General features: G+C 38.3%; 1 protein-coding gene across 1 annotated transcript; it reads right to left on the bottom strand.

Moving 5' to 3' along the window:
* Window positions 1-18,406: 18,406 nt before the first annotated feature.
* Window positions 18,407-44,191, bottom strand: LOC145984445 (uncharacterized). Its single transcript, XM_083118136.1, has 5 exons — window positions 44,070-44,191; window positions 37,213-37,426; window positions 33,558-33,795; window positions 26,332-26,584; window positions 18,407-18,993 (listed from the first exon to the last, which is right to left on the bottom strand). The coding sequence occupies exons 2-5, from the start codon at window positions 37,402-37,404 to the stop codon at window positions 18,735-18,737; spliced, it is 942 nt and encodes a 313-aa protein (XP_082974262.1). The 5' UTR covers window positions 37,405-37,426; window positions 44,070-44,191; the 3' UTR covers window positions 18,407-18,734.
* Between the last annotated feature and the right edge of the window lie 27,898 nt (window positions 44,192-72,089).

Raw genomic sequence — 72,089 nt, 5'->3', positions numbered from 1 at the left:
GTAACAAATCTGCCTACATCACAGGAACTTAAAAATATTAAGAGAGCTGTGAATCGCATATTGAAATCAGAAGATATCAAGAATATCCAGACAGAGATCAAACAACTTACTCAGACAGTGGCCACTCTTCCAACTAATCAACATATTAATGAACTGCATGCCCTGTTTGAGGATATCAGAAGACAAGTCCATGATCTTACTGCTCAAAATTCAAAATTGGCAGTTATTGAAAATTTGCAACAAATTGTAGCTAATATCAAGCAACAGCTAGGGACCATGGAATCCAATCAAGCAAATGCTCTGTCTGTTTTTGCCACCCAGCTTCAAGAGATTGTGCAACAATACAAGAAACTTGTTGTGGACATAAAAATCAAGCCAGGCCATGATGATGTTGTTAGGACCATCAATGAGCACCTTGAATCTGTAACAAGCAGATTGCTTACAGCAGAAAAAGAAATAACAGGCATAATCGAGAATCCAAAACATACAGTAATTCTTGAATTGTACAGCATCCCCAACAAATAATATGATTCACCATTTACACCAGGCGGCAAAATATATATGCTGTCCCCTGCACAATTTTATTACCAGTTTTTTGTTGGGGGCACACTGAGACCAATCAAGATCAAATATTGGCTTCAACCACAGGCACACCACTACCCCACCTTATCAATAACAAATGCTGACAACAAACAAAAAATCACCAGTGTAGAGTTAGAGGATTTTACAGATCCCAATACATTAGAAACATCTTATGCTGAAGATGATGGCTCTCTGGAATTTCATATACAAATAGGAGACAAATTATATTTAGAAAATCCTGTAGTATCAGCTGCTGAACACCCCATAGTTGCAATATTCTTGCTTTCATATTATGTCTAGAGAAATTATTGTTGATGAATTACACAGACAAGCCAGACATAATTATAAGAGACTCCCAGTAGTCACAAAAGGCATAGATGATTTATGGCAGAGCGACTTGATTGAGATGGCAAGTGGACAGCTGAAAAACTTAGACAAAATCAACAAGGGCTACAAGTATCTACTCACTGTAATAGACACATTTTCAAAATTTGCCTGGGCTGTGCCACTCAAATCCAAGACTGGAAAATGTGTTACAGAAGCCTTCAGGACAATCATCAATCAGAGTGGAAGATCACCGCGCTATTTGCAAACAGATAATGGCAAAGAATTTTATAATTCTGTGTTCCAACAATTTATTAAAAGCCAGTCAATACAACATTATTCGAGTTACAGTTATCTCAAGGCCTCAATTGTAGAGAGATTCAACAAAACCCTAAAAAATCTTATGTATAAACAATTTACACTTCAAGGTAATTATAAATGGCTTAATATTCTTCCAGAACTTCTACATAAATATAACAACTCGGTCCATTCCACAATCAACATGAAACCCTCTGAAGTAACTTCATCTGATGAGCAAAAATTGATCAGGACTGTTTATTATCCTAGATACCAGCCAACAACAAGAAAAGCCAAATACAAGATGGGTGATCAAGTAAGAATCAGCAAATATAAGCACTTATTCAAAAGAGGCTTTACAAGAAACTGGAGCACTGAATTATTTACAGTGGTTCAAATTAAACCTGGGACCCTTAACACATATATAATAAAAGACCACCGAGAAGAAATTCTCAAAGGCCGGTTCTATGAAGAAGAACTCAACAAAACTAAACAGCCTGACACATATCTCATAGAAAAAATCATCCGCAGAAAAGGCAACAAGTTATTTGTCAAATGGCTAGGACTTCCAGAACACAGCTGGATCGATGCAGACAAAGTGATAATATGAGCACCTGGGATGTTATAAAAAGGCTGCCAGAACCTGAACAGCAGATTAAGAGAAATAGCAAGTTGCTGCCTGAAAATATTAGATGTCTTATTGTTGGGCCATCGGCTTGTGGTAAAACTACACTAATGATTGATAATTTTTTATTGGCACCCAACTGGTTAGACTGGAAAAATAGGCACTTGTATGTCTTCTCTAAGAGCTTGGAAGAATTAAAATATCAGCAGCTGATGAAGCTATATGATGGATTGGATATAGCCACTTTTGAACCACATGTTAAGCCACTTCATGAATGTCTCGATAATTCTGTTGTTGTGTTTGATGACATTATACTGGATAATCAAAACAAGGTTAGAAATTTTTTTACACAGGGGCGACACAAAAACATTGATTGTTTCTACCTGGCACAGACTTTTTCTAAAATACCGAAGCAACTGATCCGACACAACAGCTATTTTATATGTGTGTTTCATCAAGATCATACCAACCTCAAACACATACATGATGAATATGTAGGTGGGGACTTGAGCTACAATAATTTTTCTAAGTTTTGCAGTAGGTGCTGGAACCAGGACAGCTATGGGTTTGTCACAATTGATATGACAAGAAAACCTAATAGTGGCAAATACAGAAATAAAATTAACAATTTTCTAGACATTGAAACATATATAAATAACCATGAAAAGGCCAATCATTGATGATCTTAAATTAAGAGATTATCTTGTAAAAATATTTAAGGGATGGAAATCACAGAACCGAGAAATTTATGAACAACACAAACAAACAGAACAGCCTATTATTGATGCTATTAGTGAATTAGGTAAAAATATCAAAACTGTTACAGAGCAAAATCAAAATTTGATCACAGAGCTTGTACCTGTAGCTGCAAGGAACATATTAGATTATCCAATCACCCCACTTTCCAGTATTCATACACCTAGTCCTGTTGCCCCTCGAAGAATTGAAGCTAGTCAGGATCCTATTGAATTGGGTCTTCTTGCTCAAAAATATTTAAGCACACCTAAAGACAACAAAGATGAGGTCTTTGGCTTATATGCTGACACAGAGCGTGATGGTAGCATCATACATAGAATTGGCAATTTCAGAGTAACATTTATGGGAGATGATCTCATTGTATATTCAGAATCTCATCTTGGACAAAGAGGTGGTTTTGTTAAATATCCCGGCACACTTGGATTGTGGGAACTGATGACTAGGAAGAGACCTGGCAGCTATACAGATCAAGATTATGAGCACTACAAAGAAATATTAATAAAATCAGATGCTCTATACCAGAACAATGATCCCACACAAAAAAGAGTCAAGTCTAGCAGTGGAGCAAAATACAACAATTTAATCAAGCCCATATGGTCACAAATTAAGACAGGCAGTGGAATCAAACAATACAACACCCTGCCTAAAGAATTTGTCTGGGTTGATGATGTCAGGAAACTTGTAGATAGGTTATTGGTGATAGCTGGGGAGGAAAATGCTGGCAACCACAATTTTTACAATGAAAAGGTTGGAATTATGGACATGATAAGCACAAAATTGTCTAATTTTATAGTGAATGACACTAAGGGCATTGGATATCTTATAAAAATTATTAATACTCTACCACCTAAATTTTGGAATATTTCTGAGGGTCGGGACCTTATAATGACATTATAAACAAGCTGCCATTTGAACTACACATTCCAGGCTATCAGTATTGTGGTCCCGGTACAAAATTGGAGCATAGATTAAACAGAGGGGATCCTGGTGTTAATCCCCTAGATGCTGCTTGTAGAGACCATGACATAGCATACAACACACATTCCGATCTTGACAAGAGACATGTTGCAGACAAGAAAATAGAAGAGGCTGCATTTGGTAGATTTGTAAGCAAAGATGCTTCTTTGAGTGAGAGAATAGCAGCATTGGGAACCACCATAGCTATGAACACCAAACAAAAACTGGGGTGGGGGTTGTGAATATATATATAATAAACCTAGAATGAAGGCCAAGGGTGTTATGTATCAAATACCTTATGCAGGTCTTAAATCTCTTAAAACTATTGATAGTCTTTTAACCAAAAAGCAGCGCAAGAAAAAAAATTCTTGTCTTGCCAAGGGCCATGGTATGAAATTGTTGCTTAGTACCCCCCAATTAAAAAAATTACAGCAATCCAGGAAAAAATCACATTTGGGTGGATTTATATTTACTATCCCGGCCATCTTAGCAGCACTTGGGGCTGTTGGGAGCTTGGCTGGGGGATCAGCTGCCATAGCAAAAACAGTAATAGATGCCAAGAAAAATAGGGCAGAATTAGATGAATTGAAGCGCCATAACCTGGCCATGGAGAAACAAGGCAAAGGTGTTAAGAGAGCCATGAATAAGTTTAAAAAAAACAAGAGCCGCTTACAAACCAAGATATTGAAGCTTTAATCAAGCCACTGGGCATCAAAAATTTTAGAGGTGTGTACATGTCTGATTCTTTACCAGAACAACCACTCAACAAAGGGTGTGGCATTGTTAATTTGGATAAGTACAAAAATCAGGGCACTCACTGTATCTGTTATCTTAAATATTTAAAAAATGAGGCATTTGTGTTTGATTCATTTGGAGGTGTTCCACCTGAAAATTTAGTAAAATATCTAAAATCAACTAATCTTTATTACAATAATGCCCGTGTTCAAAACTTCAAAGATGTTAATTGTGGACATTTGTGTTTATCTGTTCTTAGATATATGTCTCAAATAAATAAACCATCAATTGAAAATTTTCAAAAGGCCTTGTGGTATTTAAAACATCATGGGGGTATTCCATCTCACCAGCCAAAATTCAATATTGAAACTTAGATTACATGATGATATAGTGTATCCCAAAACAATAGCTCTCAGAGCATTTTATGGCATGTACTTGATCCCTAATATTACACACCACAACAACAAAATTGCAGTTGGGGATCAAAAAATTGTCATCACTCCAGGGCAATATAATCTATCTACTCTAAATGCTCAATTACCCAGAGGTATAGTATTAACTCAAAATTCTGTCACTCACAGAGTAGAGATTGTATCTGCTACAGAAACAGTGGATCTGGGTACTATAGGAGAGCTGTTAAGCTTTGAGAACAACACAAAACTTGAACCGGCCATCAAACACACTGCTATTAATATACCCAAATTCTTAGCCATAGAGACTCTGAATATTCACTGTAATGTGGCCGAAGGTATGATCACCAAATCAAATGGCATAGGCACTCACAAACAAACTGGCATCATTGAAACATTTAAACCTAATTCTGAATTTATGGAGCCCATCATCTACACTCCATCCCCAACATTATATTTTCCTGTGTGCCATAATAGAATAGATAACATTGAATTGATGGTCACTAATGAAAAAGAAGAATTAGTTGATTTTGCTGGAGCCACAACAACTGCTATCATAGAGATTAATATTTAAATAAAAATACATACAAAAAAAATGGAAAATATTGAGAGTTATGAGCTACAATCATTCCCTCCAAACAGGAGGACATTTGCAAATTTAAATCAACCCAACACAGAGATTGAGGTTGATCTTGATGTAGGGGATGGCTTTATACACCCCCACAGAGCAGATCTATACATCAAATTTGATGTTGTAAAGCTCGATGGAACAGATTATCCGGCAAATTCAAATATAAGATTGGTAGATAATTTTGTGCCGCATCTGTTCTCTGAAATTGAGATCAGAAAGCATGGTGTTGTTATAAACAGAGTGGATTATCCCGGCATTACCTCCACAGCTTTGGCCACACTAAAATTATCCAAAACCGAGGCTTCTTACTACAAAATAGGTGGATTTGAGGCTGGTGATAAAATTATATCTAAGAGCCACACAGTATTGTTTCCTATGCGCCTGTTGCCAGGATTCTCTCAGATTACAAAGATATTATGTGGAAGGGTGGTTTAAGAATCACATTTAGAAGAGCTGCCAATGATAATAATGCTTTGATGAGGTACAGTACATTAAACTCTACAGGGGAAGCTCTGCCTAACACCCTACCTGATGAGGGCAAATGCATTATTCAGACTATGGAGCTAAGAATCCCGGTTGTTGAATATGAAGCCAGTTATGCTCTTAAATACAAAGCAGATATAATAAAAAATCCACAAGTACCTTTACAATTTTATACATATCAATGTGTACAGAAGCCTGCCGCTGGTACTTATTATGAGTTTGATGCTACAAATTCATTCTCCAGTATACAATATGACATGCCAGATTTTGTGGTGGTACTGTTTCAGACTGGAATACACAATAATCAGGAAAAAAATTCAAGTAGATTTGATAACTGCAACATCAAGAACATATATCTTAAAAATGGCAGAAATGAGGTATTTCCTAGAGAAAATTATAATTTAGACATGTCCAAGGATGATTTTCTTAAATTATATGAAGCATTTACAGCATACAAAAGGGTCACTACTGGCAATACTGACATGTATTACACACCAGATGAATTCAAAGCACAGAGACCCATGTTTGTCATCAACACTTCAAAAAGGAAACGAAGTTGTGGTTAATGACAGGACAAACATTAAAATTATCTGTGAATTCCACAATACACTCCCTGATGACACCATATGTAGTGTTATTCTCATAGGTGAAAAATCATATGTTTATGATGTAAGAAATGAGAGAGTCACAGAACAATTCTAGAAGAATTACATTGTCTTAGTACTAGATATATGAGATGAGGCTGGTGTCCAATTGAACTTAAACCGGAAGTGGACCGGAAGTAAATATGTGTGTGTGTGTGTGTGTGTGGGTCAGGGGGGCTTAGTTTTAGGTGTGGGCAAAAAAAATATCAAGAGGGGCATATTTTTAACAAGCTTATGGACAACAATCTGACAGTAAGTGTAGACAAATCAATCTGAGGGGGGTCATCCTTTCACGGGAAATTCCCGAGGGCATTTTCACAAAAATCTTGGATTAGACAGGGTTCCACACTTGAGCAAAAAGCTCATATGAGCATGTTGAGCCTGTTTTAAGTGTAGCCAAATCTGCCTGAGAGGGGCTCATCATTTATCGCACTGGTTGTATATACTTTTATACTACTGTTGAGGCAAAAAAATGGGGAGCAACTATCCCTTAAATCGTCCCCACTGTAAGGCTGTCATTTTAATCAGAACGTGAAAACGGAACATTTTTTACCACTCGACTTCTCTGTTTTCATGCATTAACATTGTATGCCGGAACCATCTGAGTATGTGTGTTTGTCCATTTCTTCTCATCAGGCATAAAAACATCTATGGTGTCTTTGAGTGTTTTTACGAAGCTGTTACACATGCACGGGATGGACAATCCACTAGACAAGCGAGATTCAAATTGTGGGCTGCGAACTGGACGCAGACAGCTCTCGAATATGTATCTCTGATTCGAGCCTGAACACCACTAACGTTGTCTTGTCCTCCCATGTTTGCAGCTCTTATAAAAACAGAAACTCACCAAATTGTTCAGATTCAGGCCTTAGCACTCGCAAGTGTTCAAAAATGCCTGTCACAGCTTCCGCTGTCTTGTCATATATCAGCACGAAACAAAGGAAGTCTTCTCGAATACGGCTGGATCACGAAACAGTTAATGCACAGTGAAAACCCTTCCGTTCCCAACACATCTAATGTTTCGTCTCCCAGTATGATCAAATGCTTATTCATTTATCTCCAGTGAAAGACAGGAAAAAAATGGCAAAATCAGGACTGACCACCAAAAATAGTATGCGTAACATCCCTTCCGAATATCCTGGGCACGCCACTCTTTATCTCGGATACATTTTTTAAAATCAACTCACCAGAAGTTTTTATCATTCCGTATTGGAGATTGAAGTAAGATGCGTTCTTCCTGCAGGTTTGGATATGATCCTTTATGGTGCTGTCGTCTGCCTGCCTTCATACCTAACCTTAACAAGACCCTAATTTTCCATCCGTGACTTGGATTTTCAAGACTTAGGAAGGTTTCAGACCGAAGGGACACGCGATACATGTCGATTGGAATGGGCCAATCAACAGCAACGTTTCACACCGTAGCGACACAAAAGGCCGCACAAACCTAATTTCGACTTGTGAAATCCTCAGGCGACGCGGTGTGAAATCTCCCTTATTAGGCCACTGTCATTGTCATCTCGAAGTAATAGCTCTTGTTGACCACAGAAGAAAAAAATACCCTCAACCGGTGGGAATGCTCCTCAGTTTTCTTCTCTCCCCTATATTTTCTGTGCTTGTTCACTATACAGGCAACACCTTACGATTTGATATACACAGCACATGTACTATGTAGACATTTTAACGAAAAATCGGTTGAAGTAAAGGATGGCTCAGCTGGTAGAGCCCTGATTCGGGTCCTGGTAGAGCCTGCAATTTCCGCCTAAAATGTCTACATATGCAACATCTTCTTGCTTTCTCTTCTCGACATTCATAAAATTTTCGGCTGTCTCTTTATGGTAGTTAAGTGTTTGAATGTATTTTGAACCCAGTAGGCTTAAATAAAGTATTTTTTATACCATGAAATTCTCGGACTGCATATACGAAATTTAGTTCTGGAAAAACTAAATCATCACTCAAAACTTTGATTTTCAGTTGATCTATGCAGCTTATTTCTGTTTTAATAAACCACTCCAATATCCGGTACTGCTGAAATATTCACTTGAGCGAGAGAGAGAGAGAGAGAGAGAGAGAGAGAGAGAGAGAGAGAGAGGGGGGGGGGCTTGATATCTTTGGCCCTCGACCCGAACTAGCACTACATTGAGGCCCCGGAAGTTCTACTGTCGTCAATGTCTTCATTTTCGAATCACTATATCTTATAAAGCGATCAGAGGACGCTGACTGATCACTAATCGACTGTATGAATTGTCACACTACCTCTGAAATCTCATTAACCGATTCTTTGTAGAGATGAACCGAAAAATTGAATCCGCGTATTTATATCCTCATTATATTCTAGAACGTTCCACAGATAAAACGATTCGTTAATATTGCCAGTAGTTGACTCCTTCTCTCATTCAAGAACGTACCCTCTCCCGCCTTCCAGAGATTAGAAATTACAACGAATCGCCCTACGTGTGGCACTACCTTTGTTGTGCAGCTTCCAAATGGTGACAAGTCTCTACATAGTGCTCAAGAGCGCTGCGACAACACCGAAAGCGCAAGAAAAGTTTACGTGCAATATTATCAACAATAGGGTTATAGAACATTCTCCATCTTGCCTCGATAATTGTCGATCTCCTTAAATCATCGTCACGTTATTCAAAAAGCCAAAAACCTAATTTTATCTAGTGAAAAATAAAAAATTTCCTGGGGGTGCCTCGAGCCACCTCAACCCCACCTTGGATACGTGCTATTAACAATAACAGGGTTATAGAACACTCTGCGTCTTGTCTCGATAATTATTTCTCTCAGATTTATAAATTTATTATCTTCACATTATTCAAGACGCCAAAAATCTAATTTTATCTAGTGTAAATTGAAAAATTTCCTGAAGAGGGGGGGCTGGAGCCACCTCATCCTCATCCCCACCTCAACCCACAACATTCTCAGTCTTGCCTCGATTATTATTTATCTCCTTAAATTATTTTCACATTATTCAAGAAGCCAAAAACCTAATTTTATCTAACGTAAACTGAAAAATTTCCTGGGGAGAGGGTTGAGCCCCCTGTGCCCCATCTTGGATACGTGCTATTATCAATAACAGGGTTACGGAACATTCTCCGTCTTGCCTCGATAATTATTTCTCTCCTTAAATTATTGTCACGTTATTTTATTTCACACCACAAGAAACCAAAAACCTCATTTTATCGTGTAAACCTAAAACTTTCGGGGGGGCTCGAGCCCCCCTCTGGATACGTGCCTGCACCATTCTAATATTTTAAAGATGAAACTCCGTGATATTTACTACAAAACCAAAATTCAACAAAATTTCCAATTTCAATAGACGGTGTTAAAGGCGGAGCTACTGCGGAGCATGCGCACTCGTCTGTCCCCCTCGAACATCCGGTTACGCTTACAGTGCTATGGACGTTAATATGAAAGTGCAAAGTGGAGATTCTTTTACAAGGAAATAGGGTGTCAGCTGTGTAGCATATGGTTGTACAGTTCGATCGGGAACAAATTTATTGAGTCAAGTATCAGTTCGTAGGTTTCCGAAGGACGTAGAGAGACGAAACCTGTTGATACAAGCAGAACGAACAAAGGATTGGTACCCGGAAAGGATTTGTACGACTTGCATTTTGTTACAAACATGTTGATCGTTTATCTGCGTATTGTGTTGTGGTGAAAAGCACGCCTCTTAGTGAGGTTTCAAACCGAAGCGACACGCGATAGCAGTGGCGGCACAGGCCCATTTAGACTATAAATAAGCATTTACCGGTCATGGGAGATCAAGTCTCAGGCGGCACAATACACGTCATTGGCAATCTGAGCGACACTTGCAGCTTGTCGTGTCGCTTCGGTTCGAAAAATTTCATTGATCACTGAGGATTCACTTTTAAGTGACACGGAGATTACACACCGAAGCGACAAGCAACAGCCCCTTTACTCTAAAGGAAAAAAATCACCTTGCATACGACCACAACAGACCGAGGCGACACGATGGATGGTACTGAGAAAACAACAGTCCAGTTCAAGCGACACGTGCATTGGTTCTAAAGGAAGCTTTCAGACTGCAGCGATGCGTGTCTCTTGGAAAACAACATTCAAAAATAAACAACACCTTCCGAATTAAAGAGAGACGACAAATTGCAGGTGTCGCTTGTCGCTCGGAATGGGCAGTTTTATCAATACCGTGCATTGTGTTGCCCAGGCGTGACTGGTGAATGGTTTGCTTTAGATCGAATGCTTCTGTACGAAATTCCGATATCGCTTGTCGCTTCAGTCTGAAAACACCCTTGTTGTTTGAAGTAAATTCGTGCAAGTGAAAGTGGCATGCCATATCATAGGTTTTCCCTAAATCCCTCAAGCGGAAAGGCGACGTTGAAAGCACATAACATGTTATATTTGCTAGCATTTGTTATGTGTCATTTGATTACTTCTGCAGATTTGTTGGCAAAGATTTACTTAAGCATAATTTGTAATATAATAATATCACTAGTTTTATAAAATTATCTTTCCCTCACTTTTCCATTTACAAAATAAATGAATATATCTAACCTTTCGTACGTCTTGAGTTCGTGTGCGTGTACACGAGATACTTGTATGTAGTATGCTATACAATTGGCGGCCACAAAGACACGTCATATTTTAATAATCTGCTCTGCAGTTGATCATCCGACGGATTCTAGACGTCCACCCCTTCATAGTAGAACTTTAACAAATACCTTTCTTGACTATCGTCGCACAACTAATGAAAACAAACGCCCATTTCTTATTTCGTATGCCGGTGAATCTACACTGGCAACAACGAGAACTGGCCCAAACCGAAGTTCCGGGGGGGACCGAGCAAGAACTCGCTAATGTTTATGTTTACCTTTTTAACACGGTCTATAGAACTGTAATTAAAAAACAACCGATTCTACATATTAGACTTAGAAAGATACAAGATATTCCAAAAAAACTGCACTTCTTAACGGGGGGGATTGTAAAAGAAATAGTTTTGCACTCGCTGTATTTTCAGGTGATCGATTGTGCCTACTAAGATTTGATCCACATATTCTGTACAATTTATTTATTTATTGAAATTTCCAGTACAGCAGAAGCCATTTTAAACCAGAAAGAAACAACAGTAAAACAATAGACTACGATTAGAAACACAAAAATAAACAAGCCAAGACTTGATCAGTTTCACAAAAGCATTACTAATGTACAATTTTTTCTATGTTGGTGATAAAAGATGAATTTGAACTGCTTTGTGATTGTGCGAACAGCGTTCTGTTGTGGGAATGGCATTTTGTGCTAATAAATAAATATATATATATATATAAAGGCAAGTAAATCTTCTCATGTGGAGATGGAAAGCACCTTATTTTGCAAGGTTATAGCTCTAAAGGTACTAAGTTGGCAACAGTGTAAGCTCTGCAGCTGTTTCTCGGGTTTGCTTGCTTGCTCCAGATACGTCACACTCCAGCCAGGCAAATGAGCTGTAATGCTGTCCCTAGCCGCTCGTTATTTAATTTCCTTGGGAAAATATTGGCTATCTTCATTTTAAAAGCGTGATTTTAATATGTTTGAATTTAGCGCAATAATCAGGAAATGAAGACGTGACATAATATGGCACTGTAAGGTTTAAGTGTTAGTGTTTTCGGCTGAAGGGGGAGAAAATTAAGGGGTGCACAAGCATCCCTTAGTAGCCCCCAGCTGACCTGCGACATGACCAATGTTGCCATTACACTTCGTAATTTTGAAAAAAAAACAAGAATCTGTCGTAAGTAACCCCATAAATCGTCTGTAATGCATAGAATGCTTAAAAATTTATCGTTCTTTTGCCAATTACATAAATACCCACAGCGACCATTGACACACATCGAAAAATTTTGCAAGTGACTCCATATCTGTACTTTATCCGTGTTTTTCTTTACTTGGTTCAAATACTTTTTTTACACCTTAATAACTTTTTCTCCATACTGAAATTCATGCAGAGAACCATATTCCTCTTTAATGTTTTAAAAATATCTACAAAGATAAAGTTAACATATTATGCAAGGTTTATGAATATCACTTTTGTACAAAAGTCTGTATGTTCAAAGTCTCTGTTGCATGACTTTTCAAACACCCTGCAGAAGAAATGGTCAATATGTATTCTGGCTGCTGCATCATGTAAAATAATTTAGCTAGTTCCAAAACATGACGTTACAAACCTATAAACTGACACTGCAAGTGAAGTAGGTTAGCCGCAATTGGTAAAAGACAAAATTTCTGACCCCCCCCCCCCCAGCCAGCTTTTTTGCAACTTTATGGGTCACAGAAACGTACAACTGGGGGACTGTGCTGTCCACACGTCACCCCCATAACTGGTTGGATTATCACTCCCCTCTGCTGAGGCATGCAGTTGGTTAGGTTCATAGGTAGGTAGACTGGGAGAGAAAAAGGAAACTCGAGGAACTTGAACTTACTTTAATTTTCTCAAGATAGTAGATTGGATTAAAATTTTGGAGTGCATTCGCTGCTTCTCCTTCCCCTTCTAAGGTGCTACAGCTCTTTATGGACCTGCTTACTTTCTTCTCTATTGAACACACCTTTCCTCCAATTTTGAATCTTCATGCACCTTACCTCACTTCTAACGTCATCTATTTATCTGGTCTTGGGCCTTCCTTGTTATCTTGTAGCAATAGGTCTCCAGTTGTAAATTTGCTTTACAATTCTTTCTTCTGGCATTCTTTCAATGTGACCTAACCAACTCAATCTTTGATGTATCTTATTATATTCTATTAATGTATCAAGCTCTTAGTATGTTTTTGTCATATGCCATTAGACTGTCTAATTGAGCTAAATATTGTCCTTAATATCTTTCTTTCATATACAGGGTGGCTCAATAAGTCACTTAACACCCTCAGTACAAGGCCACTGCAGCATGGAATTTGAAATTGGCGATGACCAATCGTTATCTGGCCAAGGGGGAACCACATTGACGACACCCACAAGGTCGGCGGCCATCTAGATGTCCGCCATATTGAATTCAACTTCAGAATTTTAAATGGGAAGGGGGTCGTGCGACATATCAAAATGGGCTAGAATTTCACGAGAAATGCAATGGTGAAGGTTTTTTCGACGTATCTTTAACCAGTAAAACGTTATGACTGAATTCTTGTACCAATTTGCTCCTTTTCGAGGTGTTAGAAAAATGCCTTAAAATTTGTTTAGCATCGAGATCAAAGTGACGTCTATGGAGAGACGTTCGCATGCCATTGCACATTATTTTAATCGGATACATCCATGAAGAGCTGTGCATTATGAATGGTTGTCGCGAACAATTTACAGTGTGACGCTTCCATTGAATTAAAAGTCCTTCACAGTGACAAGGCTAATGTTTATGTTCATAAGGAAGTTCATAAACAGAATATTCGATGATTTTTATCTGATAACCCATTTTCGACAGATCAAAGCTGAATGGTTAGTGTTGGTAAGTTAATGGTGTGGCGTGCTGTGTGGAACACGATTGGTTAGTCAATTTTCCATCAACAGAACCTTAAATGCTTAGGGCTACTTGGATTTGTTAAATAAACAGTTTTTTTCATCCTTGCTTATGGAAGAAGGTACTTTTTACAGAGTTTTTTCAATAGGGAAGAACACCAGAACACTTATGGGAACGTTATGAACCAGTTTTTGTCCAAAGTTAGTTATCAGATGACAAGGGTCACATATTCTGTTTATAAACTTCCTTATGAACATAAACATTAGCCTTGTCACTGTGAAGGACTTTTAATTCAATGGAAGCATCACACTGGTATTTGTTCGCGACAACCATTCATAATGCACAGCTCTTCATGGATGTATCCGATTAAAATAATGTGCAATGGCATGGGAACGTCTCTCCCTAGACGTCACTTTGATCTCGATCAGAGGGCTGCATATCGGTCAGAATCGCCTACTAGGCCCGCCTGGCTGGTCGGGCGGGCGAGTAAAACTATATACCTGAGTTTTGACCCATCAAGCATCGAAAGCCCACGGGTAACTGGAAGGCCTTGCAAGACGAAGCTCGCTTATCTTCAGCGAACGCTCATTCCGGTTTTGCACCATCTCCAGATACATGAGTCACGCAGTCACCGTTGCCAACTTTTAGATTCTAAACTGTTCTAGGAGGACTTAAAATGTTCATCACTTTTATCAATTTGAAATTGCAGACATTTATTCCTTGCTAGAAAACATTTGTATCGCTCACACCCAGTGGCGGCGATTGGGTTCCAAAACTAAGGGGTCAAGGTGCAAAGGGGGGGGGGGGCAAGGACAGTTTAATTTCCCTTTATACATGAGGTTAGCGTGGTGCAAAAGTTTCAAAAAGTCGGGGGGGAAGCAACTGCACTCTCTCGGCCCCTCCCCTAATTACCGCCACTGCTGACACCTGTAAAGGAGTACGAACCAAGTTTTGTAAAAAAGTGCCATCGTAAATATTTTGGACTTTGTGTTACTGGTGGTTGTTCTACATTATACTTTTGCGGGGGGGGGGGGTGCTCCCCTATAGCGCAGTGGTAGTGTCGTCGCCTTGTAATCAAGGGGTACCGGGTTCGATACCCGGTGGAGGCACATGGTGGTTCGGATCCCACTTTAAACTGTAGGTCCAGTCCCGATTAGCCTTATTGTGCATAAATTGACCAAATAAATGTATCAATCAATCAAACAGATTTTCTCTCTGGTGTAATTTTGCCAATTCTGATATCTACAAATTTCTTGTGTACATTATTCTGTAATTTTATTTAAAGTGATTTCAATAAGTGATTTTTTAAAAAAATAGAATTCCCCAATTTAAATTTTGATTTAAATCAAACCACCTTGCTTAACAGAAAGCTGGCTTCTGGGCAGCGAATGATACTTTTACATTAGATCTTGTCCTTTCTCGTTCAAGAATGAGATTACTGAGTCCGGTAAATTTGGGCTGAATCATGCCATTCGACACTACCTTCCAGAAGTTTTTCCTAAGTTTCAATTTTGAGAAAGTTCCGTTTTCGTGGTTGTTACTTGAAGAGTAGGAAAAAAAACAGAAGGCTGTACAGGATACAGAGAACACTGGAAGCTAGTGTAGAGCTATCAAGGAGAAGAAACTTTGCCAAAGCACTTGATTTCAGATTTAAGCACATTCCTGAAACGTAAAACTTTATCAGGATATTCTGAAGATAAATCATCTTCGTGCCCGTTACAGAGGGCAATAGCTGCATCTGTAGGAAGGAAGGAAGAACTACTAATATTATCCATACCCTTCCTCAGTTTAAAACACCGGGAGCATTTAAATGCCCCATACTTTACTCCATGGCAGTTTGTGGTGCTTTATCATTAACATATTAAAATCGTGTAGCCTAGGCTATGCAAGGTCACGAGACAGAAGAAAAGCCAAGACAAAGCGCTTTCTACTCAAGAAAATAATAATTGGATAAAATTGTCCAAGCAATTTTTGCGTTAATGTTTCACATGAGAAATGAGAATTGTTTTGACTTTTTTGGGACCCCTTAGGCTTAGAGCTCCCGCCCGCCTCTGATTTGACGTATTCATTCAAATTATAACGTTAAACTAGAATATAAAGCCAGATAAAAAAAATGTTTTAATTTTATTGCCCCAAAAAATTAGCCTTTTCTATCTTTCTCACTTCCATTTATTACGTTTTTCGTATCAACCTCATAGGACGCGAGGCCCCTATATGCGCGAGGTCCAGGGTGGTCGCCCACTTCGCTCACCCCTTGCTACGCCAATGGTTATACAACCTCAAGGCACCTGCGCCTAGCAGAAATTCAAATATTTCCATGCGTAGTGAAATATAATGGCCGTTGGCAACACTGACAGTAGTGCTCGCCGTCTACCTGCAAGAACTACATCGAGTCTCACGGGTCTTCTTAAGACCCGGGTAATAGAAAAGCCTGGCAGGCATCGATGCCTGTGCACAACTGTGACGTGAAGCTCGCTTGCGCGATTTCGAACACCTGGGCTTGACGTGCGTGTTGCATATTATTGTAGGCGCGCCTCCTTGCAGACGGGTTTTTTCCGGGTCTTGTGCAGGTCTCTAATCTCGATGCATTACTGAAGCACTAAACAAATTTTAAGGCATTTTTCTAACACCTCGAAAAGGAGCAAAATGGTACAAGAATTCAGTCATAACTTTTTACTGGTTAAAGATACGTCGAAAAAACCTTTACCATTGCATTTCTCGTGAAATTCTAGTCCATTTTGATATGTCGCACGACCCCCTTCCCATTTAAAATTCTGAAGTTGAATTCAAGATGGCAGGCGACCGTGTGGGTGTCGTCAATGTGGTTCCCCCTTGGCCTGATAACTATTGGTCATCACCATTTCCATGTTGCGCGTTGCAGTGGCCTTGTACTGGGGGTGTTACGTGACTTATTGAGCCACCCTGTATAATCAGTTTTCGAATTACATCTTCTTTGAGCACCTAGGTTTCACAGCCATATGTAACTACAGGTCTTATTATGGATTGGTAGTTTCAATTTTGTTTTCCTGGAAACTGATTTGGAATGGAATATCTTCTTACTTTTATAGTATGCTCTGTTTCCAGCTGCAATCCTTCTTCAATTAAATTGTTTCAATAGTAATTCACCCAGGATATTTAAATGACTGGACCTGCTCTATTTGCTTTTTGTTCTTGTAAATCTCATATAGAGCATATTTCTGAATCCAAGACGATGTTTTTTGCAGCAATTTCGTGCCCAGAAGTATGGGGTTATCTTGCTTTCGCAGCATATGATGTGGAGTTTTTCTTTTCATTACTGAACAGAACCGCGAGCTTCCATTAATCTCTAACTCTACCCTCTGCCAGGCCTTTCGCTTTAGCCTTGAACGTTCGCATGCACTTTGAGAATTGTTGTGTGACAGCACGTAGTGAGTGTTTTGGGGAACATTCTTTTTTTAATCAATTGTTGTGAGATGATGTAGATTCCACTTTTAAACTTCGTAGTAAAGTGTGATATACCATACTATACAAAGGTGGTACATATACACTATCTTCTTGACTATTTTACGATAATACCCATATATAATGGATCATAGTGTTGAATAACATGGTTCAACATCGAACTTCGTAACAGGGTGCAGGGTGCAGTTTTGAAAACAGTTTTTTTGTAATCCTTTGTTGAAAAATGGGGGGTCATCTTGCATTCAGAGATATATGGTATTTTGTATTATTTTCAGTCACTATTAATCCATATTTCATTGCCTGTTGCTCTAGTTTCACAAGTGAGTCAACCATTGATTGCTTAGTTTTTACGTAATTACATCATCTGTGTATGCACAGATCTGTCTTAACCTTGTTGAAATATTGCCTCCAAGTTCCAGCTCCTGAATTGAGGCGTTGAATGAGAGAAGGGGCCAAGCCACAAACCTATGAAAATTGAGTTTTAAGGTTGAATGCCAACATTTTTTCATGTTACATTGATATTTTCGCTAACAGCAGCATCATGGCTTGAAATGGATCAAACCGCACATGGCTTGGCTCCTTCTCTCGTTCAATGTCTCAATTATTGCTTCCATGACTATGGGTGTGTCAGCATGTTTGGCCATTTTGCGCCCTTCGAAGTATAGGAGAAAATATCCCCTTATCTAAAACCCTTACCTTAAATTTAGAAAAAGGGGGTGTACAGAGTCCCTTGAGAAAGGCTAAAAGTGCAAGTTGTAAAAGGCCTTGCAAAACACATTAAAAATGGTACAAATAGTCTAAAAACAGACTCAGAAGCAGTGAAAAAGGCCAGATTTTCTAAAAAAAACAAAAAAAAAAACACTGTCAGTCTCAACATGAGTAAAAAACCACTCAGAAGGCTAAAATGCTGTCTGAGGAAAAAAAATCGGCATATTCTTCCAGAATGTGACAAACTCTTACAACAACATTGCAGGCACGGCACAGTGGAGGGTCAATTCCCTGCAGCAACTGAAGGTGTATAAGACGACTGTCCGATACGGGTAAAAAATCAATCCAAGCATGTGCATGAAAAACCATTTATTTTCTTTTTCTAATTTTTTAAAGATTACAAATGTTATGTTTAAGCACATAAGAGCAATCATTCAACTTTCTTGAACATTATGCAACAAGTTGAAAGGAACAATTCACATTTACAAATATAAAAATACAAAACCTTATTGATGTGAGTACCATTATGCAACAAGTTGAAAGGAACAATTTACACTTACAAATATAAAATACAAAACCTTGTTGGTGTGATTACTTTGACATGCATTATAAAAATAGAAATGGTTTACACAGAATACATTCATATCATGCTATTTTTGAGAACATTTCTTATTGTCCATTTGTTGCTCTAGCACGTATTATTATGACAGTAGCTATCCATAGTGTACTTGGTTGCATTAATCTCTCGCTGTATCTTTACGCACTCCTGTAAAAGATCACCAAAGCCTTCGTCATAAAGCTTCTCATATACTTCCAACTGGTGCCTTATCTTTGAGCACTCATGTTTTATAGCTTTACTTTGTTGATTCATTTCTTTCCATAATATCTTCATTGCATCTACACCATCTTTTGAATAGGTTTCATTTTGTAATTGCAATTCACATTTCCTGTAAAAGAAAAAGAAAATGTGAAAATAAAATTATTCTGTATGACCAATTGGATTGTCTGCTGCATTGTGTTGCTTGGTGTGACGTGACACCCCATTCTTTAAAAATCCCCACATCACAAGAAGAAAAAATCTGGTTCTCCCACCCAAGGAACATAAACCATGTCCCACCAAGCAACACAATGTAGCAGACAACCCAACCACCAGCCTGCAATGTTGCAAATCAAGAAAAATGCACCACTAGATGAGAGAAAATTAAACTACAGCTGCCCAAACAAAGCAGTGATGCACTACCATCTCCATCCCAGATGCTGCATACTCAGTTAATGAAATTGATCCGAAAACAACCAAATTCGCAACCACGGTGTATGATAATCATGTGTTTATTGTAACTTTGAAATGTCATCAAGAACACGGCGCTTAGCGCGCATAGCAACATGCATTTGTTTTCTTTATACGCACGCCAGTAAGAACATTGCGCCAGTCAGGCGAGAGCTCGCGAGCAGTGTGGCTGCTCGGACATTTTATGCAAAAGCAGCTCCGGTGTGCATTGCGATATATACCAGAATATTTGTTATTTGTAGTACTCGTGGTAGTGAATAAAACATCAAAAACACAAACATATGGTCCTCCGTCGAGCCGCATAGTGATATGAATCAGTGCACAAACATTATCACGCGTACGTACAAGTTGATTGTGCAACGATCATTCAGCAGCCTTCAGTGATTACGCAGTTTCATCCAGCAGCGTTGCCGCATCGACCACAAGCGACACCCGGAAAGCATCGCTTCACACAGCATCGTAGAGCACCGCAGAAAACACTTCAGCGACTTGGCAACAAGCAGGTCAGTTGCATGCTTATTGTTTATGTCTGGCTCTTTTTACGTCAATTTCAATTCCTTGTTTTCCTTGTATCCCGTAATAAACACGCACAACAATGGAAGAATTACAAACGTTAGTAAAGCAAAGGGGAACTCAAAAGGGACAGATGACAAGAATGCAAACATTTATATGTGCCTTCGACATTGAACATGGTAACGTAGAGGAAATATGCACCCGTTTACAGCACTTAGAAACAATATGGGAAAAGATTCAAGACGTGCAGCAACAGATAGACATCTTGTCTACTGATTCTTGTCAGGAAGAGGTATGGGCAGAAATAGAACAGCTGTAGTTTTCGCTTAAGTCAACAATGAGAACAATCATTAAAGATCACGAACTTGATAACACAGCAAAGCTGCAAAACAATGTAACGTCGGCTTCGAGTTCACACTTGAAACTTCCAACCGTGCATTTACCTACATTTGAGGGGGATTATAAGCATTGGCTGGCGTATGAAGACACGTTTCGTTCGCTCATTCACGACAACAAAGACATTCCGCAAATACAGAACTTTCAGTATCTGCGCACTTCACTCAAGGGGGAAGCGTCTCATTGAAAATCTTCAGATCAGCGAAGCAAATTACAAGGTTGCATGGGAGCTATTATTTGAAAGATATTCAAACAAAATGTTGATTGCAGCTTCGTATATTGATGAAATCCTTCACATTAAACTCGTACATAAAGAAAATGCAACAGAACTCAGGGAATTAGTCAACACAGCAACGAGTAATCTAAATGCACTTCGAGCGATACAAACAGACGCATCGTTAGAAGACATGATTCTTACACAACATTTCGTTTCACAAGTAGACGTTACAACAAGAAAGGCATGGGAATTACAATGCACAGAATCTTCGTTTCCCACTTTGAAGGACATTTTGTCATTTTTAGAAAAAAGATGTCAAGCATTAGAATCCATCAAAAATACGGTCAATTCAACTTATGATAACAAACAAGCAGGCAAAAAATCGTATGTTAATGCAAAGCAAGACAAATTCACAAGAACATACGTCACTACGTTGTCTCCAACGTGTCCATTTTGTAAACTGCCACATGCCATTTACAAATGTAAAGACTTCATTAATGCAAATCAAGTGCAGAAATATCAATGTTTGCGAGACAACAATATATGTACTAATTGTTTAAAGACAGGACATTTTTCAAGCGTATGTAAATCAAGCTCATGTAGAAAATGCCGAAAGAACCACACCACCTTATTGGACAACAGAGATCCAAGTGGACTCATCTACAGAAGATTCAAGCATGTACCGTTGTGATACTGAAGGATGAAAGACTTCCTCCCCTTGTTTGGAATCTCGGCATCATTGAAGCAGTATATCCTGGTAAGGATGGACTTATTCGAGTCGTCGACGTCAAGATTAAAGGAGGTGTATACAGGAGACCAGTCGTCAAGTTTGTACCACTTTCCATCGAAGATGATTTTGAACAATAGTTTAGTGTTTACGGCAGTTTAGTGTCAATATAACAATTTGCAGTTATAAGGTGTTTAAGTGTAATCACGTCACAGAGAAGTACAGTATAATATTATTTTGGTCTATTGTACGACCAAGAGGGGGGAGAATGTATGATAATCATGTGTTTATTGTAACTTTGAAATGTCATCAAGAACACGGCACCTAGCGTGCATAGCAACATGCATTTGTTTTCTTTATACGCATGCCAGTAAGAACGTTGCGCCAGTCAGGCGAGAGCTCGTGAACAGTGTGGCTGCTCGGACGTTTTATGCAAAAGCAGCTCCGGTGTGCATTGCGATATATACCAGAATATTTGTTATTTGTAGTACTTGTGGTAGTGAATAAAACATCAAAAAACACAAACACACGGTATACAACTTTTCGTAAGGAATTAGGTAGCTTTGTACCATACTGTGTCGGCAAAAAAATTAACCCTCTGGTGCATACAAGGTATTTACTACATTATTACATATGAGGGGTTTCCGAGACCCCTATTAAAAAATAATAGGAAATGAGCAAGTAACATCACAAATGAAACTTTGTGGATATACTGACTGATATATTTTTTTGGAAGTAAATGATTACGATTCCTTTTACTTTTACTATAATTTACAGTAAAATGCAGTAGAATTTAACAATAAAGAAATAATATGAGTATTCACACATATAACATGACAAACATTTTGTACTTCATATATCACTAGTCAACATACAAAATATCTTCAGGCACTGACGGCAGTTTATGCACAACAACTGACTGTGTACCTTGAATATATTCTTGTTACTGTTTACTATAATTGTTGGAAAGTAAAATAAAAATAAAACCACACTTGCAAGATAACAAATATTTGGTACTTTACTTATTGAAATCAGCATAAAAAAGTTTTTCAATCACTCATTACAGTTGATGCACAACAACTTACTGTGCTCTTTGCAGATATTCTTGTTACACGTATAACAAGTCATTGATGATTTGCGAGACAGTCTGTGAAGGCATATGTAGGCATCTCTTCTTGGTTTTCACAGATCTCTTGTATCTCTTTCAGAGGCATGACGTTGAAAATTCTAAGGGCATGTAAGACAGGTTTCTTGATTTGAGAAATATTCACTCTCTCCATCATATACGGTCTAAAGAGTTCCAAAGCAAGATCTTTCAGGAAAATTCTTCTCCTGCTAGAATCCCTATACTTGGTTTGCTGTTTTATGTACATTATATATACACATTGAGAGCTGCAATATCAGCCATATTACAGCACAAGAAAAGTGGCCACCTTTTAGTTTTGCACTTTGCTGTGTACCTTCCAACATGCTGATCCATAAGGTCAACACCTTCCTTGGTTTTATTCTGTTAGAATTATTTCGGGCTTTTTCTTGGAATTGTTAGTATCGATTTGGGCATTATGGTGCATTGTGTGTCTCTGGTGTATTAGTAATAAAACAAGTTCCACGCGTGCTGCGTGCAATTCTACATCACACAAAAACTGACAACACATTATCCATAAGGGTCTCGCAGACCCCTGATATGTAAAAAAAAACACAATGATATGGGAAAATCGGATATAACGAGAGGAATTATATAAGTAGGGAGTCAAGTTTTTGTGCAATGTTAGCGTAGTTAGTAATCTTAAAAGTCAAGAAAAAACAGGGAAATCAGAAATGATCAGTCGGAGGAATGGAGTAACAAAATGTTCTGAGGGTCTCTGAGACCCCTGAAATGCATCGAAGGGTTAAGGACACCAAAAATTACCACATGTACGTTGCTCATGCCATTTGATCATGACAAAACGCATTCAGGTATATGTGAAGGTGAAAACTTGGATATGCTTTGGCATGGAATCTATCAACCTGCGATACTCTTCCACTATTACCTACTGTGGTCACAGCCATAATTAGGCAACATTTGTCACCTTCGTGTTGGGACAATCTGTAGAACATTGTTTTCCTCAGGTTCTCAATTGTCTTGAAGTCTTAAGATTTCTTTCAGACCAAGGCAACATGTCAACATCGTTGTCATCACTTATTGTATTGAGCAACCGATTTCTCTCCCACGTTGATGACACCATTGCTACGGTTACACAACAACAAGTCTCTGTCCCCTCACAGGCATGGTATAGAGAAATCAGCTGACAGAGGGCATACAGAAAAATTTCTAGTATTGCCAACGCATGCATGCAGACGTTTTCATTTCAATGTGGCACAAACCTGACCACCAGAGGGCACTGGTGGAATCTTTGCAGATTGCCTCCCATTTGCAAACGTTGACAATGCCCTCAGATGCCTATGTATTGTTTCCACAGGGCCATCCATACCCTATATAATTGCAACGTGGAAATATGATAAGAAATTTCTAAATTTCACGTAAGTAATACCCTACATAGTTCATTGCTACCACTAGGACTATGCAACAAGTAGCGCATCGAGTATCTGAGCGATGCTCGCTGAGCAAGATTTTTGCTCCTTGAGCAGACAGATCATTTACTTGAGAGTGTGTGCTCATCGATCAAAAATATCAGTGACTTTGAGTAACATGTGATCAAGATGGCTGTGTCGAGTGGACAAGATTTCGTTGATTATAAAAATAATATTAAAAATGAAAAAAATATAATTATTGCTTCTCAAAACAATGACCGGGTGCTTATCAATTAGAAAAAACAAAACAATTTTCACCAAGAGTGATTCAAAATTTTCTTTTTCTTTGACCCCCTCCTATTGTAAGACCAACATGTCTGTTTACACCATAGTCAATAGCTACACCTACTTGGTTCTTGCAGCAACATGTTCTTTCAAATGCAGAGCCGATATTGCCACTGATGCCTGAACAAGGACAGGACACCGTTGATAGTATTTTTGGGGTGTCATTGAACAACACTACTACTATAACCTTTGGCACCAGGGTTAAGTGTTTTGTTGACACTATATCACAAGTGTGTGTGTGTTGCATAAAACGGGGGCGTGTGTTGATGTGCCGCATACTGGTTGTGCAGAGGCACAGTGTTGATAGTACATGAGTAATAACAAGGGGCAGCTAGCGTTGAACCTATGGCAAGGACTATTGGTGGTTGAATTGATCGATTTGGTTTATTTTTACTTAGCATTTCTGCCACTTTTGGCTAATTGTGAAGATGAGGATGAATGATGAAGACACACTCACAAATAACACCCATGCCCAGGCTGGGATTTGAACCCGAGAGATCTGGCATTGTAGTGTGCTGTACTAACCACTCTGCCAAGGAGACCGGCTCTTGGTGGTCAATTGCACTCCAGTGCAGTTACCTGGACCCACCGTTGATTTTCCTTCTGTTTCTTGTAATATACATAATTGATTGAATTGTTGTTTTAAGTCTACTTTATGCACAGATAAGCTAATCAGGACTGGGATCTGAACCACTATGTGCCTCCACAGGGTATCAAGCCCGGGACCTCTTGATTACAAGGCTATAGCGCTACCACTATGCCACCGGGGAGGCCTTTGAAATCATTTTAAGTTTGGAAAAGAAATATTACCATTTAGAAAGTCAAAGTATAAAATTTCAATGATGTTAATGCTTCAAGGTTTATTCTGTCATTTCTTGTGTCTGTACATCCTTTTTGCCCCTTCTACCCCTTTAGCATTACACTTGCGTATGTTGGCATTACTACATACTAATTAGACCTCCCCATCTTGTGATGAGTAATTTGATTTTTTATTGTCTCATATGCACAGAGTCCTACCACCAGTGGATTAATTACACTTGGATGTGATGAAACCAAACAAAAATACATATCTTAGAATCTTAATTTTGATATTTTCTTTCCCAAAGAAATCACAAACATGTTTTTGGTGGTCTCGACACATGCACTGCTTACATTTATAGCAGATTTTAGAAAAACGTACTTGTATATATACTTATATACTTTAAATAACGGCTGCACGAACATGCTTCCAGGAACGTACACTGGGACTCAAGGTCATCAAGAGAATTGCCAAACTGCAGTAGCACGTGATCCGCTCAAACACTGCAGAGTTAATAAAAAGAAATGCTTGTTCTGGTGTAGCGTATGTGGCAGCTACAGTGTTAACTGGTATCTCCCAACTTTTTGTTTCTTTAAAACTTCTACCTTCCACCACTCCATGCCTCATGAATCTGTGATCATTCAATTTGTACAAAGGATCCCGAAACAACAAGTTACCACAGGTGAAGAGTGTCAGAAAAACAATGGTCCAGGAGAAGACAGGAGACAAACGCTATGAAAAATAAAGCTGAATTGTGATGAATTTTGCAACATAAAACCAACAAAATAGTGATATATTAAATTGATGATCAGATAATAACTTTAATTTTCTCTTCCGCTATGAGTAAATGGGTAGATATCATACCGAATTAGATGAAAAATGATCAAATGAGCGACATTATTTTGGCAATTAATGATAGATTTTGTTTGTCTACGCTCAGTCTGTGCTGCACAATTATGCTTAAAAAAAAAGTTAACACACACGACTTATGTTTCACAAAATAATATTGAAACTAAGCATCAGTTTATTTTTCAAACAAACAAACATAATGCTTGAGTTTTGGTTGTAAGTCCAACTTATGCACAAGGAAGATTAATCGGGATTGGACCTATAATTTAGAGTGGGATCCAAACCACTTGTGCCTCCACAGGGTATCGAACCTTGGAGCCCCTGATTACAAGGCAATGACGTTACCACTACACCATAGGGGAAGCCAACAAACATAATGCAGACATATTTTTCAATTTTTTTTTGTGCATACTCAATTTGGTACAGACTGTGTATTATTTATGATCTATTGTGCAAAATAACTACAACTGAACTAATAACTGAAACAACTACTTACAAGGGAGATAATGTTTGTTTTTAAATCAACTTTATGCACAAAAAGACTAATCGGAACTAGGCCTACAGTTTAAAGTGGAATCCGACCCACTATGTGTCTCCACCCTTTGATAAGTACTTGTAAAGAAAATAAAACACCACTTACCTTATTTTACAAAGTAGTAAATTACATTTAAGATTAACCCAGTCAGTGTTAATCTTGCACACTTCAGCTACAAAATCCAGACGCATATTTATCAGCTCCTCAAGAATCTCATTCCGTCTGGCCATTGTATCTCTGCACATTTTTAGTTCAAGAATATTCTGGCACCGCATCTGAACGATCTTTGCATCTGTGCACATTTCTTCTCTTCTCGTGCATGCTAGTTCTGATAGTTTAGAAAAGTCACAATTCCCCGCTGAAACAGAATTCAATATTGGAAGATTTCAGTTAAAAATTTCTTTAAAATGGCCAAGAGACATTTTAAATGAAAACGAAATATTATCATTGTCAATGATGATCATAGCTCAAATACTCAACGAATTTAAGAACATGTGTTGCAGAATATTTCTGCAATTTGTAAATTACGTGGGTGAATCAAATATAAACGTGAATTTATTTCTTACTTGCAGGGAAAGTGTGGTGGAGTCCTGTGGCCTTGAGGTGATGATAGTGGGTGTATCTGGAGTCTGTTCCTTCCCTGGAGTCCTTGTCAACTTTTAACATCAGGCAGTAGCACGATGAGTAAGCAGGAGGTACACCCGTCCATTGCGCAACGCATCATTATCAAATTTCTTACAAACGGACGGGTAAAACCAAGTGAAATTTTGACCAGACTTCGAGCACAGTTTGGTGAGTCCACCCTTTCGAAGACACATGTGTATGAATGGCACAACATGTTTTTGGGAGGACGGGAAACTGTGGAAAATGAAAGACATGAACGGCAGCAAAGGAAAAGCATCACTCAAGAAAACATTCAGGCTGTTCAGGACTTGATTGAAGGTGACCGTCAGTGAAATTTCATCTGCAGTGGGCATAAGTTATGGTAGTGCTCACACGATCATTCATGAGAACTTGGGCTACAGAAAAATCGCTTCGAGGTGGGTCCCATGCCTCCTCACTGAGGAGCAGAAAAAGGTTCGAGTGGAAATCTCTCAAAGGATCCTTTTTCGTTATGAGAGAGAAGGGGATGAATTTTTGCACCGTCTTGTCACCTGTGATGAAACTTGGGTCCACCACTACACACCAGAGTCAAAACAGGCCAGCAAGGAGTGGCGGAAAAAAGAAGAGGCTGGGCCAGTCGGCCAAAAGCCACGCATCAGCTGGGAAGATTCTTGCCACAATTTTTTGGGATTTCAGGTGTAATTTTTATTGATTATCTTCATGAAAGAAGAACAGTAAATGCTGTTTACTATTGTCAACTCCTGGAAAGTGTTAAGGCTGCTTATCGGACCAAACGACGTGGTACACCCATCAGAAGTGTTCTGCTGTTCATGACAACGCAAGACCTCACACAGCTGGTGCAACACGTGACAAACTGGATGAAATTCATTGGACACCACTTGAACATCCTCCATACAGTCCAGACTTATCCCCTTGTGATTATCACTTGCTTGGACCCCTGAAAGAAGCACTCGGAGGTAAGCGTTTTCAGGATGATGCAGAAGTGGAAGAGTTCGTGTGCAACTGGCTGCACACACGACCGAGAACTTTCTGGGACAAAGGGATTGCCAAACTCCCTATCCGCTGGCAAAAGTGCATTTCAGATCAAGGGAGCTATGTAGAAAAGTAATTACTTTGTTTTGTATTTGTATTTTGTTTCAATAAACTATGAAAAATAAATTCCCGTTTATATTTGATTCACCCTAGTATGTTTGATAATATGCAGTGAGAGTTATATTTTATGAAGCTCATATAATTATAACAATGGATGCAATTATTACTGCTGAAGAAATAACCTGGAGCCAATACTCTTAGGCCTGATTCACATCTATGCTCGAGGAATGCTCAGGTCACGGTCTGGTCAAATATTGTTGAATGATTTTTAAATAGAAACATTCACACCTAGTAGTCTGGTCAAGATTCACTCTGATCACGCTCCACTCAGAGTCCAGTCTCGATCAACTGGAAAGAATATTTGACTTGAGCGTGAGTGGAGTGGAGCCTGACTGGACCGAAGCTTGATCGCTGATGTGAACATGTAAAACGCTCAACCTACGGTCCAGTAGCAGCCTTCAGCCTGTTGCAAAGGACGCGTAGCAAACTTTGGTGCTTTGAAAATGAATGGCCAAAAGTCAAAACCTATTGAAACACAGAGGAAAGCGAGTATAGATAAAATTAATTGAAGGGGGAATAAACTAAAAAATCTCAAATTATTTTCTTCTCAATAATGTTTGTAGAATCGCAGTCAAAATATGCACTTTCATGAACCCGAGAAAAACAAATTTAAGAAGGGAAAAACTTGACAAACAACCAAATTACAATTACAGCCAATGAAAAACTAACCATAAATATGATCCATTAGTAGTACTAGTTGTTACGACATTTTATTCAGCTTTAAGTGTAACTCCATTAAGCCTTGTTTCCATGATTATGAAAAACTAAATATGCTGACCAAGGCAGTAATTTATTTTATTAAAAAACATAAACTAACGTAACGTTTCAACCTTCTAGCAAGGTCTTCTTCAGACTCTGTATCAAGTACAAAAGTACAAAAGACTTTTGTACTTGATACAGAGTCTGAAGAAGACCTTGCTAGAAGGTTGAAACGTTACGTTAGTTTATGTTTTTTAATAAAATAAATTACTGCCTTGGTCAGCATATTTAGCTTTAAGTGGTTTGTGTGTGGCCCTCATGTACGTAAATGTGCTTGCCTGTTGGACCGGGCTGGGTCTGCCTAATTTGTATGATGCATGCCGAAGAAAATGATAGCACTTACTGCGTGTCACTTTATCACAAACCCATGCCCCTGGAGTGGATGATAATATTGTATTCCATAAGGCGATTCGACGTGGATGGTTGTAAAATGACACTCAATGACAATAAACAAAGCTGTATTGACTAAAACAAAAGATTAAATGTATGTACAAACTTACTGCAATGCAACGCGATGGACGGAATGAAATCACCGCACACACTCGGCCATAATGTCTGGGGAACTGACTGACCGTCACTCTCTCTCTTTGTTCGAGAGTAAGCATAAAAACAAAACTGAAAGCCTCTGACATCTATTGTTAACAATGTTAAACATTTGAATGAGAGACAAGCTTCTTGCATCAATTAAAATCCTTAAATCAAAAAGCTAACCTATTGAGGGTCATACTTTCCCGGACAACCACGTTGTCATTTATTGCATGTGAAGTGGTAGGAGATGGTGAACATACTGCTATTCATTCTTGACATGTATCTCCTAATCAAGATTAACAACGAACTTGTTCATATTTTACGGAAAACTATACAAAATTATCCCTCCTCTCCATTTTTTAAACCGAAGGAGGGGACACTCCACATGATGTGCATAACAATTTGGTCCTTGGAACTAGGTTTACAAAGTGATGTATAATTATCATGAGCTGCATCGGAAACTTTTGAATAAAGGAATGGTGAACAATGTCCATATGAAAAAATAAGCCCGAAAATATTCATGCCAAAACTAGACCGACAAAGTAATGTTTACCATTGTTGGTATCTGAAGTTTTACACACCGTAGCTGCAAATAAAAGTTTGCCGCTTTCAAACCAAAAGATTAACATCAGTAAACAGTATTATAATTACAATAGCCAACATCTGCGACCGAGTGGTTATTACAGCATGCTACGATGGCAGTTACCCCAGGTTCGAATCCAGGCCTAGCCATGGATGTTCTTTGTGATGTCATCTATTTCATCATATCATCACTCATCTCTCATCTTTGCAATTAGCCAAAACTGGCAGAAAAGTGAAGTAAATAAACCAAATCTCTCCTTTCACAATCATTTTTCTTATTGTTTATTTTCTTCTAACGCTAGTCAAGCCAAGTCCGTCGTTGAAAATCTCAAACATTGTATTTAGCATAATCGGCAGGCTCTCTATACCAAAAAATCTGATCTGTATACTCTGTCAAGAAACCAGACTGACGTTGATCGTACCTTGACTGGGGCGAAGCTTGACTGCTAGTGTGAATACCCCTTGAACGTGAAAGGACAGTGACCTGAGCATTGCTTGAGCGTAGATGTGAATCAAGTCTTCGATTCCTGATGATACTGATATCCAGGTAAGACATGAATAAGTACCAAAAAGTGCTAGATATATAAATATATACTTAGCTACTTTCTTCAAAATATGAAATTAAGTATGGACTTACAATTGCTACAAATACCAATTTTCATCAAGCAAGTGGCTCACCTAGCTAATAAAATGCATTAGACAAAATGCAAATACAAAATATGCTTTACTTTCTGTTACCAAAACATGCTTTAGTTGTTACCTAAACAATGGATTACCAAACTTCCTTTTAAGTTGTGATAATCTCCCCCTGTTGTCCCTAAGGAACAGATTTGTTTTGACTGAAACTGTATTCGATATTGCATGTAGTGATGGGAGTATATTTAAAATTTGCAATGGATTTCATTGTGAAACATTGAGCTTGTATTCTCTATTATTGACAAGAATAACAGCTACATTGTCTATTGTCAAGAATTAAAGTATAGAGAGTACAAAATGAACAGATAAACAGAAAACCTTTGATATTTACGACAAGAAAATGTAACAGTATTAATGTGGAATATATTCTATGTGATCAAAAGTATCCGGTCACACTGCGAAAAGTGTGTTTATCATAGAGAGTGACACAGTACTGCTATCTATCACATGGAACACATGGTCAGCGATCTCACTAGTCTGCAGACAGCGCGAGACAGCAGTATGGGACCGTCTGAGGAATTCACGGATTTTCAACGTGTTCAGGTGGTTGAGTGCCACTTGTGTAAGAAGTCTGTGCACGAGATTTTACCCTCCTAAACATCCCTAGGTTCACTGTTTCCAATTGTTATAGTGAAGTGGGAATGTGACGGGACATGTATAACCCAAAAGAGTGCAGGCCGACCTCCCATGTTGACCTCCAGAAACCGTTGAGTGTTGAGGAGGGTCGTAGCGTAATCGTCAATGATCCATCGCCACCATCACACAGGAATTCCGAACTGCATCAGGATCTACTCCAAGCACCATGACTGCTTGGCAACTTGGTTACCATGGCCAAGCATCTGCCCATAAACCAAACATCACACAGGAAAATGCCAAATGCCACCTCGCGTGGTGCAAGGAGCGTTGAAACTGGACCATAGAACAGTGGAAAATCTCTGTGTGGAGTGATGAATCACGGTACACAATGTAGCGATCCGATGGCAGGGTGTAGGTGTGGCAAATGCCTGGTGAATGACATCTACCAGCCTGTATAGTGCCGAAAGTGAAATTCGGGGGTGGGGATTACAGTGTGGTCATGTTTCTCCTGGACGGGGCTTGGCACCCTTGTTGCTTTACGTGGCAATGTCACGGCACAAGATTACGTTGACATTTTAACAGCTTTCATGTTGCCTACTGTCGAAGACCAGTTGCTTGATGACCATTCTGTCTTTCAACATGACCGAACACCCATCTATACTACAGGACTTGTGGGGGAGTGGTTTGACGACAACAACATCCCACTAATAGACTGGCCTGTGCAGAGTCCTGATTTGAATGTCGTAGAACATCTCTGGGATGTTTTGGAATGCCGACTTTGTGCTACACCACACCGAGCCACATCCATACCTCTTCTCATTTTGGGGCTCCGCGAGTAATTGTCTGCAATTCCCCAGGAAACCTTCCACCACATGATTGAAAGTATGCCTTGAAAGAGGCTCTCATCAAGGCTAAGGGTGGGCAAACACTGCATTGACTGCCAGTGTTCCCAATGGACAGCAGCCCAAACCTGTACTTTATTTTCAGGTGGGTGTTCGGATACTTCTGATCATGTAGAGTATGTCGAAAATTGTTTAAAAATATAGAAATTATATGTAAAAATAACCAAAATATGTCAAATTTGTACCAATAGCTAATACATGTAAAATATGGAAAATAAAAATATCACTTTTTGAGCTTACACACCACAATTTGGGAATACAAAATAACATTGATTTTAGTATTATATGTACTTACATGTAAATCGGTTTCCTGCTGATAACATTGAACATTGCAGCCATTACAATTAGGCTATGCTGAATAGTTACAAATGTCAGAATATAAGTTTCATATACAACTATGACATACAAATCTAGCTGAATATCGGAAGTTTTCAGTTAAAAAGGTGTTTCAGTGGTCAAGAGACATTTTAATTGAAAATGAAATGCTATGTGCAATTTGTAAATTATGATTGATAATATGCAGGCTGAGATATAAAATTAATATTAATTGCTGAGGATGTAATGAAAATTTAGCTTTTTACACAACTCTCTGTACATTTGGACTCTACAAAAGCACACCAGTTTTGAGCCAGGAATTGTATAGTTATTGTGAAAATTACAGTGTAATTGAATGTGCCTTTGCAATTTAGCGGAGCTTTTCAGCTACATTTGACCGATCACGATAAGAATGAGTGATGATTAGATTGAAATTGATGAAGGGATGTAAGAACACCCATACCGAGGCTGGGTCTCGAAGCCAGGAAGCTGAACACATTAACTTTAGATCTGTGGTGATAATGGAAGTCTACACTTAACATGCTCGACCACATAACCAACATGAAGTATACAAGTTTGTTCAATGTCTTAGCTTTAAAACTTTGTTCAGAGGTAACTTCGCTTTGAGATTTAATTTTCTTTGACTGTGGATACAAGGAAGAATTTGTATTTCTGTTACTTTACATTGCATTTCTGCCTCTTTTGTCTAATCGTGATCATGAGGATGAGTGATAATTAACTGACTTGCTTGATTGATTTTTATGTATGGCAAATAAGTGCATCATGGAATACGGTGATAAGCCCCTTAAGTAAAACAAAATTGAGGACATTCTGCTGCGGGAAAATGAAAAATTGGGGTTTCACTGTAATTCACATTACTTAACAAGAACTAATTTAACACCTTACCTAACTAAAAAGCTGAGGCTGTAAACTGGCACTCAGTACACACAAGGACAAACACAAGACAACATAACTCCAGAAAGGATTATCAAGGCTTGCAAGGAGTAGTTACTGGGTGCACCACGTGAAAGTGAGGCTGGCTTTTTGGTAACTTACCAAAACGTTGCCCTTTACATCCAGATAATTAGATGAAACTGATGAAGGAACGCTCACAAAGAACACCCAGGATGGGATTCAAACCTGGTGTGAAAAAGGATGAGAAAACAAATACAGCAACGCATGATTTTGCTCACTTACCTGCCACTTCAACATTATTCGCTTTCATAATGTACATCAATTGATCTTTCATCTTGTCTTCACACAATCTTCGCACTTCATCCTTATCCACTTCCGACAACTGAGTTCCAAATTCCTTGGCATCTTCAACTGACAATCCCAACACAGCTGGTGCTCCTGCTTTGCTGGTGCCCCGGGTAGCATCCAATGAATTCACTATGTGTGCAGAAACAACAGCATCTTTCAATGTTTGGCAAATCTGTGAGAGTGGAGAGAAGAGCAAGTGATAATTATTTCCAATAATGAATATAATAAATTGATAAAACAAGGAAACAAACATTTGTGTCAAGGGACAAATCAGAGTGCAGAGTGAATTTACAACACATGACAAAGCTTTCAGTGGGAGTAGTAAACAATAATTATTAGGGCTGAGCTGATAAGTGTCCCACCTCATGGTCGTGCAGTCTAAGGGCAAGCTTTAGGCTCCAGATAAGGGATGTGTGCAGGTTTGAGTCTTCTGCGTAAAAACTTTTCTCCTGAGATTTCGGCCTGTGTGCGAGACCGGTGGCTACCCACCATCATGAAGAAATGAACAGCATAACCCAGTCCCGGAATTCTACAACGACTGCGGGTTCGTTGTGCTGACCACATGTCACTGGTTGGAATCACCCATCTCTGGTGAGAGTGAGACTGGCAGTCTAGGTTTCGCACGCCACAGGTTATTATTAGTGTGTAGGTATTCTTCTCCAATTATACCTAGGTATGCAACAATTTACCAAGAATTTTGCATTAAATTATTTAAGAATTACATGAGAATATTTAAATGTGTGTTACGTAATAACAAAATACAGTTTTTCAAGCAAAACTGGTGCAAGATAAAAAGTTAGAATTTTGCATACTTCGCAGGATAATTAGAACTGAAAGTGTCTTGTGGCATTTTTGAGAACTCCTTGAAAGACCAAAATGCCGGAAAAGTATCTGCTGGTATCAGTAAATAAATTCCAACCAATACATGCCGATACCAATACATCAGCTCAGCCATAATAATCATACTGTCAAAAAATTACTATATGGTACACGGTTGACACTCAGTTCACGAAATCAAATTCATGACTTTTAAAGGAATTTAAATTACATCCATAATAATTATATAATGAAGAAACAAACAAAAAATTTCAGGCTTGACCAGGACTCTAAACTGGATCTCTTGAATGCCATACCATTGCTCCACCAATCGAGTCAGCCCTTGTTTCGCTTCCACTGTTTCATCTTTATCTTTGAAGTCAGTGTTACTGCAATAGAATCTGTTAATAATAATACTAATAACAACAACAACAACAATAAACCATGGTGCAACAGCCCTTAAGGGCCAAGTCCTACCTACCACCTCCCAGCCACAGCAGAGGACGATCATCCAACCAGTTACAGGGTTGTGTGGTCAGCACAGTTACACCTGCAAATTTCACATATTCTTCTAGAGAATAATTATGTGTTAGTTTCAGTTTTTGTTTTAAGCCTACTTTATGCACAGAAAGGCTAATCGGGACTGGACATCCAATTAAAAGTGGGATCCAAGCCACTAAGTGCCTCCATTGGGTATCGAACCTGGGACTCCTTGATTACAAGACAACAATGTTACCACTACAGTATCAAGGTGGCCCCAATAACATAAAGGAGTGTGACACTAAAGTTGATGTTTGGTTAAACCAATTTCTGCAATTGAAAATCACAGAAAGTACTAATTTTTGAGAACTTAGTTCATCAAAGTGCAGATATATTAAGACAATCCTAACCTACTAAATATGTAAAAATAGTAACACCATAAGAATGTGAAGTTCCCTGTGCATAAAACACTGTGCCATGAAGGCACATTTAGGGGATGTGGAGGTAGTATAGGGCCCGCACATTCTCGATCTCTGCCATTTTGGAGGTGAAGTGAACAGCACCACACTCTGGCTGCCTTTACCACCGGGTACCTGCCCGACCCTGTGGCCGAGTGGTTAGCACATCGCGCTGCGATGCCAAGGGTCCCGGGTTCGAATCCTGGTCGGGCTTGGTGGTTTGTGAATGTCCATTCATGAATTTCATCATTTCATCAATCATCACCATCTTCGCAAATTAGCCAAGAGGCACAAAACGCGAAGTAAAATAAAACTAAATCAAATCAAACCACCGGGTACCTGTTGATTTGAGGCTGGGTGAGCCCCAGAGCCATTTAGGAATGTTCGAGCATAACTATTATGCTAAGAGAACTGAAAACATAACTAGATTAACATGCTCATGTAAGTATCTAGTAGCGCAATTACAAATAGAAGTAAATTCCTGCTAAAATGAGGGGAGAGTATAAATGAAGTTTACCTAAATTATAAGAGAGCAGCATTTATTTGTTTCAGTTCTTGTCCTGTATGCTTTTGTAAAATATTATGCTCGAGGGCATAAGGGGGTGTTTATTTATTTATTTATTTCACCTATAACAGAGCTTTCACTCAAATTACAATAGGCTTATATATATATATATATATGTATATATATATATATATATATATATATATTAAACAATTAAAAAATTATAATTCCAACAATACAAAACAAAAGGAGAAGAAGGAGAGCAAAACTACAACAATCGTTTCATAAAGAACACCAGAACAAGTATTCTAGAGAACATAAATCCAAAAATGATATTAACAAGATATATATCTATATACAGACTTAGGCATTTATAACTATACACATGTAAATACTCATATATAAACAAATATACACACATACAGGCATAATTGTATTTACAAACATACTCATGTACACAGAAAACATCTATAATTATTTATTCATGATATTCTTCGAAGGACGGACAGGAATTGCATGAATGGCATAGCGAAATCAAAGTCTCCACCGTTTCTGACTATTTCATTATGTTTAATACATAGAATGGGTAAATTCTGGTGTTCTGTTGAATTGGATTTCCTGTAATAAAAAGGCTGCCTGAAATGTTGGCCATAAATGTGGGATATGGCATTTTAAAGTTTTCCAGTGTTATATTTTCCATCTTGTACTCAATTATCTTTTTTAAGCTAATCTTTACCATGTTGCACTGGCGCAGGCAAGAGTGGAGCTGATGGGGCTGCAGCCCCTCCCAAATTTTGATTGATTCATTTGCTTTATTTTACTTCACCTTTTGTGCCACTTTTGGCTAATTTGCGAAGATGAGGATGATTGATCAATGGACACTCACAAACATTAATGCCCAGGCCAGGATTCAAAACTGGAACCCCTGGCATCGTAGCGAGATGTGACTCTCTGAATTTTGAGAAAATAAAAATTTTCAAATGAAAATCCGTTAAGAACTCTGAAAGTAAAAGGTGTAATTGTAACCCCCCCTTAAAATAACCATTCATGTCTTAAGAGTAAAATTTAACAGCGAAAAGCTCCAAATATACAAAATATTTGTTGTGCATGCTCAACGCCTTGAAGCTATGTACTATCCACCTTTACAATTGCAGCACCTCCCGAAAAATCATCCCCTGTGTGCCAGTGCCCTGTTGTACCATATACAGCACCATTTGTTTTCTTGTTATTTTAATAAAATTCATCCCTTTGTGGTACATTTTCAATGATAAAGATAGGGTGTATTCATGGTGCATTTAACTGGTCTATATGGAAATAACAACCTGCTTACCTGTTTATGGGATGGATCCCGGCTTGCAGAGACCTGCTGAATAGTTTCCAAGAGTACAGATTTATGAAGATATTTCCTTCGTGCCTCCTCAAGATCCCTTATGGCCTGTTCTAGGCTGTTTCCTGTTTCTGTACTAATGCTGAAAAGGGAAGCATTATTTAAGATGACCTTTCCCAAGTCTGTGGCATTCATGGTTCTTGGTGAAACTTGGATGCTGTAACAGGAATCAGAGTTTAAAATTATCAACAGCAAGAAGTGTCCACAATTGGAAAAATGATTTAAATCAAAAATTAAACAAAATTTACCTTTGTGGCACAGGACTAAAATAACGAACAATATGGAAAGCACTTTTCATAAGTTCGGGGTCATTGGATCGACTATAGCCCCTCCCCCACCTCAAGAATTGAATTCTTCTTAATGCAGGGTGATATGTGTCAAGTAGCACACACACGTTTTAATACTTTCACCCTCTTTATTTGTAAAAAAAGAAAACAGTTGTATGCACACTCATATAGCAAAAAAGGTAACGGTTCCGATTGTTTTATGATTTCTTTTAAAATTCTCTTAGCAAAACGACTAATTGTTGTAGAATTTTGAAAATCATTGTCACACGAAAATTGAACCTTCCTTAAAGTAATGAGTACTGTTTGGATTTCGAAAAAACAACTTAAAAATTACCCTACACACGTGCACTTTCCATGACAATGTATTCTCCAATGATAAGTGACAGTAAGTACCGTAGACTAGTACGAATCAATGTAGAAGTAAATTGGGACCTTAGTAGAATGCATTTAGGGACTTTTTTTTAATGCTAAGAGAACCAAACCTGATCTGCCTAACCTAACCACGAAAGCATATATTGAACAAAATCTTAAGTAATCGCTAAAACTCCGCAGTATGTGTCAACAGACATAAATTGAAATCGAACCGTGTAAAACTTGCATTCAGAGCATGATGAAATCGTAATAAACCAAAAGGAATTTGGTCCCCACAAATAACCAAGAAAATCGATAACCCCCCCCATAAAACCACACACATTACTTTATAACAACACATCTCTGTGAACTAAAAACAACAGAAAGCGTTCATGAAACAACCTTCATAAACCATGCAAAAGTCTCCCCTTCCTAGTTTGGGTACACAAGGTTAAGATTACCATAAGTTCCTGGAATACATAATTTGTGGCTAGATGTTAAGTTCCTGATTTGTAACCAAGGTTTCTCAGATTCAATCTACGATGGGATATTGAGTGCTGCAGTGAGAGGTTGTCAAATAGTTCACATGGGTGACGCTAGATAGAGTATCGAATTTAGAGCTTCTTCACTCAAGCAAACAATGCTCGAACAGGTAAAACAAGCAGTATACGTTCAAAGCCCAATAGTAAACGTATAACCTTAATTAGTCTGTGGTAGTGGACCCTCAAATATGGATTATGAAAGACGCAGTGAAATTGAAACTTAAGTAAACATAGTCATTATGGCCATGTTAAAGTGTACTTCAATCTATCTTAACAATACTGTGATAGCCAGTGCTCGAAAAATCTTCTTCAAAGCTAGGTGCCAAGAAACCACCTACTATAGCTCAACCACAAGGAAAAAAAAAGCTTCCGTCCAAAGCGTTTGCACAACTTCCCTGCCGTCATCGGTGTTCGGGGCAGTGTTGCCAGGTCAGATTTGAAAAATTCGGGAGATTGTTCCTTGGGAAACCAGAAGAACTGCTACAAAATCCAATGATCTAATAGTAGCGGATGAACGACATTCTTGGGGGTGGAGGGGCGGCATAGTCGTACGCACTGGGGGGGAGGGGCAAGGGGAGTGGCACGCATTGTTTACGGTGTAAACATCACAGATACTTTTTTAACAATGGAGCTAAACCCAGCACCCTGTGTTTGGCAAAAATATACCGAAGATATCCATTTCAGGAGTGGACATGTTTCAAACAAAAGAAAATAAACCACCCGAGGGAACCAACCAACATCTTTCATCTCTTCCGCATTTTCCGGTTAGAGGGTGCGTGGAAAACACCCTCAAATTTGCCCTTTCTCAGCACCGACACAAGGGGTTTGCGATACCTCTATTATCGCGAGGAATTTTTATGACAGGAAATGGTAGAAAGTTTTGTTCACAGATGAAGCTAACGTGCCGCCTTTCGTTGTCGGCGATTTTCCACAATCTTTCAAGTCGAATGCTAACAATAACAAATCAATTTGCCTTCTGCTGGTGTTCAGTGTACTGTACAGCTATCGATAGGGGTGGGCACGCATCCTGCACCATAATGAGAAAATGCATTACGTATGTGAAATATATTTGGTGAATTAGACAGCATGTCTTCCTCAATAATTCAAGATAGCAACGCTTATGCTAGGGTGCCACCCATCCTTCCCATCTGCTAGAAATACACCCACACACCCACAAACACATACATGTATAACATAATTTGCCCACGCTACGAAGTCAGTGTTTCTACCTCGTAAGGCAAGGACGTTCACTGTGTTTGTGTCACATCATCCATTTCATCAGTTTTGCATTCATCCATATTGTCGTACTTACCCGTAGAGGCACAAAAGCGACGTAAAATAACTAAAATAGTAATGTAGTAAAAGTAATAAAATAATGTCCTAGCACAATTCAGTAGCGTTTGACATAATTTTACAGTACAAACAGCACTTTTCACGGCTGAGGGGAGTTCCACTCAACATCTCCCCTCCATGTTCAAGTAAGATGAGCAGGAAACGTGTTTTTAAGCTGGCCGTTGGAGGTTCCATAGCAATAGTTTATTAAGGAATTCTCCCGAGAAGTCAATAGGCCTGGCAACGCTGACGTGAGCCAGCGTGAATGTTGCTTCCCCCTACCCTTTCCCACACAAGCCGGCGCGATGTGCTTCTGCGCAGGCTTTTTTGCTTGTGGTTCCACTATAGCAATTGTGCATACTATAAGAAGGTGAGCCGGCCCTAGTGGCAGAGTGGTTAGCACATCGCGCTACAATGCCAGGGGTCCCAGGTTTGAATCCCGGCCTGAGCATGGATGTTTGTGAGTGTTCATTGATCATATCATCACTCATCCCCATCTTCACAAATAAGTCAAAAGTGGCAAAAAAGAAAGCAAATCAATCAATCTATAAGAAGCTGAGCATCACTGTATTCAAAACATTGCTAAATCATGTGAGAAAGCGGGAAATGGGAGGGGTTGGGGGACAAAGAGTAAGAAATTGTTATTTATTCTATGAAATGTTCACAACGTTGATAAAAAAAATAAATCATTTGCTAACTTACGCTGTACTGCAATTTTAACTTGGAGTTTTCAGAATTTCGTACATGCAAACTTGAAAAATGGCAATATTACAGCAAAAGATCAGTCGCCAGGCTGAAATTTCTAGTCGCCATGGCAACTGGGATTTGTCGAGCCCTGGTGATAGCTATATAAAAATGAAATAGACGATTGTGGGTTGAAATTGCAAGGACACACATTATACATAGAATTATTGTCACATTAAAAATGATATTCCATTGTAAACTCTCGAGTGTTGGAGATCTGAATGAGTTTGAGCGAGCGAAAGTGCTCAAATGCAGTACTCTAATGGGATCATTTTCAAATTATTTGGAACTGTTGATCCAATCCTGTTCAGTTTAGTACAATATATATATTGAAACCACCATATTGTCTACATTTATTAAGGATTTTGTACTTGACCAGAATGACCAATCTGTAATTAGTGATACTGTCTAGGTTGAAAAATTATTTGATATTATTTTATCTGCGTAGTTGTTCTGACGAAGTGTTAGCTTGAACGTAAGCAAATTTGCTACATTTGTTTTGTTTCAACAAGGAAAAATTCAACTGTTATGCAAAACTAAACCAAAAAATGTGGTTTCTCTGCTTTAGACAACTCATGGCACAGCATTCATCTATCAAACTTCTGAATAACCTGTGATAACCATGACAGGAGAGGAGGATGACAAAAAAAATTTCGGAGCCATTGTTCCAAAGCAATATGTGGAGAATACTAAACAAATTGCTGTTTTTAATGTAACTATGAACGTAAAATTGTGCCAAAACTGTTTTATTTGTTATTAGACAATTTCAATTGCAAAATAAAACAAAAGAGTATGGTCGTCAAAATGACTACGCCTTAGCTTTCACGATTTTCCACCATAGCTCTCTAGGGTTAAATAGCCTCACTGAAAATACACACAGAAAACCAAAAGTTTTGTAATAAGTACAAAAAATGCATAAAAATATTCCTTTCAATTTTCACTTATTATTGCTTTGGATTATTTTTGTCCGTTAAGATATATATACAAGTTTGCAACATCAAAAGTAGAGCTTCCGGTAAAAGTTTACTATTCCCAAACACGTGTAACTTCTTTGTTTCATCACATTTAACATTCGTACTTACATATCTGCTTCGCGAAACATTCTTTAAGGTGTATTCATGTTTTTTTTTATCTAATTTCAATTTTGCACATTACGAGTGCTTCTTTCATTTTTGCGCTTCTGTAAGACACAATATGGCAAGTACACCTTCGTAGATCATCGCACGTCGTGCTTGTGTTTTGTCGATATTCATTGGGTATGCAGTGTTTCCAACCTTCTTAACCGAAAAAAATACAAACATAGTTAAAATGCGTTGAACCATTGATGATAGCCCCAAGACACATTACGTAACTTTAGGTTAGGCAAACATAGTTAAAATTAGTGTAACTAGTTAGGTTTAGTTAGGATAGGCAAACATAGTTAAAATTCATTTAACTATGTTTGCCTAACCTAACCTTATGTAATGTTACTTGGGGGCTATCGTGAATGGTTCAACGGAATTTAACTATCTTTGTATTTTTGGTTGGAAACACAGAAGGTTGGAAACACTGCATACCCAATGAACATCGACAAAACACAATCATGACATGCCATGATCACGAAGGTATAGGCGCCAAAGGCTATTGTGTGTCGGAGAATTAATTTTCAACAAAAATAATGAATTTCCGCTATGAAACATTCCCACATGACAGAAAACACCTTCCAGATGTTCCAACAATGCTAGAGGAACTAATTTCCGTAACTAGTTTCTTCTGTAAAAATGAAGAAATGGGTTTTTGTAAACATTTACCGAGCTTCCTATTTGGTACTTGTCCCAGCAGCGACGGCGACGATTTCTGGTGCAGGCACATCTGTACCCTTGACCCTCTGTGTCCCCTGGAGAAAGTGAAATATATGCATGGTTGTGGAGATAAACATGAAAAAAATAATCGAAATAGTACGTAATTTTCGGTCATGAAGGTTTGAAACACTGCTTGCGCACTGAAAATCGACAAAAAAACAAGCTGGCGCGTCATGACGCGCGATGATCCATTACGAGTGCACGCCATATTGTCTATTACAGAAGCGGAACAAGTAAGACAAATAAGCAATCGTAATATGAAAAGTTGACAGTATTTTATGGAAAAAGGCATAACTTCACCTTAAAGAATGTTCAGAATGTTCCGCAAGGCAAAATTGGTAAGTACCAGTGGTAAAATTAAGGAAATAAATGAGTGAAAGGTGTCCGGGCATTATCGTATATTTACCCCTTTTTCCATAAAATAGGTACTGTCAACTTTTCATATTACAAATGATTATTTGTCTTACTTGTTCCGCTTCTGTAATAGACAATATGGCGTGCACTCGTAATGGATCATTGCACGTCATGACGTGCCAGCTTGTGTTTTGTCGATTTTCAGTGCGCAAGCAGTGTTTCAAACCTTCATGATGAAAAATTACGTACTATTTAGATTTTTTTTCACGTTTACCTCCACAAACAATGCACGTTAGCCCCAAAAACCATCCACAGGTAGCCCCACAAACCATTGACGTTAGCCCCAAAAACCATCCACGGATAGCTCCACAAACCATTCACACAAGGTTAGGTTAGGTTCCATTACCACTCATTTCACCCCAAAATTCATCGAAAAAAGAAAGCGCGACAAACATAGTTAAAAATAGAAATTTTCGTAAAAAGAAGGCACGTTTGGAAACACTGCAGAGATCGCGTGACTTTGAACGCTCTCGCCATCTGCACACACACAATGGAAACAACGGCATAATGTGGCAGGCAATGCCAATTTCTTACGTAAAAAGTGATTAATTCTTGTTCGGCAGCAATAAACTACAAAGTTTTTACTTTCCGTGAAAGAAAATACCTCCAAGAACGTCCAGAATGCAAAGGAAACTCATTTCAGTAAGTACTTTCTCCTGTAAATTTGAAAGAATGTTCCGCAAGGCAAAATTGGTAAGTACCAGTGGTAAAATTAAGGAAATAAATGAGTGAAAGGTGTCCGGGCGATATCGCATATTTGCATGACTTCACCTTAAAGAATGTTGCGCAAGGCAAAATTGTTAAGTACAAGTGGTAAAATTAAGGAAATAAATGAGTGAAAGGAGTCCGGGCGTTATCGCATATTTACCGATTTTAGCTCTAGGAAATGTGTTATTGTGAAGCAAAGTACCGTTATTTTCGACGTGTTGGGACCATACCGAAGTTTTACCCCATTGTTTGTGATTTCCTAACGCTGGAACCACTTTTACATTAAGTAAAACATTAAAATCTGTCGATTCTCGACGTAATTCTCGAGGGGTACAGTGGGTAAACGGTCCCGGCACATCTTCAAACACATGTATTCTGATATTCGCATTGTTATGTGACCCAAACAAGGAAGATCCCTATGATATGCATCAACCCTAACAGAAAGCTTCCAAAAAATCAAGAGAACCAGATAAACAGAATAGGCTATATCAAAGTAGAATTTTTGATTAACACCTTCGATAACGAGTTGTCAAATAATAAAACTGGCTTCTTCATTGGAAATGACATTCATTCATACTTACAATCAACTTTGACAAATTCGGTATGTTCTGCTACATTGACATTCATGTAAATACGCTACATGCTACGATTTCAGCACTACATTCACGATTCATAACAAACACCGGTAGCATTCGCACGTAATTTCAAATGAGGGTTATCGGCCATAGTCTTTCTTGTTTTACCTCTCAATAGCTTCTATGCCTAGTTTGGGGCCTCTTCGCTATGCCGGACGGAAAATCGATGTTCGGGACAATAAATTTATCATAATTTCCAGATTCTCTGACTGTTCTCGCATTTCTGGATTGAAAACGGCCATTTCAGAGAATTTACTACAGTTCTGGTGCAGAACCTTGCAAATATTAAGCACTTAAAATTCGTAACCATTCACAAATGAACATGAAGCACGTCAGGGTGTCTACCAAATTAACAAATCCAAAATTCTTGACTTTCTCTTGACCTTTCTTTCCTTTTTCTTAATATTTATTCAATCGCCTCCTACTTAGGTATAGTTGCAAAATTATTAATTTATTATTAATATTAGTATGCACCAGTGAAACAGAAAGTAAAATTCCTTTGGGTATCAATGTGTCTGACAAATTTACAATTCATGATGGATTAAAACAAGGAGATGCATTATCTCCATTCAGTGGCGCAGGAACGTTTTTCATTTGGGGGGTACAAAATTCGGCCTCTCATATATATATATATATATATATATATATATATATATATATATAATCAAGTGTCGCAATAATAATAATTAGGATAATTATATTTAATTAAATTAATATATTAATTAATTAAATATGTACATTAATTAATATTGTATTGTTATTATTACATGAATAGGTAAAAGATAGTAAAAGAATAGAAATATAACAGCGAGTATTCATTATCTACCTTACATGTAGTTAAGATCGCCAAGATTTGCACAAAAACAACTGCCCTGGCAAGGAATTTAATGTCATATAGAAAAAGAATTGAATATTTATTGAATAACAAAAAAAAGGAGTTAGATCCAATTAACGAAAAGTAAAGTTCCTGATTAATATTTTATGGATATTATCATTAGTAGTGTGCATAAATCTTTGGAATCCTTCAAAGCCGTATGAGCCAAATTCCTTGCCTTCCAATAAGTTCAGCGGATAAAACCATCGACTATACAGGGTGCAGCAGAAATAACTCCCAGATTTCATTCGTGAATAACAAAGCAACGATAGATATTATGCAAAATTTTATTTCACAGTTGGAAAGAACAAGGATTACCATTTTGTTTCCCATATGTACCGAGACAACTCCATGAACGCCCCTACTTTTTTGAGGAAGACGGCACACAGTTAATGTAACGTCTGACCGTTATGTATGGATGTTACGCAACTTCCTGCAGCCGCAATCGAACGAAAGTGGCAAATTGGCTGTGTGGTTCCAACAGGATGGTGCCACAGCACGCGTATCGATGAACGTGCTACGTGAAATGTTTCCAGGGCGTCTGATCTCACTTTTAAGTCACCTTACATGGCCAACTCGTTCCCCCGAGCTCGCACCCTGCGACTTCTTTCTGTGGGAGTACCTGCAGGCTAAAGTTTACCAAGGAAGGCCGAGGACAGCCAATGATCTGAAAGATGGTATCAGACAGGAAAGAGCGGCAATACCGACCAGACATGACTAGGAGGGTAATGCAGAACTTCAGGGCGAGACTTCAGAAATGCGTACACCGTGCAGATCGACATTTGGACGATATCATTTTTAAACAAAGTCAACTATGTCACCCAAAATGGTGACTTGTGGCAATTTTGTAAAAAAATAATTGGAACATTTTGTTCTTTGCAAATGTGCAATAAAATGGTAAACCTTGTTCTTTCCAACTGTGCAATAAAGTTTTGCATAACATCTATCGTTGCTTTGTTATTCACAAATGAAATCCGGGAGATATTTCTGCCGCACCCTAACTTTTAATTGTTACGCTGTTCAAGCATGGTATTGGCATTGATGAAAATTGAGTATAACAAATGCTAAACAATTATATTTTGATAAATTACTTTTACTACTTGGTAAGTCTTTTGGGGAGAAGGGGTCCGGACCCCCTGGACCCCCACAAAAACGTCCTTGATACCTAGGTATAATGTGAAGCCATGAGAAATATTCTCTTTTAGAACAGCACACACGAATGTCCTGTTATTTAATGCAAAGTATGCATAAATATTTTTCATTGTTTTTGTTAGAATTTAAGTTTAAAAAAAAAAACAGATTTTAAAATCAGAAAACAATTCTGAAACATATAAGGCTAAGCTCTGCACCTCATTCTGGGCTTATTTGGATTTCACGGAACAGAAAATCAGGAGTGAGGGGGATCTTGAGCCACCCCAACCAGCAATAATCATCTCCCACCCACTGGATATAGAAACTACATTATATAGAGTTCCACTTCAGTTCCGTTCTTTCTAATTTTAAAAGTCCCATAGCTACGCATAAAAATATCTTTAAACAATTTCTGGCAGGTGTGTACCACATCCAATGCCTTTTAGAAGCCATGTATTTGTTATTTTCTCAGACATCTATAGGGTGTTGTATTAAAAAAGAAAAAAATGAGTTCAGATGGTTCCCAATCAACTCGTAAGAAGTCTAACTTTGAAATATTTGTGAAAAATATGACAAATCATTTATTTGTAATATAATCAGCTGTACCTAATGACGCTCTTCAAGTACTGAAAGTAATATCATTCGGTACATTTACAAAAAAACCGAAATCCTTCAGCTCTCAGAAGTAGCAAGGAAAGCCATACCCTCAAAAGTTTATTCTTTCTTTTCAATTTTTGGTGGACCATGTAAAGAGCCGGCCAAGGTTTATTTTCGTATGTAGTGGTATTAAATGCAGATACATGCGTGTGTTTTAGGATGACATGTCAATTTCTCGTTTATGTGAAAATGTAAACTTTAATGTAAGCAGAAGCATGTGCGCGTCACAGTTAAAGATTTTCGCATCTACAAAGAAAATCCAAAACACATTCCCACCTCGCCGTACTCCGTGGCAGAGGGGTTAGCATAGCGCGCTATAACGCCTGAGGTCCCAGGTTCGAATCCTGGCCTGCCCATGGGTGTTATTTTTGAGTGTCCATCAATTTCATCATATCATCATCACTCATCCTCATCTTCGCGATTAGCCAAAAGTGGCAGAAAGGCGAAGTAAAATAAACCAAATCAATCAATCAAATATGCCCATCTTACTCCCAGAGACCTTGTAAATCCAATCCAAAATCTACCAATAGAACCTGCAGTGAGTCTCATTTATCTCGTGCATTCATCTGACTAATGTAATTTTCTTACAATTTGACTTTAGAGTTTAACATAAAATGGCGTTGTGTTTGTGTTGCATTCGATATCACAATTAGATTTTAAGCAATTTATGTCCAATTATAAGTATACCTAATACATAGGTAAAAAATAGTCCCCCCCTCTCTGATAAAATCGCAAATTGCACCCTGTTTAAATGTCTAGGAAAGATTTCATTTCACCTAGGAATGGTATCGCGATGCGATGAGTCGAGAATTGTCACAGCCTCATCTTGTATCCTGTGTGGTGAGGTCCTTCTCGTTCTTGTTTGTGCTTATTTTTCTTTCGGTTTCCACTCTGAAGTTATGAAAACTTATTCCAAATTTACCTCATTCTCAGATAGGCTAATCGGCACTCTATTTTTTAAAAAAGAATATATCTTAATATATAGGTTTAAGTATAGTTTTCCCAACACCATCTTACAAATTTATGAAAAATATGGGTGAGGTACAGGAGTGCATTGTAACCCCCCCTTCCAATTGGTCTGTCGTATCTCGTCTCGTTCGTGTAAGTGTTCCGTTTCGGAAAATTCCATTATAAATATTCAAAAGAAAATGGTGTCAGTTATATACTCTTCTGATGAAGATTTGTATCTTATCTTCGAATCGACGCGACCACTGCTTTAGAAATGTGTACCCCCCCCCCTTACGCAAAGCAGCAATCGTCTGCAGCGTAATTGTCTGAGAGTCAATCTGATTCCATCGTTCCACACATATTTAAACAATTTTCATCTCGTTAAAGAGGTTTCCAAGAACTTAGGCCAATGAACTAACTAGTAGCAAGCACAATGTAGTATAATAAGTTTACAATTAAATGTTTTGAATTTCTGTGGTAAGGACTATAATGCTTAAAATTTATAAACAATAATACATTTTTTATTGGGCGAATTGATAATAGGTAATTTTAACAGTAGCACCTTCCGTCTGCTGTCATATTACCAAAGGGGGGTACAGGGGGTACAACTCGATTTACGGATTTAGGGGGGTACAGTACCCCCCTTCAAAAATTTGCGGGGGTACAATGTACCCCTGTACCCCCCCGTTCCTGCGCCACTGTCTCCATTGCTCTTTAATTTTGCCTTAGAATATGCTGTTAGGAAGGTAAAAGAAAATAACGAAGGACTAAAATTAAACGGTGTGACTCAGTTGTTAGCATATGCAGATGAAGTAGACTTATTAGGGAATGATATAAATACAATTAAAAATAATGCTAAAATATTTTTGAAAGCAGGTAAAGAGATAGGTTTGGAAGTTATCAAAGAGAAAACTAAATATATCCTTACAGGCCGAAACCAAGTGTTAGGTAATAATCAAAATCTAATTATTGATAACAACTCGTTTGAACCAGTTTCCAAATTCAAATACTTAGGAGTAATAAATACGGAGAAACTAGTACTCACTTTTATCCGCGAAGCTGTTTTTTCTTCTTTTTCGATTAATTTCAGTGGCCATTGCCACCATCCTCGTTGGAACTTGCTGCGCAGCGGATAAAAGTGAGTACCAGTTTCTCCGTATTTATATACTACCGCGTCTCTCTTTTCCCAATTATGAAATTAGGAGTAATATTAACAAATGAAAATGATATTAAAGAGAAAATAAAAAGTAGGCTTAATTCAGGAAATGCATGTTACTTTTCTCTTCATAAACCTTTGTCTTCTCGTTTAATATCTAAGTAACTAAAAGTTAAAATATACAAAACAGTAATTTTGCCTGTAGTATTATATGGGTGTGAAACTTGGTCCCTTACATTGAAAGAGGAACATAAATTGAGAGTATTTGAAAATAAGATCCTTAGAAAAATATTTGGACCTAAAAGGGATGAGGAGACAGGTGAGTGGAGAAGGTTACATAATTTAGAACTACATAATTTGTATTTATGTCCAGATATTATTAGAATAATTAAATCAAGAAGACTTAGGTGGGCAGGTCATGTGGCACGAATGGGAGAGGAAAGAGGAGTTTACAGGATTCTTGTTGGGCAACCTGATGGTAAGAGACCTGTAGGAAGGCCAAGACGAAGATGGAGGGACAACGTTGAGATGGACCTAAATGAAATCGGTAGGGATGGAAAAGAGTATATATATCTTGCTCAGGATAGGGACAGATGGAAGGCCTGTGTTGCTGCAGTCATGAACCTTCGGGTTTAAGAATGCTAGAGAGTTAGTTAGCATGAAGAAGTAATATTATAGTTTCAAGGTCGGCATCCATGTAATTAATATTACCATTCAGCTCTGTTTACAAATTCTTAAATGTCGTATACTTCGCACTGATTGAACACAGACTTTTCTTACTAACATATAATTAAATGTTGTACTATATACAAACGCATAAATTTTATTGTAACTGATCAGGAGTTTAGTTTGCGATAACAATTATTGTTCTTACTCTGAAATGAATAGGTTTACAGGAACTCTTTATCGTACAAATCGCTCATTCAAATACATGTATTTCGCCAAGCACTTGGTGTTGACAGTGATCTTCCTGGCGTCTCTCCCCTCATTCCGCCTCTCCCGACCTGGGAGTTTCCTGCACCTTCTATCGATTTCTCTCTGACTGCCCTTCCAAAGGCAGAAACACCAATGGTTATATACCAGCAACGGTTTTTAGAACTTCGTGCGAAGCACCCCAATTTTAATGTGTTTTACACGGATGGGTCCAAGACAGTGGAATCTGTTGGTTGCGCCTTCGTCCTAGACTCTCAAAGTTCCAGTTACTCGCTACATCCTGCCTGTTCCATCTATACGGCAGAGTTGTACGCCATTCTAAAGGCACTGGACTTTGCAGACGTGAATGGGCTGAAGAAAATCCTTGTGTGCTGTCTCTGGATTCGCCGTATTCCCGGCATCCGGTAGCGCAACGCATATTAAGACGGCTTGTGTCCTTATCTGCCAGCGCTTGTGTCCTTATCTGTTGGGTCCCTAGCCACGTGGGCATCCTGGGGAACGAAGCAGCAGATGCTGCCGCCAAGTCTGCTGATGCAGATGGCGACGTTCTCGTCCACCTTTTGCCAGCTAGCGACCTGCGGAATGTATTCCGTTGTTGCCTTCTTGACACTTGGCAGGCCGAGTGGGATGCGGAAACGGGGAACAAGCTTCACACTGTTAAGCCCACCATAGGTGCTTGGCGTTCCTCGTCCCGTCCCTCTCGGCGAGAAGAAGTTATTCTTACCCGCATGCGTCTAGGACACAGCCGTCTAACGCATGGTCACCTGCTCCAAGGGCTGGACCCTCCGCTGTGTCGTGTTTGCAATGTTTTATTAAGCATTCGACACATTCTCGTTGAATGTGTCGATCTTGCTTACCTCCGGCAGACTTTTAACCTTTCTGGCTGCTTGTCATCCCTCTTGGGTGATGACAGCAACATTTTAACAAATGTTTTTAGTTTTTTGCGAAGAGCTGGACTCTTCCACCGTCTGTAAGGAGGTTTTTAGTTTGTTTGTTCTGACTTTTTAATGTGCCGTGTTTGTCTCGTGCAGGTCTCTTTACAACCTTGCACTTTTAGTTTTTCCCAACGGGCTATCTACACCCCCTTTTTACATTTTCAGTCAGAATTTTAGATAAGGGGACATTTCCCCGTATACATAGAAGGGTGCGAAATGGAAATTTTAATTCAATCAATCAATCAAGCCAAAACACACGACTAATCTTTTGACGTCATCAGGTTGCGGGCCGTATACGGAGTATACACGAAGTATACGCATCTTGGAACACCGGAACGGAGCCTTCTGCCGAGCTTCTGGGAGAGAACGAACTGCGCATGGCCGTTGGTTGGAGATATAGGTTCGACAATATCCTCTTCCATGTATTTTGTCTAGGGGTGTGCGGGACAGAATATTTTGAGTCTGACGGAAAATGTTCCAAATTTCCCGAAGCTTTAGAAATCTCGAATGGACATTTCCACTCAATTTTTTTACAACAATTTTAAAAACTACACCCTGGAAAAATGACCCCTGCAAGTTCTCGCGTTTCTCTGCGTCCAGTTTAAGGCAGAAACGAGACTTCCAAAGTTGGGAGGCTAGCGTTGCGCTGAAAACACGCCGCCGCCATGTTACTACGTCACTCCTTAGGGAGAGCTCGTTTGTCGTCTGCTTCGAGCGTCCAGTTTCGGATGGGTAGCCCACGGTGAGCGAACACGTGCAGCAGTTTCACAAATCTGTACCGATTTAAATACTGGAAGGAGGAGCGATAGGAGAAAGGAAAGCTATGCTTTGTAATGATCATTCTTATATGAAATATCCGTGCTGCTCACGTGCAAGGTAAATGGAAGGGTTCAGTTGCGTGTGTGTTCTCAGGCCATACGAAAAATATTGCTTATAAAATTGGTTTGCTGACCAGACACTCAAAAATATTTTTTAAACTTATATTTATCGATTTTTACCGTAACCTATGTAGTGCAAGATAGGAATTTTCACATTCTTCACTTTATTTATAAAGCCTATTTAATTTTCTTTTCCATAAAGCAATTTCAGTTTGTGTTCTATTTCTGTTGCGCAAATTATGATCAAATATGTTTGTGCAGATAAGAGAAAATACACTGAGAAGATTACATTAGTTGCACAGTACATATCTATACTTAGTTTATGTACGTATAATTATTACAAGGAAATAATGTGTATAACCATGGGCGTATTTAAGGGGGATTCAACGGGTCCAACCCCCCCTCTTTTTTTGGTTCACTAAAATTACCAGTTTCCTTGTTCTTTCCGCTTGTTCATAAAAAATTCCTTCGGACTTATTTCATTCTCTTAAATTCCACACACCAGATGGGACTGCAGACCAATATCTGCAATTTCCTGATAGTTTCGGAATTTCTGCGATAAGAAACTGCATTGAGACTGTCAAATCAGTTATTCCCCCTGCCCCCCCCCTCGAATCATATTAAAGAAATTTGGTTCTTAAAAACGTAGTGACACAAGATGAACAGAAAAGTATCAATACTAACTAGCATGACTTCGTGACTACAAACACACAATTTTGTCGGGTCCCACATTCCCTCCCCCCATGCTCCCCAACAAGCTTCCGGCCAGCAGTGTCATAGACTTACGAAATAAAGCAACCCTAATCATACCAAAAGTTAATCCATCTCCCCCCCCCCGTGAACTATATATACGCCCATGTGTATAACAAACCCATACTGAAATAGTACGATATAATTATTTTGAATTTTGTACTGCGTAAAAAGCCGCCTCATCTCGTTACCCCGAACGCATTAATTGGTTGGTTCACAACTTCACCACTAAGGATCCTATCGAGACGAGACATGGCAGCCTTGGTCTCGTTCTCGTTGAGAGTTGTAAATGTCTGTCTCGTGTTTATTTGTAAATGTCTCATTGACAGTCTCGTCTCAATTTATAAACATCCGTCTCGGTTTGGGAGAGCAATTCTCGTTCTCGTCTCAAGTCTAGAAAAATATAGAATTAACAACGTATGCAAAGGCTTATCATTATAAATACAAAAAAATATCTCTTATTATTTTTTTTGACTGTGAATGTTTTCGAAATGAGATGGGACAGAAGAAAAAGTTCGTCTCTTATCATGGCAGGTTGGGTGATACTCAGTTGGTGGTAGTGTGTGTGTGGGGGCGGGTGTACTTCTGCACCCCGACTTCGAATACGGCTTGTAGTTCTTCATCTTCATTGTAGCGATTAGCCAAAAGTGGGAAGAAATGTGATGTTAGTTATGATAATTAATAAATAATTTATAATAAATTAACCATGCGTTCTCATCGTTGCGGTTAAACAAAGTGAACGGAGAAGCGACGTAAAAGTAGGCTAAATACAAAAATTTGCAATATATATATTAACTGATGCGACGAGCTAAATGACATTCGTTCAATTTATTAATTTAGATCAAACATCTACGACTCAATAACTGAGTCTCAACTTTGCCTGGTAACGCTGGTGACGAGTGCAGATCGCTGGAGATTAAAATTTTATACTTTCAGATTTTCAAATAGGATTTCAAATAATTTACAACTAACAATAACCCCTTTTCATAGCAACAGCAATAACCCCATTTACACATGCGAAATTCCCCCCTTCTGAAAGAGAAGAATTAAACATTTAAACATTTTCACAAACACCTAATACAAATGGATGAAAATATTTTAGCACGTAAATATGAACACCAGAAACAGTAAACTTATTTATTGTATTCAATTTAACACATATTTCCTGCGTATGAAAGCATCAACTATCTGTCCTTATTAAGTTAAGAGACGTAGTATAAAAACTGTCGATACGTGAACGAAAATTACCCATCAAAGTCATTTAGCATACACCTTTAATGCCATATAAGGAATTACAAAAGTCCTAATTAGTTCCTATTTTGACATAGAACCAATCTTGGAACATGCTCCTCGTTTATTTTGACTAGTGCTATGCGTTTCTTGCACGAAAATAAATCGTTTTACGTGTGCACAGAGCCCTTTTCAGACATGGCGTCGATGGCCATTTTGTAAATAACGCATGGTCTGTGACGTGTACTAGTACCGTTTCCCGTAAAATTCAACACACGCGAGATAGCTATCTCATAAACAACTTTGCTTAAACGTTGTAAACACGATCTTCGAGAATTTTCTTCCTCTCAAAGTCACTTAAGATAATTAATTTCCTCACCTGGTGTGTCGGGAACGACGAATCCAGCACGCACGAGTCCACTCTTACCTCTCTCTCCCCGAGAGCTCCATTCCTTTCCAACACCTATTTTTGCGATGTGCTTTCACTTCTTGCTATTATCTGCCGTTTTGTCCTAACTGCAGATGTAAAATTCCTCCCTAAAGCACGGAAACAATTCTGATTTCCTCCACTGTAGTGACATTACTCTGTTCACTCCATGTTTCTCTTCCGGAAGTCTTCTCCACCCCTGCACACCCCCCTCGATCACTATTCGTCATTTTTTTAGAGCACATTTGTCTTTACCAAACAACAATTTTTCATGATTTAAATACCACACGTTAACAGATATGTATATGCGTTAAAGAACCTAGTGTAATGCTTTATGAGATAAACTTTTGCTGTTAATTAACCAAAGGCATCTAGATCAAAACGCTGTATATTTTATTATTTTGCGCCATAACTGCGAATTGCCCATGCGTGCAGTGACCGACACATCAAAATGTCCTTGTGCATAAGGAAACCGCGAGAAAATCGGATCTCAAAAAAAGGAATTTACAATTCAAATGCGCACGACGGTCAGAGCCATCTAGCGATTCTTCGCGTAACTGTTAAAGCAACAAAGTTTTCATATTGCATAGGCATTCCACCTATCGTGAATTCTCTGCACTAGACGAGTTCATCGTCTTTGAACCTGAGTTGGGCAACTTTACCCCAGCAAAACACACACGAAACTCAAGTTTCCAGAATACCTTATGACAGTTCGTCATACTGAAGAAAACTGTCATTTACTGCAGGAAATTGAAAAACTCACCGTACCTTTTTATACCGTATCACCTCTTATATTGCAGAAATTGGCGTGTAAACCAGTGTGTTCTAAAAGTATTATCTTAAAACTTGTGAAGAAAATATTATGACGAAAATAACTGTAATTCCAGAAAACGCATTCCTATAATATTAAGTTCTTGCCAGTCAGAAATAACCTATGTATTCGCAATGAGCAAGGCTGTTCACGTGTTCAGCCATTGACTGTTACAAGGTTTGCTTTGTCACCCAAATGGGAAAACCCTCTACCGAGTGGCTGAATTATAGTAAATACTACTATACTGCTAGGGCATAATTCATATCCAAGAAATGGAGCACAGATTTTTGCACTGGAAGTTTAAGCATATGGTTTAAGATACTTGTTTAATACAGTAGCAAGTGAATTTTCTGTCGCTTCCGCGGTTCATGCTAAGTTGTCGGGACGAGCAGAAGCCCCGCCTCCACGCATTTCTAAGTGATGACGTCAGAGGACCTCCTGTCTGTGGAGAGGACGTTTTCAAATCCGTGACGTAGGAGGTAAATTTCAGCGGTGTTTGAAGGCGTGTTTCTCGAGAACCGAAACAAATATCGCCGAGATATTTTGCACATCTCATGTTTGTGTCATTATCTGTAAAATGAATGTATTTAAAACGTTTTTCATGTCAAAGTGGAAATGTCCATTCTACACGTCATTTTCACCTTAATTAATTGTTTTTGTTTTTTTCATTTCTGGTACAAAAACTAACAATTTCCGATAAGATCCAGACATTTACAATGCAGAAAACGTCGAGAATTAAGGACATTTTAAAATGATCATTCGGTATTTCCCGACTGTTAGGGATCCCAAGAAGTCGGGATCGGGACGGGAATTTTTCTTCGCGATCCCGGGCCCGACTTTTCGGGATCCCGCACACCTCTAATTTTGTCCTATTCGTTCCTCGAGCTTCTGCTCCCGCACGAAGCTTTCACAATGGCACGAGCTGTCCTGTAGAGTTTCAACTGAGGATCTGCGCCAAGGCGGCCTACTCATGGTATCTCATTCTCAGCAAAAGAGTTCGCCGTGTTACGGACACAAATACATGACTTATTGTGTAAAAATGTTAGCGAAATAATGTGAAAAGGTAAAGACATTGTTTATTGTTCATTCTCGAGGTGATTATCGTATATGACTGGGGGTTCACTGACCCTGTGCGCTATAGGGCCAACCGCGCCTGACTGTATGCCCAGTCCCGATTATCCTTACTGTGCATAAAGTGGACTTAAAATACTAACTCGATCAAATCAATTCCACAATGTATACAAAAAAAAAATCGGAATCAAAATATTAAACTTCCAAGAGACATTTTAAAACTTTTCTTCTCGGCCGTGTACATCCACGACCCGAAAGACTTATAGGCTACATTAGGAAGATTCTAACATCCCCATGCTGCCTGTGTGGTGTAACTGAAGGAACACCCGAACATATAATATTTGAGTGTCGACTCCACATAGCTACGCATTTTAAAATATCTAAAAGAAACAGGACATAATGGGCCATACTCCTTGTGAATAATTTTGCAGAATCTAACTAAGAAAATAATACATCTTGAACTACAAATTATTTACCTCCTTTGGGGAAATATTGGATCCCAAAGCGTGATTTTAAAACATTCAATTCTAGCGCCGTCATCTGAAGGTGGTTCAAATCAAAGAGCGTATATAAACTCTTTGGTTCAAATACAGATTTACCTCCCATGGGAAAAGATTGGATACCTCCATGTTAAAAGAAAGCATAATTTTTATATATTTGATTCCAGCGCCATCACGGGAAATTGTTGAACTATATAGTATTTTCCTTCCTTTGGAAAAGATTGGATAATCCATGCATTGATTTGGATTCAATTGATTTGGTGTTTTAAGTCCACTTTATGCACAGTAAGGCTAATCGGGACTGGACCTACAGTTTAAAGTGGGATCCGAACCAGTGGCGATTTCTCTGGGTGTGTAAGTCGTGTGTCAACGGCCAAAGGAAAATGAAATAAAGAAAGTATCTGTACTTTTATAAATTACGATTTTGAGCGTTTTTCTTTAATTGTCAGTCTCGAGCGCCCGGTAGTTTACGAACGCGGCACAGCGGCAGTTGTTGTCAGGCAGGCAGATCGGTCCCGGACTGCCAGGGCGTTGAGAGGAAATACAACGTCTTACCACTGCCGAAACATAGGATGACCGCGCATGCGCACCCTGCCACCCACCACCATGGTTAGCTTCTCAAGGCGTTGTATTTGTTCGCAACGGTTTGACTTTCATTCACCCCGCGTTCCGCGTTGTTTTGCTCGTGATTGTTGCGCATTATTTTTTAAACGTGTGGTGTGAAGTGATGTGATTATTTTAAGATGGAGAATAGTGAAAGTGTTGTGCAAAAATATTTAAATAATTCATTTTCTTCGCTTTCGTATTCAGAGAAGAAACAAGTGATTGACAATGGTCGACCATGTCCGAATCTCACGATGTCAACATGTGTTAAAGGAAAAAGTGGTGCTGGAAAAGGTCTTGAGAGACATTTTCGAAAAGAACTCTATGAAATATCAGACTGGCTTTGCGAGTGTGATGTGGTGAATAAATTTTACTGTTGAACATGTTTATTATTCTTAGGGGAGTGCGGGATCCCGAAAAGTCGGGACCAGGAGCGGGAAAAAAATTTCCCGTCCCGACCCCGACTTTTTCGGGATCCCGAGCAATCGGGAAATACCGAATGGTCATTTTAAAAAGTTGTTAATTCTCGATGTTTTCGGCAGTGCAAATGTCTGAAACTTATCGGAAATTCTTAGTTTTTGTATCGGAAATGCAAAAACAATCACTTAAGGTGAAAATGACGTGTATAATTCGAGTTTTCAAGAGCTTCGGAAAATTTCGAACATTTTCCGTCCCGAAAATTTCCCGACAAAGTCGGGAAATTGAGAATTTTTCTCGTCCGGAATGTCGGGATTTAAAAAGTATCATGTCCCGACTCTCGACTTAAAAAGGTGTTTGGAATTATCAAGGGTATGCGGATTTGAATCATCTCAACACTGCAGTGGAAAAACACAGTGAGTCTGAATTTCATCTTTCTAGTTTCTTTAAATTTAGTAGTTTTGTTGCCACCCCTACTAGAATTGACGTTCTTTTGGATACTCAACGAAAATCTGAAACAGAGCTACACAATGAAAAAGTAAAAAAGAACAGGAAAATATTAAAGAGGTCGATTAACGCCGTCTACTATTTAACAAAGCAAGAACTGCCATTCCGAGGCCATGAGGAAAATGCAGCATCTCTAAATAAGGGCAATTACATGGAATTCCTTACTGCAAGTGCCGAGTTTGATTCCTCATTAAAATAACATTTATTAAATTCTACAGTTTTTCGCGGCACTTCGGCAGGCATTCAAAATGATTTAATAAATTCAGTTTCGATGTTCTGAGAGATGAAATCTACAATGAAATTCAAAACACAAGCTTTGTGGCTATCATTGTCGATGAAACATCAGACATTAGCAATAAATCTCAGGTGTCAACCGTGTTATGTTTTTTTTCGGCCTCACAGAAAAAAGTAATTGAAAGATTTCTTGGGTTTCATGACATGAGCGCCGATAAAACTGCAGGAGCTCTTTTTAGTCACGTGACTGAAATAATGGATAAATATAAGTGTGGGGATAAATTAATTGCCCAGACATACAATGGGTCTTCTGTATTGAGTGGTCAGTTGAATGGCCTTCAAAGTAAAGTTTTGGAAAAGTATCCGAAAGCTTTCTTTACGCATTGTTATGCTCATGTCACTTTCACTAACATGTTCAAAAAACGTAAGTGGAGACTTCGGTCATTTGACTGCAATGACTTCAAGAGAATTTTCTAGCTTCCTGAAGGATTTCGAAAATATATTTTTAATAAAGGCTTTATCCAACTTGCCTACTTTTTAAGACGTATTATTCAGTATATTGCAGTCTAAAAATGTTGATATTTTGTATTGCATTTTGTAATGCAGTAATACAATAACTGAATTTCAACAACAGCTGCAAAAGGAAATTGAGAATTTCGAAACACTATGGAATTCTATAACTGGTGCAGTAGAAGAGGAAGAGGTCGTTGAAATGAAAAGGAGGCGACGGAACAACGAATCACAGAAAGACCACTGCCGGAGGCTTTACTTTGAAATCAATGATAATATCAGCAACCAGATAACAATTAGATTCGCATCATTTGAAGAATTGCAATATTTTGATTTACTAAATCCCACAAAACGGGGCTACTTCAATAAAAGAGAAAATTTTCTCACCATCTCGTACATAAATTGCAGGAAATTTATGGCAGTCTGTTTAATTTAACCAAACTGCAGAATGAACTTTACGTTTGGTATGCTTCCACTGAAGGATCAGAGAAAACACCAATTGAGATTGTAAATTATCTACCGGACACGAATCTAGTGGGTGGGTTTACGGAAATATATAAATTAGCAGTGTTGATCGCAACAATTCCTTCCACGACGTCATCTGTCGAGAGATCGTTCTCGTCACTGAAGAGGAACCACACATTCTGCCGCTCTACTCAAACTCAGAACCGAATGACGAATTTAAGTCTTATCTCCATCGAGAAAGAATTGCATTCTAAGCTGCGAGAAGGGGATAAATCCAAATTTTATGAGGCGGTGATCAGCTCATTTCTCTCTAAAGAAAGAAGAATAGAGCTGGAATTCAAGTAACTGTAAGTAATGAGCAGTTGATTTTTCAAAATTTACTTTTTGGAAGGATAAATGAAGGGTAAGGGGAAAAAAACCGAGAATGCATTTTAGCGATTTTTCAATGAACGGGTCATTCTTATGTCCACGGTGTTTTTTTTAGGGGTGATGGGAGTTCCACCAACCCCTCTGGTTGCAAACTCGTGCTTTAAAAATTAATTGTATGGCGAAGTATTGAACATTAATTTTCGTTTAAACAGACCTTGCTTGTCCTTACCCTTCAAAAATATTAATATTTTAAATGAAGTATTTACTTCATTTTAAATAATTTATGTAATGTAATGTTTTTCTAAATATTTCTAAATTTACACCAAAAATGTTCGGAGAAAATTAGTAATATTGGGTCACAGAAATGAGAGGGGGAAGGGTTAACATTCCTTCTTTGCCAACGCCTTAAGTTCAGAGTCAGGAGACGCCACTGATCCGAACCACTATGTGCCTCCACCGGGTATCGAACTACCACTGCGCCATCGGGGAGGCCCGGAAAATCCATGCTAAAACAGTGATTTTAATATAGTTGATTCTAGCGCCAACATCATGAAATTGCTGAACTACACATAACTCACCTCCCTTGGGAAAAGATTGGATTCCTCCATGTTGAAAGCGTAATTTTGCAATTTTTTATTTGAGCGCCATTATCGGGAAATTGTTGAACTACAGACAATTTACCTCCCTTTGGAAAAGATTGTATAACTCCATGTTAATAACGTGATTTTGATATAGTTGATTCCAGCGCCAACATCATGAAATTGCTGAACTACACATTACTTACCTTACCTCCCTTTGGAAAAGATTTGATAATCCATGTTAAAACGGTGATTTTAATATATTTGATTCCAGCGGCACCATCGTGTAATGGCTGAACTATAGATTATTTACCTCCGTCTGGGGAAGGATACCTACCTCCAAAGGTAGGTACATGAGTTTGTAGTTCTGCTACTTCCTGACGCTGAAATCAAATAAAATCTCGCTTTTAAAATGGAGGTTTCCCAACTTTACCCAAGGGAGGTAAGTAATGTGTAGTTCAGCAATTTCACGATGTTGGCGCTGAAATCAACTATATTAAATCACTGTTTTAACATGGTGTATCCAATCTTTTCCAAAGCTAGGTAAATAATATGTAGTTCAGCAATTTTCCGATGATGGCGTTGGAATCAAATATATTAAAATTATGCTTCTAACATGGAAGTATCCAATCTTTGTCAAAGGGAGGTAAATAATCTGTAGTCCAGCCATTCAGATGATGGCGCTGAAATCAAATACGTATATTAAAATCACGCTTTTAAGATGGAGATATCCAGTCTATTCCCAAGGATGGTAAATAATCTGTAGTTCTACCATTTCCTGATTATGGAAATGTCCCAAAAAATATGTAAAAAAAACAAAGAAAGAGTGCTGTTTAATCTTTCATGTCGTGGATCGAGTTGAGATGTTTCCCCTGGCACATGATTGATTGATTGATTGATTTGTTGTTTTAAGTCCAGTTTATGCACAGAAAGGCTAATCGGGACTGGATCTACAGTTTAAAGTGGGATCCGAACCACTTGTGCCTCCACCGGGTATCGAACCCGGGACCCCTTGATTACAAGGCAACGACGCTACCATTGCGCCATCGATGAGGTCCCCCTAGCATATGATGATAATAATAATAATAACAATAATAGTGATAATGATAATATATTTATAACAAATTGGGATATTAGTTTATAATAATAATGATAAGTATACTTATACTACAAACTAATTAACTCTCTAGCTTTCTTAAACCCGAAGGTTCATGGCTGCAACAACACAGGCCTTCCATCTGTCCCTATCCTGAGCAAAATCTATATACTCCTTTCCATCTCTACCAATTTCCTTTAGGTCCATCTCAACATTATCCCTCCATATTCGCCTTGGTTTTCCTACTGGTCTCTTACCATCAGGTTTCCCAACAAGAATCCTGTAAACTCTTCTTTCCTCTCAGTAGTTGTATTTGTACTATAACCAGGACCGGAAAGTATGAGCCCCCCTCAAGCAGATTTGGCTATACTTAAAACAAGCTCAACATGCCCATATGAGCTTTTTGCTCAAGTGTGGAACCCTGCCTAATCCAAGATTTTTGTAAAAAATGCCCTCGGGAATTTCTCGGAAAGTATGAACCCCCTCAGATTGATTTGTTTACACTTACAAAAGGCACTTCTGTGAGATTGTTGTCCATAAACCTGTCAAAAATATGCCCCTCTTGATATTTTTTTTGGCCACACTTAAAATTAAGCCAAGATGCTTATAAAACCCACACCCACACACACCCATACACACCTACACCCACCCACACCCACCCACATACACCCACACCCACACATATTTACTTCCGGTCCACTTCCGGTCTACTTCCGGTCCACTTCCGGTCCACTTCCGGTCCACTTCCGGTTTACTTCCGGTCCACTTCCGGTCCACTTCCGGTCTACTTCCGGTCCACTTCCGGTTTGACTACTTCCGGTCCACTTCCGGTCCACTTGTGGCCAAGTTGTGGCCTATTTCTGGTTTATATATATTGCATCATGCTGTGCAACAAATTATTATCCAATAAATTATTAGATACGTGTTGTTTTCTGATTGGCTGCTTATGACATAATGTGATAATGTGATGATGTGGCGTTTTCTGATTGGCTTAAATAAGCAGTGTTTCTATTGGCTCTGTAAATCTATATAAGCCAGGGCACACTGCAGATTCTTCACCATTGCTGGATCGGCAGTGGAACCCACAAGTGGGGGGCAGAACCTGAACAGGCTCCACCAAAGTATAGGAGACTTGAAGCATATAATTTGGCGGAATAACCCAAGTAAGGTCATAGAGACAATATACACTGGTGCAGTAAAAGCCAATTTTTGGCAGGGGGGCCAAAGTGGTTCCTAAATACAAAATCTCAAGAACTAATTGACATAGAGCTATGCAGTTTTTTTGTCTGCACTGAACCCAACTGATATTTTTTATTAAGCATAGAATTTTGATTTGATTCCCAAGAAATTTTATATAAATACCAAAGCCAAAAATATTCACACACACACACACACACACACACACACACACACATACACACACACACATACACACACACACAAAGCACAGTGCTGAACCCAGCTGATATTTTTTATCCAGCATAGAGTTTTGATTTGAACCCCAAGAAATTGTATATAAATACCAAAGCCAAAAATATTAAGTGTATACACACATACACACATACACACACACACAAAGCACAGTGCTGAACCCAACTGATATTTTTTATCCAGCATAGAGTTTTGATTTGAAACCCAGGAAATTGTATATAATAAACAACAACAAAAATGCCAAGTCAAAAATATTGTAATCAATGCAATAAGAATATATCCAGCCCCAATTGGGCTAAGCACCAAAAGATTTGTAACCCGGACAAATACAGAACTCCCACAAAAATATGCCCCAAATGCCATAAAAAATATAGCATGCAATACTTCACATATACACATAAAGATACTTGCTCTGCACAGTCATCAATATTGCCCTCACAACCATCTACTTCTGGTCTGAAAAGGAAGCATGAAGCACCTGTTAATGCTGGACCGGCAAAGCAGCCACGCCATGCACCCATCCATAGCAGTTTTAATGGCCAATTAAGAGATCACCGGTTTGTATCAGAGCAAAAATGTGGTATTAAGAATTTTTTGAACAATATAAATCCTGATCTGCAGGCAATTCTAAATGCACAAAATGGCTCTTATAAACTGTCCCTTAAATTGTTTGCACAATATAAGAAGCCAAATGTCACAAAATTTACACAGCCCCACATAACAGAAACTGTACCTGTATACTCAAATGCAAATTCAGACAAAATAATAAGCAATTTGATAGATCAATTGAATATTAAACACTCTGAATTTGCAGCAAAAGAGTCTGGATGGAGCCTATGCGGCTCTCCACACAAGTTATATATTAATATTTCTGAATTCAGCCCATTACAAGGTTCTACATATCTGCCATTACCTGCCAATATTAAAAACAAACAAGCCGTGGTTAATATAAAAAATACCGACCAGAAATGCTTTTTGTGGTGTATTTTAGCTGCTTTGTTTCCAGTTTCAAGGCATCCTGAGAGAATAACTTATTATAAACAATATGAACACAATTTCGATGAAGCAATGGAGGGTTTAGAATATCCAATGTCTGTTCAGAATATTGATAAATTTGAGAAAAAGGCCAGGAATATCAATGGTAAGCAATTATCTATTAATGTATTTATTTGTTCCACTGGCAATTGCTCGATAGCACCTCTCAGAATTAGTACATTTGATGATGATTCTGCTGTTCCGATTGATCTGCTCTTAATTGAAAAGGATGGCACATATCATTACACTCTGATACACAGTCTTGAAGCTTTAGTGAGAACACAACTAGACAAATCCAATAGAATATTCAAGTTGTGTAGAAGATGTTTAAGTGTATTTGATGGTAGAAAAATGGTGAATGGTGTTTGTGAAAAGAATGTAGAAATTGCCAAAAACAAGTTAATTGAGCATCTGAAATACTGTGGCAACCATAAACCTGTTCATATGGTGATGCCCAATCCAAGTGAAAATTGCAAATTCAAAAAGTTTGAAGCCTTGTTGGAACACCCAGCATATATTGTCTGTGATTTTGAATCGAACCTCAAACCTCTTGCATTCTGCAATCCAGATCCTGAAGAATCTTCAATTACACCATACCAGCTACATGACCCTTCCAGTTTTTGTTATATAGTTATACGGGATGGTGTAGCTAGTGAGCCACACTTATACATGGGACCAAATGCCATCAAAATATTTGCACATAGAATAGAAAATGAGTGCCGTGACATAGCATCTAACATCTTATTAAAATCAAAGCCTATGTTGCCTTTAACGGAGGAACAGATTGAAGATTTCAACAATGCAGAAAAATGCCCGGTATGTGATTCTGAATTTTCAGATACAAATATCAAGGTGAAACACCATTCTCATACAGATGGTAAATTCTTAATGGCCCTGTGTAATAGCTGCAATATTCAGATCAAGAGACCAAAATTTGTCCCCATATTTTGCCATGGAGCATCCAATTATGATTTCCATCATCTGATCAGATACGAGGGGTTTGACAAGCAGAATTTAAATATTTTAGCTGAAAATGATGAAAAATATATATCTATTAGCAAGATAATTAAAGTTAATGGTGTTCCTATTCACATAAGATTTCTTGATTCTTACAGAATTGTATCTGCTAGCCTGGCTATACTGGCAAATCAATTATCTGATGATCAATTCAAAATCACAAGTGCCTTGTTTCCAAATCAGGACCTGAAATTAATTAGGCGGAAGGGTGTATATCCATATGACTATGTTACAGATTTTTCTAAATTTCATGAGTGTTCTCTGCCACCACAAGAAAAGTTTTACAGCAAAATCAGAGGATCTGGAATCACTGATGAAGATTATCACCATGCCCAATTGATGTGGAACAATTTAAATTGCCAGACATTTGGTGATTATCACAATGCATATTTGAAACTTGACGTCACCCTCTTAGCTGATATATTGCAGGCATTCAGAAAATCTTCTATGCAAAATTATAGACTGGATCCAATATATTTTTTCAGTGACCCGAGCCTAGCATGGTCTGCAACGTTTTTGAACACTAACATGCATTTGGATCTGATCCACGATCAAGATAAGTATCTGTTTATGGAGAAATGTATAAGAGGAGGGATGGTGCAATTTCCCAGAGATATGCCAGAGCAAATAACAAATATATGCCTGATTATGATCCAGCACGGCCATCAAATTATATAGCGTATGTAGATGCAAACAGCCTCTATGGTTATGCCATGATGCAAAAACTGCCATATGCAGGGCTTGAATGGGTTGAAAATTTCAATATTGAAGATCTTAAGGACTTTGATGACAGTGACTATGGCCTCTTCTTAGAGGCTGATCTGACAATTCCTGATGATTTGCACAATACATTTTCTGATCTGCCCCCAATTCCCGAGGTTCAGTGCTCACCTGGCTCTAAACAGAAGAAGCTCATGATGACTCTGGAGCCGAAACAAGGCTATGTCATATATTACAAAAACCTCCAGTTCCTGATGAAACATGGTGTTCAAGTGACCAAAATTGGAAAAGTTTTGAGGTTCAGGCACTCAGAATGGTTGAAACCATACATTGATACAAACACAGAGCTTCGAACATCTGCAAAGAGCCAATTTGATAAGGGCTTGTTTAAATTGATGGTGAATTCAGTATATGGCAAAACTATTGAAAATGTCAGAAAACATACCGATGTTAAAATAATTACTGACCCCAGCCTGAGCAAAAAATTGGTTGCAAAGCCTAATTTCAATTACAGAAGAATTTATGATGAAAATATGGCACTTTTCAACATGAAAAAAACAAAGATTAAGTTTGATAAACCTATTTATGTAGGGGCTGTAATATTGGAATTGGCCAAATTACATATGTTAACATTGTATTATGATGTGTTGAAACCTTTTTATGGTGATAATATAAAATTGATGTACATGGACACGGATAGTTTTATTCTTGATATTAAAACAGAAGATGTTTATCAAGATATGTCACAGCCTGAATTGTTTAAATATTTTGATACCAGTGAACATACAATAATTAAACACCACAACAAAAAGGTGCCTGGCAAGTTAAAAGATGAGACACTTGGTGATGTTATTGTGAAATTTGCTGGGTTAAGTGCCAAGATGTATACTTTTAAAACATGTAGTGGCGCTGTTGCCAAAAAGGCCAAGGGTATTGGCAGAGTGACTGTGGAAAAAGAGCTTGTATTTGAAGATTATGAAAATTGCCTCAAATCCCAGAATTTAATCAAAACATCAGAATCCAGAATTCAGAGTGTGGATCACTTATTGACTAGCAATATTGTAAGAAAAGTGGCCCTGGACCCACATGATGATAAGAGATGCATTTTATCATGTGGCATACATACTCTACCATGGGGGCATTGTGATTTGAAAAATGGAAATCAATGCCCAATTACAGAGCATGATTTGAAATAAATAAACATGCCTATGAACTTATTTGGGTTCAAAAAACAGGCTATTATGGAGCTGCCAACACCACAACCCTCTCCTGATATGCTGTCTAAACTGAGTGGCTTGTTAATTATTCATCTGAACAGCATACTTACAGATAATGATGATAAAACAGGCAAAACATTATACATATTTAACAATAATTTAAATCATTACCAATTACCTGTAGGTGGGCAATTGCAATTTATTACAACCCCTGAGGGTGATGTTAAAATTTCAGTAGGGAGAAATATTTATAGAATTAAGCACTCAAACATGGTTTCTGGCACTGTTTATACTGTTTCTGCTGGTGACTGCTTATATATTGAGGTCTCTGGGTCATATGACAAGCTTATACCCTTTTTTATAGAATTAAGAATCAGATACTCTATAATAAATAACCACTAAAACAAAAATGCCTAATGATATATTTGGCCATACAAGACATGAAGATCACAGTGATGAGATTCTGATGCTTGATGTCAGAGTCAAGAAATTAAGAAGTGATTTACAAGCTTTACAGACCACACTCAATGCCAGTCTTCAATTAGAAATTACAAATTTGCAATCACAATGCATGGACCCTCTTCTTAAAATTGATTCTGAACTCAAATTGTTGCTTCAAAAATATACTGATCTGGCAACATTGGATAATTTTCAAAGTTTAGAAGAAGCTGTAGCAGTTCTTCAAGCCAAATTTAAGACCCAGGCCACCAATTCTGAGCAATTGAAACAACAATTGGAAGAGCAGATAAATAATGTCCAGACACAGCTCCAAACAATTGTCAAAAGCATAAAATCACAAGAAGATTTTGATCTAGTGATTTCCACTCTAAAAGAACAGATTCAATCACTCCAGATACCTAATCTGGACCCCTTGAACAATGCCATAGCCGAGGTTAAAGAAAAAATTGAGACACTTGAAAATTTTATGAACAACTTGCCATCTTCTGATGCTTTGAATGCAATAACTCGGAGTGTAGCAAATATTAAGCTGCAACTTGAAACATATGAAGATTTTGGAAAAATTCAAAGTTCCATAACCCATCTTGAAGGTACAATAGCAGCAGTGCAAAATGATTTGGCAAATGTACTAGAATCCCGATTGCCTGGAATTGTAGATACCCTTGTCAGTGTCCAGCACCAAATCACAAAGCTTGAAAACCTCAACACTGAATCTGAGCTATCTCATTTTCATCACTTGATCGATGATATCCAAACAAAACTTGAAATTTTACAACAATCCACACCCTCTCAGGCAGATATAGCCCTGCTCCAAAATGCTATGCAAAATGTGGCTGATGCTTCTGAATTAAACAATGTAAAATTGGCACTTGAATTTTTGCAAAATACAGTATCAAATCTTCCCACATCACAGGAACTTAAAAATATTAAGAGGGCAGTGAATCGCATATTGAAATCAGAAGATATCAAGAATATCCAGGCAGAGATCAAACATCTCACTCAGACAGTGGCCACTCTTCAAACCAATCAACATATTAATGAATTGCATGCCCTGTTTGAGGATATCAGAAGACAGGTCCATGATCTTACTGCTCAAAATTCAAAATTGGCAGTTGTTGAAAATTTGCAACAAATTGTAGCTAATATCAAGCAACAGCTAGGAACCATGGAATCCAATCAAGCAAATGCTCTGTCTGTTTTTGCCACCCAGCTTCAAGAGATTGTGCAACAATACAAGAAACTTGTTGTGGACATAAAGATCAAGCCAGGCCATGATGATGTTGTTAGAACTATCAATGAGCACCTTGAATCTGTAACAAGCAGATTGCTTACAGCAGAAAAAGAAATAACCGGCATAATCGAGAATCCAAAACATACAGTAATTCTTGAATTGTACAGCATCCCCAACAAAGAATATGATTCACCATTTACACCAGGTGGCAAAATATATATGCTGTCCCCTGCACAATTTTATTACCAATTTTTTGTTGGGGGCACACTGAGACCAATCAAGATCAAATATTGGCTTCAACCACAGGCACACCACTACCCCACCTTATCAATAACAAATGCTGATAACAAAGTAAAAATCACCAGTGTGGAGTTAGAGGATTTTACAGATCCCAATACATTAGAAACAGCCTATACTGAAGATGATGGCTCTTTGGAATTTAAAATACAAATAGGGGACAAATTATATTTAGAAAATCCTGTAGTATCAGCTGCTGAACACCCCATAGTTGCAATATTCTTGTTTTCATATTATGTCTAGACAAATTATTGTTGATGAATTACACAGACAAGCCAGACATAATTATAAGAGACTCCCAGTAGTCACAAAAGGCATAGATGATTTATGGCAGAGCGACTTGATTGAGATGGCAAGTGGACAGCTGAAAAACTTACACAAAATCAACAAGGGCTACAAGTATCTACTCACTGTAATAGATACATTTTCAAAATTTGCCTGGGCTGTGCCACTCAAATCCAAGACTGGAAAATGTGTTACAGAAGCCATCAGGACAATCATCAATCAGAGTGGAAGATCCCCGCGCTATTTGCAAACAGATAATGGCAAAGAATTTTATAATTCAGTGTTTCAACAATTTATTAAAAGCCAGGCAATAAAACATTACTCGAGTTACAGTGACCTCAAAGCCTCAATTGTAGAGAGATTCAACAAAACCCTAAAAAATCTTATGTATAAACAATTTACACTCCAAGGTAATTATAAATGGATTAATATTCTTCCAGAACTTCTACATAAATATAACAACTCGGTTCATTCCACAATCAACATGAAACCCTCTGAAGTAACTTCATCTGATGAGCAAAAATTGATCAGGACTGTTTATTATCCTAGATACCAGCCAACAACAAGAAAGGCCAAATACAGGGTGGGTGATCAAGTAAGAATCAGCAAATATAAGCACTTATTCAAAAGAGGCTTTACAAGAAACTGGAGCACTGAATTATTTACAGTGGTTCAAGTTAAACCTGGGACCCTTAACACATATATAATAAAAGACCACCGAGGAGAAATTCTCAAAGGCCGGTTCTATGAAGAAGAACTCAGCAAAACTAAACAGCCTGACACATATCTCATAGAAAAAATCATCCGCAGAAAAGGCAACAAGTTATTTGTCAAATGGCTAGGACTTCCAGAACACAGCTGGATCGATGCAAACAAAATAATAATATGAACACCTGGGATGTTATAAAAAGGCTGCCAGAACCTGAACAGCAGAATAAGAGAAATGGCAACTTGCTGCCTGATAATATTAGGTGTCTTATTGTTGGGCCATCTGCTTGTGGTAAAACTACACTAATGGTTGATAATTTTTTATTGGCACCCAACTGGTTAGACTGGAAAAACAGGCACTTGTATGTTTTCTCTAAGAGCTTGGAACAATTAAAATATCAGCAGTTGATGAAGCTATATGATGGATTGGATATAGCCACTTTTGAATCAGATGTTAAGCCACTCCATGAATGTCTCGATAATTCTGTTGTTGTGTTTGATGACATTATACTGGATAATCAAAACAAGGTTAGAAATTTTTTTACACAGGGCCGACACAAAAACATTGATTGCTTCTACCTGGCACAGACTTTTTCTAAAATTCCGAAGCAACTGATCCGAGACAACAGCAATTTTATATGTGTGTTTCATCAAGATCATACCAACCTCAAACACATACATGATGAATATGTAGGTGGGGACTTGAGCTACAATGATTTTTCCAAGTTTTGCAGCAGGTGCTGGAACCAGGACAGTTATGGGTTTGTCACAATTGATATGACAAGAACACCCAATAGTGGCAAATACAGAAATAAAATCAACAATTTTCTAGACATTGAAATATAAATAAATAAACATGAAAAGGCCAATTATTGATGATCTTAAATTAAGAGATTATCTTGTAAAAAGATTTAAGGGATGGAAATCAGAGAACCGGGGAATTTATGAAAAACACAAACAAGCAGAACAGCCTATCATTGATGCTATTAGTGAATTAGGTAAGAATATCAAAACTGTTACAGAGCAAAATCAAAATTTGATCACAGAGCTTGTGCCTGTAGCTGCAAGAAACATATTAGATTATCCATTCACCCCACTTTCCAGTATTCATACACCTAGTCCTATTGCTCCTAGAAGAATTGAAGCTACTCAGGATCCTATTGAATTGGGTCTTCTTGCTCAAAAATATTTAACCACACCTAAAGACAATAAAGATGAGGTGTTTGGCTTATATGCTGACACAGAGCTTGATGGTAGCATCATACATAGAATTGGCAATTTCAGAGTAACATTTATGGGGGATAATCTGATTGTTTATTCAGAATCTCGTCTCGGAGAAAAAGGTGCTTTTGTTAAGTACCCTGGCACACCTGGATTGTGGGAACTGATGACTAGGAAAAGGCCTGGCAGCTATACAGATCAAGATTATGAATATTACAAAGAAATATTAATAAAATCAGATGCTCTATACCAGAACAATGATCCCACACAAAAAAGAGTCAAGTCTAGCAGTGGGGCAAAATACAATAATTTAATCAAGCCCATATGGTCACAAATTAAGACTGGCAGTGGAATCAAACAATACAACACCCTGCCTAAAGAATTTGTGTGGGTTGATGATGTCAGGAAACTTGTAGATAGGTTATTGGTGATAGCTGGGGAGGAAAATGCTGGCAACCACAATTTTTACAATGAAAAGGTTGGAATTATGGACATGATAAGCACAAAATTGTCTAATTTTATAGTGAATGACACTAAGGGGATTGGATATCTTATAAAAATTATTAATACTCTACCACCTAAATTTTGGAATATTTCTGAGGACCGGGGGTTGGTTAATGACATTATAAACAAGCTGCCATTTGAACTACACATTCCAGGCTATCAGTATTGTGGTCCAGGCACAAAATTGGAGCATAGGTTAAACAGAGGTGATCCTGGTGTTAATCCCCTAGATGCTGCTTGTAGAGACCATGACATAGCATACAACACACATTCTGATCTTGACAAAAGACATGTTGCAGACAAGAAATTAGAAGAGGCTGCATTTGGTAGATTTGTAAGCAAAGATGCTTCTTTAAGTGAAAAAATAGCAGCATTGGGAACCACCATAGCTATGAACACCAAACAAAAACTGGGGTGGGGGCTGTAAATATGTATATAATAAACCTACAATGAAGGCCAAGGGTGTTATGTATCAAATACCTTATGCAGGTCTTAAATCTCTTGGGCCTATTGACAGTCTTTTAACCAAAAAGCAGCGCAAGAAAAAAAGCTCTTGTATTGCCAAGGGCCATGGTATGAAATTGTTGCTTAGTACCCCCCAATTAAAAAAATTACAACAATCTAGAAAAAAATCACATGTGGGGGGTTTCATATTTACTATCCCGGCCATCTTAGCTGCTCTCGGGGCTGTTGGGAGCTTGGCCGGGGGATCAGCTGCCATAGCAAAAACAGTAATAGATGCCAAGAAAAATAGGGCAGAA

The sequence above is a fragment of the Lepisma saccharinum genome, chromosome 1, assembly GCF_977018435.1.
Source record: "Lepisma saccharinum chromosome 1, izLepSacc3.1, whole genome shotgun sequence".
NCBI lineage: Eukaryota > Metazoa > Arthropoda > Insecta > Zygentoma > Lepismatidae > Lepisma > Lepisma saccharinum.
The sequence above is the reverse complement of the archived record's forward strand: the minus strand, read 5'-3'. Positions and strand labels throughout refer to the sequence as shown.

Excerpts from the sequence above, each read along its gene's own strand:
- LOC145984445 (XM_083118136.1), bottom strand. The coding sequence starts at position 37,404 with ATGAATGCCACAGACTTGGGAAAGGTCATCTTAAATAATGCTTCCCTT. Across the intron at positions 33,796-37,212 it reads GGGATCCATCCCATAAACAG|ATTTGCCAAACATTGAAAGA; the intron begins GTAAGCAGGTTG and ends CCACTCTCACAG. Across the intron at positions 18,994-26,331 it reads TTACTACTTTGTAAAATAAG|GAAATGTGAATTGCAATTAC; the intron begins GTAAGTGGTGTT and ends TTTCTTTTACAG.